At 38.7% G+C, this 69,345-nt stretch overlaps 2 protein-coding genes across 2 annotated transcripts; both read left to right on the top strand.

The window, feature by feature from the left end:
* Positions 1-20,290: 20,290 nt before the first annotated feature.
* LOC137934892 (ATP-dependent zinc metalloprotease FTSH 8, mitochondrial-like) lies at positions 20,291-30,099 on the top strand. The gene is made up of 8 exons (XM_068779468.1): positions 20,291-20,456; positions 20,557-20,797; positions 20,934-21,008; positions 27,147-27,280; positions 27,436-27,909; positions 28,075-28,842; positions 29,129-29,356; positions 29,462-30,099. Exons 1-8 carry the CDS (start codon positions 20,397-20,399, stop codon positions 29,927-29,929), a joined length of 2,448 nt encoding a protein of 815 aa, XP_068635569.1. The 5' UTR covers positions 20,291-20,396; the 3' UTR covers positions 29,930-30,099.
* A 1,885-nt stretch (positions 30,100-31,984) lies between these two features.
* Positions 31,985-35,139, top strand: LOC137941658 (uncharacterized protein C24B11.05-like). Its single transcript, XM_068787164.1, has 9 exons — positions 31,985-32,207; positions 33,268-33,341; positions 33,439-33,504; positions 33,621-33,718; positions 33,844-33,881; positions 33,971-34,058; positions 34,177-34,452; positions 34,707-34,772; positions 34,884-35,139. Exons 2-9 carry the CDS (start codon positions 33,281-33,283, stop codon positions 35,037-35,039), a joined length of 849 nt encoding a protein of 282 aa, XP_068643265.1. The 5' UTR covers positions 31,985-32,207; positions 33,268-33,280; the 3' UTR covers positions 35,040-35,139.
* Positions 35,140-69,345: the final 34,206 nt, after the last annotated feature.

Raw genomic sequence — 69,345 nt, 5'->3', positions numbered from 1 at the left:
AATATTATTTTATTAATAACACAAGATGAATTTTTGCATAGTATTAATTAATAATATATTTTCACACAATTAAAATAATTAGTTTAATTAATTATAAAATGGGATAATTAAACCAAATTAATTGGTCAAATGTTTACTTTGACAATATTTTAATTACCATTCTTAAATATATAATTTAATATAGTAATAAAATTAATGAATATAATAAATAAATAAATATACTATTTTATTAATAACTTAAGATAGATTATTAATAATATATATATAATTAAAATTAAAAAATGCTTAATAATGAACTGAGTTACTCGTAATAGCCTACAATTTGTAGCATAAAAACAAGCATTTATGCCTTGGAAGATAACAACGAATTCATGCATTTAATATTAAAATCATCAAGTTCCTAGTTTAGCACATATGAACGACAAGATACATATTTAAAAGTATTAAGATACAACCATCAATTATCATTCCTCATAAGAGTCGCAATGACATCTCAGTATCGTGCGGCTCTTGTGGATTCTAACGCACACTGCCTCCGAATGTTTGTTGATTAGTTGTCTTCATCCACAAGACCATCGTTATCTTCATCATTATTTACACCTACTAATTGGACCTTATCACTTCCTCCACCAAGCTCATCACCCGAATCATCATCTTCTGTTTCAAACATATCATTGTAATCCTCTACATATATAATTATGTAATATGCAACAAGCAATTACAATTTTTATCTGGATCTAATAAGAAAATGGAGGAGTGTCTTTCAACATTTGAAATCGAGCTTTTAAAGCACCAAAATTTTGTTCAATAATATTCCTCAAAGATGAGTGCCTTTGGTTGAATAATTCTTTATCATTTCTATGAAAATTGTCTCCAAATTCTTGTAGATGATAATGAGTTCCTCGATATGAAGCCAAAAATCCTGGAAGATTTGCATAACCAATATCGACTAGATAATATTTACCTATAATAGAAAATATATTCTACATAAAATAATTGAAGACAATAATATATAAAAAAATATTTCATAAACATATATTATTTACCTTCAAGTACAAAAATTTTATCACGGTGAGTCAATGTGTTCTTCAGTACACAAGAATCAGTTGCTGATCCCTCCCATCCGACAATGTGTCAAATGGACATGCTGCCATCACATTTTGTGAGAGATAACCTTTTTTGTTCCAGAACCTTTGTTGTTGCTCAAGTGGGATGTTCGCTTTGGTATGAGTTCCATCAATAGCCCCAATACAATCCTAATTATACCATTTCAATTAATACAAAGTAAATTTGTATATTAATCTAAAATTGTTCATTAGAGGGTAAATGATGTTACGTTAAAGTATGGATAAAACATTGGATTATTTAAAATCTTTGAGTGAGTGCGTTTCGAAGACCATTTGATGTAATTAGAGTGGAGTTTGAGAATAACATCCAACACCTTATTGAAATACTTATGGTCTAGTTCAATCTATCAAACATCTCTATTGTGATACTATACGATTGTTGTTGACTAACAGTTAGGAGAAAATATGCAAGTTGTTTTTCCACTAAGATGGTCTTTGTAGCTGATAAAAATCCTCTACTATTAAGTATCTCTGCCAATTTTTGGAATACCATTTGATTCATCCTGTAAACTTTTCTAAATTTAACAGGTGATTTATCTAGTGCCTTTTGCAAATACAATGGACCACTAATCCCACAAGAACGCGATACATGTCTATTGCAATTGCAGAGATAATATCTTCCCATGGTGAACAAAATACATGTGAATGCAAACATAGTTGCAATATTTTCTTCGTATATCATATTATCCATAGAAACCTGCAAATACAATTCCCACAAATACAATGACAACTACAAAAATAATTTTCGTTTCTTCCTAAAAGTCATAAACACAAACACACCCCTATCTTCAATTACACCTCTACACAACTATATCCATTCACACATCCATTTTCATCCACATTCCCACATTCCTACATTCATTCATACATCCTACCTTCAATCATAACCCTACACAACCATATTCATTCAAATGTCCACATCCATACTCATCGACCATATTCATTCAAGTGTCCACATCTATACTCATCGACCATATTCATCCACACAATAACAACACAACAATCATGAAAAGAAATTTTAACCATAATGGCATTCATAAAAGATCAATGATAAGTCTTACAATGTCATAATTCAAAAATCATCATTAAAATACAAAATACTCGTTCCAAAGTAGATAGTGTACTTAAAATTCATTACTACAATTCATGAGAACAAAATTTAAGCCACTCGAGCCGCTCTTCCACTGTCATCTCCATAAACATGACCTTCTTATTTGGTGTCTCCAACCATTCAAGAACGCGATACTTCAACTCTATCGGCAAGTCTGGGATTTCCAGGAGGGTTTTGTACCAATCATTGTTGGCACTACCATATTAAGACTTGATGACATCCTTAAATGCCTCAACAATATCCTTCATTGCATCAATGAACCTGCCAGTGTCATCAGTGGACATTTCGGTTCTCTTTCTACGACGAGTTGGAGGTGATGGGTTACCACTTCGAGACTACTCAGGTGCCGACTCATTCCCTCTAAGGAATGGCGATAGAGTATCCCTACCTACATTGACATCCTCGAGCTCATCCATCAGTGTCCATTCTGACTCATGGAGGAGATCTTCGCCCAAATCTACACAAGTTTGACTTTCTATCCCCATGGCTATTGAGTTTCCCACTACCAAAGCCAATTTGTCGTAAAATTTTCTCCCTTCATGTCTATACTTATCAGCATCTCTAAGCTCCTACAGGAAAAAAAAATATCTTTTGAACATCTTGGAATAGAGTTCTAGTAATGCGAAAAATATACAAAATATTTTACAGTACAACATTATTTACTAACCTTGATGTAGACTTGCCATATAGAATAACATGTTGTAACTCGTTGTGTGGTTGCATCTCAGCCAAACCCACTAGGGTTGAGACTAGCTCATTACTATTTGGTAAGTTTTCTTCCATGATCTTGTTCAATTCTTGAGTTGCTCACAAGTTTTCTTATTGACTGCGTCTTCATTGAACTTATTGACCCGGTCCATATACACCTCATGCTTCCAAACCCCATTGGATAACTTGTTCCCCATATTGACCTGCTCGAGCAAGAGATCGACCATTTTGCTATCTTCTTCGAAGGTCCAAATGTCATATGATTGAGCATTTTGATGTCTTCTTCCAACCATATATAATCTAAATTCGAGATGGTCCTCATGGAAAAAACTTTATCAGACAACTTTTACCCGTCCTAGTAACTAGGGACACATGGAAACACACAAAAAAGACTAAAAAAATACCACATGGTGGAAACTTATGACACCCAAATCTCCTTACCATATGGCAAGATCATTCCATAGCACTTCAAAATTATTCAACAACATTCTATAACATTTAAAAATTGATCATACTAATTCCATTATAGATGACTAGAATAGTGAAAAAAAAAAAACACTCATCAAGGCCAAATTCACCAAACACCCCTGGTAGAGCCCCATATGACTTCACAGTCAGTACGAACCGTACCTCATCAATGATGGGGGTCGGGTTTCATTGGCTAATGGACGCTTGTGCAGGCGACTCAACCTAGTTTGAACTGGACTCAACCCACCCTTCATTACTTAACATACCTTAAACCCTAATTCGATAAAGTACACCATACTAAACCATAAACCCTAACCCCTTCAAAACCCTAATTTCAATTAACACTAACCCTAATTCCAGAAAGTAAACCATGCTATTAAACCAATACCCTAAACCCTAAAAGCCCCAAACCTTAAACCTTAAACCCTAAACCCTAAACCCTAAATACCATAAACCATTAACCCTAAACCCTAAATACCCTTAACCATACCATAAACCCAAAGTTATGCCCTATAAAGACGAAATTGAACCCTAAATACCATACACCATAACCCTAAATCCCGAAATTATGCAATAACTAAACAATCAATACAAATACCGCACACATAAATTAAAATTAAATCAAATACAGCAGTAAGTTAATTGAAAAAATTTAGGGTTTAGGGTTACCTTCTAAAATTTGGGGAAAACTAATGCCAAATGGGAAATCAAGGGAAATCGAAGTATAATCGAAGAAATCGACGCCAAAATGGGGGAAATTGAAGGAAATTGGGAGGATTTTTAGGGGGAAAGAGAGTGAGAAGCAAGAGAAGGGGGGAAAAAGAGAGGTAGAGGCTAGAGGGGAGGATGGTTAGAGATGACGTAGAGGGGAGGAAGGTCGAAGGGGTAGAGCAAGAGGGAGATGATAATTTCGCTGAGAGCGAGAACGAGAGGTTGCACAATGGGAGACCGAGAGCGAGAGGGAGAAGGGAGAGGGAGAAGGGAGAGGGAGGCCGAGTGTGAGAGGGAGAAGGAGAAGAGAGAGGGAGAGAGAGGGGAAAAAATTCTAGAGGAAGAGAGTCGCGAGAGGCAGCGCCTCGACGGCTTCAAGTGAATTACATGCTTCATTCACTTGAACCCTGAGGAGGTGCACCACTAACGGGTTCAAATCAATGAAGAAGACCTCGAATGATTTGTAGCCATTAGGCACACCAATTATTAGAGTGCCTAGGGGAACCTCCCCTGTCAATCACGTAGGGAATCACCGAAGAAGCCAGTAGAGGATACTTGGTGCAAGGGTGTTGCTACAAAGTAACTACGTGAAATATGTGAAATTTCAAAACCTGATTTTTTTGGAAGTTTTTAAATATGATATTTATAGATGTTATAATTTCAAAATTGTCACCGAGTAGATCTTATATATTAAATATAGTAGCGTTTAATTTAAAAAAGGACCAACAACATTTGTTGAATTTAAGGGTATAATAATTAATTACTAATTTAAATATTAAAGATGCACAACTCATACCAACAAAGAGGGAAACCAGCCCCCTCTTTCGTCTCTATAGTGGAAGTCTTGAAGAGAAGAAAAGACTGGAATAGGATCCCTCTCTATGGAAATCAAAGAGAGAGTCCCCCCCTCCCCCTACAATTTGATAAAGAAGGCTGCCACACTTCTCCTACGCATTTCTCATTGAAGAGTGATGGGACTTTTCCCTTATTTTTTCTTTTGGGAGAATTTTGGTTTTGTCTCCTCCATCAAAGAAAACAAGGAGACGAGGAGTGTTTCCTTCCTTTTCTCGACATAAAATGTTACACACCTAGCCAATACATACCAAAAGACTGATTTATTTGGTAACAGAAAGCCAAGTACTTAACCCAAGACTACAACCTAAAATGACCCAACTATTTGTGAATTGAGAGAGGATGGGCCTCTGCCTTTCTATCCCATTCTCCCATGAGGTTGGTATTTTTTATTTTTAATTAATATTTTAAACTAAATATGTTTTTATTATAGTAGTAATTTAGTCATCTTAATTTTTATTAGGACTTATTAATGGTAACAAATAAATTGTCCATTAGATTTGAAATATAGGACTCTATTGAAAAAGAGAGTCTATTGGGTTGTAATTGAAAATACAATATCTAAAAGGATCATACTTAATAATTATTTTTATATCATATAATCAATAGAACATAATGCAACACAAGAATAGACAAGACAAACCGTAATTGACCATATAAGTTGGACTTAAGATACAACATTTTGACCCAATTGCTAACAAAGTTTCTATTATATAGGTTCAACATAAACATCAACATAGAGTTTGAAAACTTTTTTTTTAAGTTGGAAAAAACAATGAGACTCATTTTTTTAATCCAAAAGTATATTAGAAAGTGTAACATATACTAAGAAGTAAGCCCAATGTCCACAATCCTAACTATCATTTCACTTAATTTTTTTAAAAGGTTGAAGCAAACTCTGAAAAAAGCTCCTTATATAAAACAAATATGCATCGGATCCTACACATTGTCCTCAAGAAGCTACAATAGATTGCTTCACTATTATATTTGCTATAAAAAAACAAAAAAACAAAACAAAACTATGGTCTTCTTACTAAGAACACAGCTCCCCTTTTCTCCTTCCATGACCTTAATTCTTCCACCAAGCTTGACATGATATGACAATTGAAAAATTATATCTAATTAAAGGTTCATAAGTTATTAAGCAAAAAAATTACTTTATTTATTTCAAATTTTGCTCTCCATAAATTTTATGGCGTTTCTAACGGTAGCTCGCCCTCTCTCTGTCTCTCTTTTGGTCTCTTTCTCTCTATCCAAATTTCTATAAATTGATTCATAAAACTATTCAAACTAGCTAAAATTGAATCCACAATGCTTGCTTTAGTTAGCATGGTAATAAGTTTTTTAATTATATTTTCATATTTAATTCAATATCAACAAGTTCTAGAAAATATATCCAACTTTTTCACATACAAAACTTCTCCTTTTCTTCTCAGTTCTAATATTTTTTATCAATTTACTTGTAGTCTTATATTTACCTTAGAAACAAGTTTAACATCTTTCGTATCTCTAAGGCGATATCTTAATCTAACCTAATGTTTATTTGTAATTGCTCTAGGGTGACAGTTTTAGTCTTGTTGATGAACTTCTTTTGATATTTTCCTTTAAAGGGGGGAACTTAGCAATGATGACTCCTACTTAGAAAGTTTTTATATTAATATAATGTCTAGAACACTCATTGGTATACTAAAAACTTCAATCTCATGGCATTGGTTAAATATAACTTTGTCATCCATCTTGTTGAATCCAAATATGTTATGGGCTCATGATCCAAACGCCTCACAAAGACCCACTTGGTCTTGGGTTAAGTACCTATGTCTTCCGCTTCTAACAGGCCGGTCTTTTGGGTAGTATTGGCTAAGTGTGTAACATTTGGTATCAGAGCTAGTGCTTGCTCATGAGTTCGATTCCCCACGGTTGCAGGCGATCACGTCGCTAGGACGCAGCTAATACATCATCGCTATGTGAGTAAAATCCATCGTGGTCATCGGCTCGTGAAAGTGGGGTGTGAGGTTATGGGCTCATGACCCAAACGCCTCACAGAGACCCACTTGGTCTTAGGTTAAGTACTTATAACTTCCGCTCCTAACAGGCCGGTCTTTTGGGTAGTTTTGGCTAGGTGCATAATAAAATACTTATAGTTAAGATATTTGTTTGTACCTTATTCTTCCACCACGTATTTGAATCTTATAGTATCCCATACATCTTTTGTTGACTTCATACAGTTAAATAGTCGATCTAGAACAACTTGTAAAATGTCACCTCTACATAATAAAGTGTCTTCTTCTGTCTTCTTTTGTTTTTCCTTCATATATTTATGTCATATGCATTCTGTATAGATTCTAAAGGTTCAAGTCTAGGATCGGTGAGGAAAATCTTTATCTTGTTAGCCGATTTTGTATACTTAGAGAGGGTTAGTCCACAATGAACTTGAATTGAAGTGAAGAATTGAATTGAACTTAAATGAATTGATTCAACTTCAACTTATCCTTGGGTGTTAGTGTAGACGAGTTCAAGTGCACTGGAAAACAGATTCCAATGTTAATGCCCCCAAATGAAAAGTATGGTATAAATAAGAGAATGAGTAATATTTTATAATATACTTAAATAGAACATATATCTAAACAGATAATTAACCAAAATAAACATGGTTACTACACTTATAGTTGATTGAACGTGTAGTATTAGAATATAATAATATCCTAATTAATGAAAAACTATATTATATTGCTTAATGATTATATTTTATTAAAAATTAATAAAATAATTACATGTGACTAGAATAAATTATTATAAATAAATAAATAAAATAAAAAATAACATAAGCGAATATAATAAATAAATAAATAAATTATTTTTTAATAACATAAGATAAATTTTAACATTAAAAACCACTAATTTAATACAATAATAAAAAAATTAATATAATAAATAAATATATATTTATCAATAACATAATATTTTTTTTTATGTATTATTAATTAATAATATATTGTCACAAAATTTAAAACCATTGGTTTAATTAATTATAGCAATGGGATAATTAAACTAAAATAATTTATCAAATATTTATTTTAAAAATATTTTAATTATGACTATTAAATCACTAATTTAATATAATAATTATAAAATAAATGTATTAAATAAATAAAAATAATTATTTTATAAATAAAAATTATAAATTATTATTTTAATGACGATGGTTTAATTTTTCCTAACTTAGGAAAAATTAAACCATCGTTTTTCTCACGACGCACGTCGTCTTCCTCAGCGGCAGGCCAGCGGGCCATGGCAACAGAGGTGGCGCTCCGACGGTACACCGAGAGTGAGAAGAGAGGGAGGTTGAGAGAGAAGAGAAGTCGGGAGGTCGAGAGGCTCGGCCTCCCGTGCTCTACGACGGAGGTCAAGAGGGAGGCTGAGAGGGAGGAAGGAAGACAGGGGGGGACGAGAGGGATGCCGAGAGATGAGAAATCAGGAGGCCGAGAGGCTCTACGACAGAGGTTCAGCCTCCCGTACTCTACAACGGAGGACGAGAGGGAGAGGAGAGGGAGGTCGAGAGGGAGGAAGGCCGACGGGAGGGAGGGAGGGAGAAAGAGAAAAAAAAATTGGCCGAAGGATCGCAGGGCTGGGGGGACGACATCGCGCGACGCGTGCTTCAATTGTTTGATTCTCAAAATAGGTGTGAATTTAAATTCCCCGATTTTTGCCTGATAGAATGAAGTGACGTAATTCACTTCAAGAGTAATTCATTTTATACTAACCCATTTATCTAATGATCTAGGTAATGCGGGGGGAATTCATTCCACTTCATTGTGGACTAACCCCCCCTTAGTGTTATCAAATTGATTTAGTTTCAGAAGATGTTCATGATCTTGAGTATTGTCATGTTTGATTATAAAAGAGCCATATTGATGGTGACTAATAACTAATTACTTCAGTCCTTAAGATTGTAGAAATTTTTAATGCGATAATGACTAATAACTTCAAAAATTAATTAACTTTTGTAGTTAGTTGTTTTACACAACCTAATACTCTCTCCTTAAGTGACATTGAATTGCTTCTATTGTTAACATGGATGGAGAGCTTCAGCGAAATGGTGAGAAGGGCAGTTGGTAGATGGGTATTTCATAAGTCCCATGACCGCGGCAGAATGACAATTTGTGGTTTGTAAACATCCGTCACTACAATTTCAAAGGTGGTAATGTCAAAAATGCAAAAAAATTCCGAGTTGATGAGAAAAGGAATTAATTTCAGAATTTTGTTTTTTGTAGACCAAGTTTTTATCCTAAAAAATTGTTATGTGGTTTGAGAATTAAAGAGTGTTCCAACATTTGGTGGCCAAGACTTGGGAGGCAGCATCTGCTTCTTTTTAGGATTTTGCTTATCTGATTCTAATGATTGGGTCTAGCATCGAACCAAGTTGGTTCACGAATAGCTCGAGCTCGAATCGGTACCAGCTTGGTTCAATTCAAATAATCCCAATCTCAAATGGAATTTGAGATCGGTTTTCTAATTCTTTTAAGTAAATGAGCCTAACTTGAACGTGTCAGAGTGGTTCCGTCCACTCTTGTAGGCGGTAGCTTTCTGCACCTAACAGGTAGGCCTATTGGGGAGTATTGGTTAGCCGTTGTCAAGGGCCTAGCCAATACTCCCCAACAGGCCGACCTGTTAGGTGCGGAAAGCTACCGCCTACAAGAGTGGACAGAACCACTCTAACACCCACCCCACCCATTCTGGAGCCGTCTCTCACGGAATTCGATCGTAGGACGTGGTGTGCCTAGCTCTGATACTATGACAGCGGCTAGTCAATACACCCAAAAGACCGATTTGTTAGGTGCGAAAAGCTACCGCCCACAAGAGTGGACGGAACCACTCTGACACCCACCCCGCCCATTCTTGACCGCCTCTCATGGGATTCGAACGCGGGACGTGGCATGCCCAGCTCTCATACCATGACAGCGGCTAGCCAATACACCCAAAAGACCGATCTGTTAGGTGCGAAAAACTACCACTTACAAGAGTGGATGGAACCACTTTGACACCCACCCCGCCCATTCTTGACCGCCTCTCACGGGATTCGAACGCAGGATGTGGCATTCCCAGCTCTGATACCATGACAGCAGCTAGCCAATACACCCAAAAGACCGATTTGTTAGGTACGAAAAGCTATCGCCTACAAGAGTGGTCGGAACCACTAAGATAGAACGAACTACGGTTTGGTTCGCAAGCTAGCGGGCCGACTCGTTTACTTAAACAAGCAGTCAATAGTAGGATCAAAACGGGAGTACGACAGTCTGGAGAGAGTCGAGGGACCGATTTAATTGGCCTTGGACTTCGGCTCTTTGAGCTTCATTTCATCAAGAGGAGAGAGTAGGGCATGGCTCTGGATTTTGGAATGCGATCTTGGGTATGATGACAAGCTCCTTGGCGTCTTGGGTATGATGATCATGAGTAGGCGGAGATGAGGCAGCGTCTAGGATGGAGAGACCCTCACCAAGATGAGGAAGAACAAAAATCGTCTCCCTAAGTTTCTCTCTTAACTCTTCTCCCATTCTGGACGAAAGAGAAGAGGCTTTGTGGGACAACTCATGCTCCTATTTCTCTAAATCGGGTTTTCAAACACCTTTTAGCTCGACAACGCTAGCCTTTCTTTGTTATATTCTTGCTCTTGTGGTGGCGAAAACTTGACGGTAGCGGCAGAGAGTGTTAATCTATAAATAGAATGATTTGCATGATTAGAGTCTGTAACGAAATGAAATCGTGTGATTGAAGAAATTAGCGAAATTGTAAAAATCTACACATAATTGTGGACATGTAATTACAATATCGAGATTTGTTAAAACAATTGTATAAATATACATCGTTTGATTTAATTGAATCAAGATTTCAAAAAATATTTTTCTCCCATTTTACATGGTATTAGAGCAGCCCCCTACCCTGTCTCTTTCGATCTCGCTCCTCATCCCACTGGAAGGTTGAGCAATTTTAGTTTCTTTTTTATGTGCCCATAGCTTCCCTCTCTTAGAAATTTCGTTGAGCCCTTCCTCGTCATTCGTTGTCGTTCACCGAGCCCTTCCTTGTCTGTTATGGTCCTGGGTTAAGTACCCATGTCTTCCGCTCCTAACAGGTCTGTCTTTTGGGTAGTATTGGTTAGGTGCTTAACATTTGGTATCAGAGCCAGGTTTTAGGTTCTACATCCCGAGTTCGACTCCCCGCGTGCGCGGGCGATCGTAATCCCCGGACGTTCCCCAAAGGTTTTCGTCGCTGTGTTAATGCCGCCATGGTCGTCGGCTCGGGAGGGCAGGGTGTACTGTTATGGTCCTAGGTTAAGTACCTATGTCTTCCGCTCCTAACAGGCCAGTCTTTTGGGTAGTATTGGCTAGGTGTTTAACATTGTTGTTCGCACTTTGCCGCGGCTCGCTTTGCTCGAAAGAGGCAAAGAGAAATGCGACTCGATTTAAAGCACCAAGGTGCTATTGTTGATTTAAATCAACATATTCCAGACTCAGCTGAGCCAGACCAGCCAAGTCCATTCAATAAATCCGTTGCTGCCTAGCCGCATTTTTTTTCATCAAGTTAACTCGGATGTCAACTTGGACCCTTGTTTTTTGCCTTCCTGCACTATTTGGAAGCATGTGCCGCTCGGGGAAGATTATTTTTGGCCTTCTATTTATCGTCATTTCTCATTGTTATGACGAACGTGCAATCTTCGAATGGAGGTAAGCTTGATGCTGCCCATCCATATTTTATTCACCATTCCGATCATCTAGGACTCGTGCTTATTTCCAAGCCTCTCAATGGGGATAATTATTTGACATGGAGTACAACCATGACGATTTCTGTGAATGCCAAATCCAAGTTAGGATTCATATACGGGACCTCCACAATGCCGTCTACCACAACCACACCAGACAAATATTCTTCATGGAGAAAATGCAACGATATGATCCTCTTGGATTATCAACTCATTCACATCAAATCTTGCAGACAGTGTCATTTTTTTGACCACTGCTCAGGAGGTATGGGAAGACCTTCATGATCATTTTTCTCAAAACAATGCCCCTCATATTTTTTAGATTGAGAGGGACATTGCTTGTCTTGCTCAAGATTAAATGATTGTTGCGGCTTACTACACAAAGCTTAAAAGATTATGGGATGAACTAGGATCCTATAATGACATTGTTTGCTCTTGAGGAACAAACCATAAGAGACGTAGATTGATGCAATTATCATGGGATTCAATAAGTCTTACAGTGCAATTTGGGGTTAAATTCTATTAATGAATCCACTACATGATGTTGGCAAAACCTACTCTTCCATTGTCCAAGAAGAGAAGCAACGAAGTCTGGGGGCTACACGTGAAACGACAAAGAACTCAGCCATGGTTGTTTAAAAAACTGAACTTGTGGCTCTAGCTGTTCGACGTGGACAAGGTTCTTCTCGTTCCAACACTTCTAATAAAAAACTTTTGCACTGTTCTTATTGTGACGTGACCACCATGTTCAAGAAACATGTTGGAAGCTGAATGGATACCTACCAAAACATCCTAAACATGCATCGAACAAGCCTAATCAACGAGGTACCCATTCCAAACACAACAAAAGTCATCAGTCTTTCGTCAACAATGTCAAGGAGGCTCAAATAATGCAGGAAGTGTCGTCGGTAATAAATGGGCTTTTTGACTTGTAAATCCAACAAATCTTATCTATCATGCAAGAAAAAAGGACAACACAATCGGGCAATCCTAAAGCTAATGTTTTGATATTGCTTCCTCAGGTTTGTTACAAACATTGTTGCGACTCCATCAATTAATTATCGGCAGTGGTGCAACTGACCATATTTCTTCTTCTTCAACTTTATTTGTCAATAGAATTAATAACACCCTTTTGCCACCAGTTGCTATGCCAAGTGGAGAACATGCTCTAATTACTTCCATTAGGGATTTACCTTTGAATTCCGTTGATACTTTAAAAATTGTGCTTGGTATGACATCTTTTAAGGTGAATTTAATGTATGTGAGTCGAGTTACCAAAGATCTCAATTGTTCAATAACATTTTATCGCAGGATTTGATGATGAAGACAACGATTGGTTTGGGTGAACAATGAGACGAACTTTATTACTTGGTTGCATTAGCTTTAGAGAAACCAAAATCTCAAACTCCATCTACAGCAACCACTTCTTGTCATTCATCTAGCCTTCGGGTCACCTCCTCCACTATTTTGTGGCATCGCCAATTGGAGCATTTGTCTTCCTCTAGATTAAATTTTATGACAAAACATTTGTTAAATTTCCCTTTTCAATTAAATAATGCTTGTGATGTTTGTGCATTTTCAAAATGTTGATTTTTCAGGACTCCATGAATTTAGCTCATGGAGAAAAATGGATAGAAACCCATTGGGAGAAAACTAGAGGAAGAAAAGATTATGGACTTTATGTCGTAACCATCCCCTTGAAGCTCTATTTATAGATTAATGAAACTACTGTATTAAAATAATACCCCTGAACTAAGGGTTTAGGGTTTTAACCCTGGAACTTTAATCTAATTACATCAATGCCATCTCAATGAGATGAATCTTTATTTACCATCCTACCATCACTGTATGTGGGCCTATGGTCCTTCTCTTTGATTTATGGGCGTAGAGCCCGTCTTCTTTATCTCTTGGATACATGGGTTTTCCTTGGTCTTATGGCTTAGGCCCATCTTCTAATACACTTGGATATGTAGGCCTTCCTTGGTTATATGGAGTTTGGGCTCTATCTTCCAACACTCCCCCTCAAGCTGGGGGTGAGAGAACAACATGAACTCCCAGCTTGCTGCAAATGATGTATAAATTTTTTTTGTATAAAATGGCTTGTCTTCCAATATACTTTAATCTTCCAACACTCCCCCTCACGTTGGTGCTCTCGTTCATGAGGCCCAACTGGCATAATATGAGTGAGAGTAAATCACTCTTAGCCTCTGAGACATTGCTCCATACTCCAATCTTAACTCATGTTGGATATAGGGCACACTCCATCTTCTGTAGGTAGTGTGTCTATCGGCATTACTTTGAAGTGTTCACCTCCACCACCGTCTCCCTCCACAAGACAACGACTCTCAAGTGGTAGAGTAATATATGACATTAATGGGGGGAAGTAATATAAATATAATAATAAGTTCCTCCGTTATGGAATCCCAACCTCAAATATTTTTTATATTTTTGACGGGGTATTAAGTTCCTCCGTCATGGAATCTCAACCGCAAATATTTTTTATATTTTTTACAGGGTATTAAGTTCCTCCGTCATGGAATCCCAACCACAAATATTTTTTTATATTTTTTACGGGGTATTAAGTTCCTCCATCATGGAATCCCAATCGCAAATATTTTTTAGTTTTTTTACGGGGTATTAAGTTCCTCTGTCAAGGAATCCCAACCACAAATATTTTTTATATTTTTAACGGGGTATTAAGTTCCTCCGTCATGGAATCCCAACCTCAAATATGTTTGGTATTTTTTACGAGGACAGATAAATAATGGTATGAAACCACCTCTTCTTCAATAATAATGTCTCATCAAAAGTGACACAATAACATCAGCTGAAATGGGTTTGGGCCCATATAACACAAACCAAAATAATCCTTGTAAAATTAACTCATGAAATAATCTCAATGCAAATATATGTACCAAATAATATGTTGATCAAGGAATAATTTTTTAATTCTTCAAAATAATAATCCGATTAGAGAAAATTTTACCGAGTCGTGTTGAGTCAAATTGTAGCTCAATATATCCGAGTCATGAAAGACACGTATACTGAGGTAGAAACATAAGTGGCCCAAGTCAAATTGACCCGGACCCAAGTTGACCCGATCCGAGTTGGTCTGGGTTGACTTGATAGACTGGTGGTGCTTGCCAGCAAGAAGAACAGCCCGGGTTGACTCGGGCAGGCGGCCCGGCGGATGACTGAACCAGCGCTGGATTTAATTTTTCCTAACTTAGGAAAATTTTGATTCCGCCCGTCTTTTTCTTCCTCTCGGTCGGATAGTGAGAAAACAGAGCTCTTCGGAAGGAAATTATGGAACGATGGCTTGGATTACAGCAACAGAGATACGATCTCCTGAAAATGGAAATGTACTGGAAGACAGTATCATCTTCCTCACGGCGACGATCCTGGCTTCCGAAAAAAGCGGAACAACAACGGGAAACTTTCCGACAGCAGTAGTAGGAACGACAAAATTTAGTAGAGAATCAGCAGTAAATCTTCCTGTAATGCTAGGATGATTAATCCGCTCCCAAGTAGAAATAGAAACTAGAAGCTTTTGGCGGGGAAATAATCCAGTGAAAATTTTCGGATGATCAACAAAACTAGCAGCAAGTTTCGAAATGTCAAAAAATCCCAGGCAGACACGTCTCTGTAAGTGGCAATGGAGCTGGCGCCTCGACAGACTTTCAGAAATCTCGTATCGTCGTTGGAACCTGACTCAAGTAGAGACTTTCCAGAAATATGAGAGATACCAGCAGAGCCGATTCTGATATTGACGGGAAAAATATGGCAATCGAGTGCTTTCCTTGCTCTGTTTCCGTGATTTTGGCGGACTTCCACTTCATTTTCAGGAGGGAAGACAAAAACTAGAGGGCAACGAAGATCGTCCAACAAAAACAAATCGGCAGTGTTCTACAATAAGAACAATGACTCTCTCATCAGAATTTCTGTTTATGCGTCTGACAACTTCAGTTCTATATTCAGCACAAGATAGCGTATACGTGGTGGCAATGGTGACTTTGCAGGAGAAAAAAACGAAACGCAAGAACGCAAAGACTGATGAAAGTGTAGACAGATGTAACGCTCGACAACAGCAACACGAGGAACAAAATAACAAAAAAAAACTAATATCCAAAAACTATGAAAAACAATAAAAGAGAATGAAACCTGAAAAATAAATAAATCATAGTCTGAGTCTTGAAAATCACTGCTCTGATATCATGTTGATTTCTAGGATTCCATGAATTTAGCTCATGGAAAAAAATGGAGAAAAACCCATTGGGAGAAAATTGGAGGAAGAAGGGGTTATGGACTTGATATCCTAACACTCCCCTTGGAGCTTTATTTATAGATTAATAAAACTATTGTATTACAATAATACCCCTGAACTTAGGATTTAGGGGTTAGGGTTTTAACCCTGGAACTTTAATCTAATTATATCAATGTTATCTCTATGAGATGACTCTTTATTTACCATCCTACCATCACTTTATATGGCCCTATGGGCATTCTCTTTGATTTGTGAGCCTAGAGCCCGTCTTCTATATCTCTTGGATACATGGGTCTTCCTTGATCTTATGGGTTTGGGCCCATCTTCTAATACACATGGATATGTGGGCCTTCCTTGGTCGTGTGGGTTTGGGCCCTATCTTACAATACAAAACAAACTCGGCTTCCATTTTCTATTAGTTCAATTTTGTCTGTTAGACTTTTTGAATTAATTCATTGTGACATTTGGGGGCCTTATAAAACTGTCTCCCTTTTTTGTGTGAAATACTTTTTGACTATTGTGGATGATTATTCTAGATTCACATGAGTATTTTTTATGCATCACAAAAGTGAGACACAACATCTGCTTGTTAATTTTTTCTCATTTGTCAAAACACAATTCCATGTTTCAATAGCAAACATTCGGGTTGATAATGGTGGAGAATTCTTCTCAATGCGAGAATTTTTTAAACAAAATGGACTATTTATCAACATTCTTCTGTCTATACTCCCTAACAAAATGGGGTTGTAGACCGCAAGTACCGCCATATTCTTGAGTCAACTCGAGCTTTTCGTTTTCAAGCCCACCTTTTTTTACATTTTTGGAGAGAATGTGTTTCAATTATTGTTCATATAATTAATTGCCTGCCCACACCACTCCTTTCTCGCCAAACTCTTTTTGAACGAGTTTATACCAAACTTCCTTATTATTCCCATCTTCAAGTTTTTGGGTGTCTTGCATATGCTATTGATGTGCACGTCCCCATAAATTTACCCCTCAAGCTAAACGTTGTTTTTTTTTGGCTATTCACTTGGTCAAAAAGTCTATAAGCTATATGATCTTGGGACTCATCAAATGTTCACTAGTTGTGATGTTGTTTTTCACGAAACTATTTTTCCTTATGAGTCAATTCCATCGACTTCCTCAAATTCAACCCCGGTGATTTCTCTTTTTGTACCTTATCCTTCTCCACTAGTCCAACAACCCTTACCACCGAATCTAGTTTATCTTCAACCATTATTTGTCGTCCTTCTCCCGAACCAATTTTGTGTCGTTCTCAACGACCTCATAAACCTCCCATGACTTTATGTGACTATGTTTGCAACCATGTGACGTCACCCAACCATTTGTTGTTTTTGTCGTCAGGTCCAAAAAAAGGTATGCGCTATCCCCTTAGCAATTTTGTCTCTTATCACCGCTACTCACCACAACATTACTCCTTTACTAGTATTGTTAGTCAAAATATTTAACCTACATCTTATATTGAAGTATTTCCTCATTCTCATTGGCAAGAACCAATGCAATCTGAATTGGCTGCTTTAGAAGCCCACCACACTTGGCCCCTCACTTCTCTTCTCCTTGGTAAGAAGCCTATTATTTCTCGTTGGGTTTATAAAATCAAATGGCACTCAGATAGTACTATTGAGCATTTCAAAACTCATTTGTTGCAAAAGGTCACACACAACTTGAAGTATATATTACCATGATACTTTTTCTCTCACTGCTAAAATGGTTATTGTTCATTGTTTATTGGCTTTAGCAGCTGCCCAGAATTGGTCTTTTCACCAACTAGATGTCAACAATATTTTTCTTCATGGTGATGTCTATGAAGAAATCTATATGTCTCCACCTCCTAGTCTTTAGCGACAGGGGGAGAATCTCGTATGTCACCTTCACAAGTTGTTATATGGTCTACATCAAGCTTCCCAACAATGGTTTGCCAAATTCTCTACAACTATCCAAGCTATTGGATTTGTTAAATCCAAAGCAAATTACTCATTATTCACATGTCGGAAAGGCAAATATTTATAGCTTTGTAGATATATGTTGATGACATCCTTATTACTTGTAATTATGTCAATGTCATATTAGTACTCAAAAACTTTCTTCTGCATAGTCATTTTTGAATAAAAAATTTGGGTAATTTGAAGTGTTTTCTAGGCATCCCAAAAGGGATTTCCATCTCGTTATGAAAATATACTTTGGAAATTTTAAAAGATGGTAGATTCTTGGGTGCCAAACCTGTGAACTTTTCCATGGAGCAAAGTGTAAAGCTTTTGGATTCAGGCAAATTGTTTATAGACACATCTTAATATATGCGACTTGTTGGACGCCTAATTTATTTGAATATTACTCGGCTGGATCACATATTCGGTCCATGTGTTATACAGATTCATACATGCACCACACAAACCACACATGGAAGTTGCCTTGCATGTGTTGCCCTATTTGAAAAGTAGCCCAAGACAAGGTTTATTTTCCCCTTCTTAGAGCGATTTATCTTTGAGGGTTTTTTCTTATTTGGATTGGACTGGTTGTCCAATATCTCATAGATCCACTACGGGTTATTGTGTTTTTCTGGGATCTTCTCATATTTCATGGTGGACAAAGAGGTAGAAAACTGTATTGCTCTCCTCAACAAAAGCCAAATATAGAGCCATGACAGGTACATACTATGAATTATCCTGGCTACGCTCATTATTGATGGAGTTGAGAATATTGCATCTGATGCCAACATTACTATATTGTGATAACACAAATGTCTTCCATATAGTAGCCAATCCTATTTTCCATGAAAGAACCAGATATATAGAGATGGTTTGTCATTTTATTCGTGACAAAATACAAGATGGTTCAGTTGTAACCAAATATGTTGTTTCAACAAATCAGTTTGTGAATGTGTTCACCAAGCCATTGGGGAAATGAAGCTTTTCTCAACTATGATACGCAAGTTGGCCATTCTTGACATTCATTCTCCAACTTGAGGGGGAGTGTTAATCTGTAAATAAAATGAATCCGTGATTAAAGTCTGTAATGGAATGAAATCACGTGATTGAAGAAATTAGTGAGATTGTAAAAATCTACACGTGATTGTAGATGCGTGATTACAGTCTTGAGATATGTAAAAACAACTATATAAATATATATCGTCTAATTCAAATGAATAAAGATTTCGAAAAATAACTTGCTCCCATTTTTACAGAGAGGGTGGCAATTAGAAGTGAAATAACAAAGATGTTCATCATTTTTATAGTTCGTTTTGTTTCTTTGTTTGAAGGTTACAACCGGACCGAGGGCATCATGTCTTCTGACATCTTCGTGTCGGTTTTGAATTTCAAAATGTAGTCAAGTAGCTTCCATCAATTGCTGCCACGTATCTAGTGAGACGACATGTAATTTGAAACGTGTCATTAAAGAGCTCGTCTTGGTGCATGGAGATTTGAGAATCAAAGAAATGATGGAAATTGGATAGAGGGGCGTGAATTAACTGAATGACTTTGATTTGCATAGCCAATAACATCCCATTCCCATGAAGTAAGTAGCTGAAATTTTAGTTCCTTCATAGCAGAACCCCTTGACACTCGATTATGCCCGTCTGCCAGTGAATTTCAGCTTGGTTTTTTACCCTTGACAATTAGCCAACCACAGCGTCTCCTTTGACTTCTTTAGGCTTTGTGCTTGCATTCATTTTAGCCCTTGTGACTAGTTTATGCTTTCTTTTGATATTGTTATTTCATTTAACTTTTTGTGTTTTATTTTTTAACAAACTTTATTTATAATTTTATGCAAAGTATATAAGTAATTTTAAATAGAGTTTATGTATAATATTTATGTACAAATTTATGCAAAGGTCATGCACAATTTTATGTAGAATTTATGTATAAGTTTATGGGTAATTTATTTGATTTGTATTTTATACAAAATTTTATATGTAGGTCAAATCGGTTAAAATTATTAGGCTCGAACTGGATTTCAATTTTAGGCTCAAGGCTGGATTGGACTTGAGTTTGAGTGGAAGCATTTAAATCAAGTCCAACTCGAATATATGCAAGTTCGAATTCAGGTGGACTAGATGCCACCCCCGTGTTGGGTTGGGTCCTTCGTCGTTTTTAACCTGCAACGTCTCAAGTCAGCTGCTTTTAACCCTTTGTCTTCATACCTTCCTCCGTTTAAAGGCAAAATCGTTATTTTAACAAAAAACAATAATGCTACGTGGTCCGCGAGTTACCGCTCATAATATTGGGTCTCCTTTTTTAGGGAGGTTTTCGGCGTTTGGCGTTCGGCGTTCGGCTTTTCCACTTGGGCGATTCTGGCATATCATAACACGATCCTTGCCTCCTTCCCTCTTAGGGCTTTCCGGTCAGGTTATCAGGTTCCATTCGTGCTTGGTTCCATCAAAGGATGATTTTTTCCAGAATTGCTCGTTCAGCTTCACGTCCCGCTCGTTCCACATTCCAAACCGTGAGTGGCTTTTGTTATTATTATTATTATTAACCTTTTTTTGTTCAACTTCCAAATTTAGTGTTGTGTCCTCCCTTCTGACTCAACTGCTCTATACTAGAACGGGGTTCTTGGTGGTTATGGTGGAAGGGTTGCGTGTCTGCACGAATTGCTTGTTCGATCACCATTCGGCGATGGGAGTTTTAGGGAAGGCGATGGACTTGGCTTTCTGAGGGGTTATTTGACGTCCATTGGGGCTAACAAGGGTTTTAACGGGAAAAAGTTTTTGTCTGACTTTAACTGGGTGCTCGTGAACCCAAAATTTCATCGACTCTTTTCCAGCGAAGCACCTAAGAAGAAGAGTAAGATGAATACTTTTTAAAGTGACTGTACTCCTGCCTTTATAAGGCAGTTTGGTGCAGATTTCGTTTTCGCTTTATTTGGTACAATTTTTTGAAAATAAATAAATTTCAGGTGCAATGTTTTTGTGATTTTCAGATTATGAGAACTTCTATCCGAAGAAAAAGAATGATGTCCCTAAAGGAAACGATCATCAGAAATCGGAATCTAAAGGTATGGAGCAGTGTGTTTTTTTGTTTTGTTACGCCGTTCACGTTAGTACCTTTCGGCGTTCTAGTTAGAACTATTAGTGAAAGGAGGAATAATGGCCTGTTGACTCATAGAGCGAGTCGACGGTGAGCAGTTGCTACTGTCCGCTGTAGCTTGGTGACCTCCGCGTACTTCTTCCTGGAAGGAAGTCATTCTGTTTGGGCTCTCCATTGTCTACCATAGCTTGGCAACTTCCAAAAACTTATCCAGTTAAACGGCTAATCTGAATGACTACATGACATTGATGAAATTTTGGAGTCTTGAATGCTGCCGGCCAATTCAATTGAAAAAACTGTTTCGAGTTGCAATAATTACATTTGATTTCCATTCATTTGTTTGAAGTGTTGGTGTACTTCGAGTTAGAAGAATGAAATAGTTACAATTTGGAAGCGAGAGAAGCCTAGTCCTCAAAAGTAGAGGGAGAGGCCAGCTTAGGTGTCATGGGTCAGCAGCAGGCCCCAGTGTGGCACCTAGTGGCCTGCTTCCTATGGCCACAGGCCAGCCTTCTCCCCCAAATTGACAAACAAATCAACACCCTCATCAGACCTCATTACAAGGAAAGGACATTACTTAATGCATTATGCTGATGGGAGACTCCCTCTTTTCTGAAGAGTTTGAAAGAGTAATTGCTGATGGGAGACTCCCTCATCAGATTCCCTCTTTTCTGAAGAGCCTTTTCACACCAACCAATTACTACCTTCGAATCCCCCTCAATGAGAATAGGAACTGAACATATTATTTTCATTATATGATACAAGGACAAAGGGAGAGGTTTGGTTTAAGCCTTAAGGGGAAAGGAAGATCCCATTGCAAGGCTAATATATGATGAAGGTTTCTTGCTAATGAGTATGAGATAGCATTGTCAGCATGAGGGCTGTGCTTTGATCAGCAATTTCATCATAGATATGTCTAAGCCTCCAAGGCAGAGGCAATGTTTTGAAAGCCAACTAATGACCATGGCCGAATCCCTTTTTACAATCTCTGGTTTACTAAAATTTCTTGAGAAGGACCTGAACCCAGTAAGCACTCCTCCAATTTCTATCTTAGTTGAGCCACAAATCCCAGCTGTTCCTTAGAATGTGAGAAGAACAACACTATATTGATCATGTACTACTCCCCCCAACACCAGCAGGCACAGGGTTCCTCTTTGAGGACTGGTCAAAGTTCAACTTTGAGCATCCATCTAGTGGTTGATTGAGCTCAATCAGCTACGGTGAGCGGGGGCATGGTCATGCTGCGTAATAAAAAAACAAACAATTTGTAGAGATCACCGAGCGTGGTAAGGGCAGAAAAAGCCCAAAAGCATAAGTGGAGGAGAGGGTGGAGTGTTAGATAGATTCAGTGATTCTCCCAGCTGTGGCAAATTTCCTATCAAAAAGTAAAATTTTCTCTCCTTCCTTAGGTGCCACATGGCTGTATCTACAGGCCGGTCTTTTGGGTAGTATTGACTAGGTGCTTAATAGAATATTGGCTGGGTTTTAGCTAGTGTATATAAATTTAAGCAATACTTGGCAAGTGGCTGATGTCTCATCCACCTGTTTGTTTAAAACTGCACCATAGCTCCATTGTTGACTTATATGCGTAAGGGTAGTTTGGTCATTTCACATTTATCAGATTGTTCCACTATGTTAGGAGTAAAGTTTCTTGATGTATGTGTTCCATGGTTCAAGTTTTAGTTAATTCTCTTGATGTATGTGTTCCATGGTTCAAGTTTTAGTTAATTCTCTTGATGTATGTGTTCCATAGTTCAAGTTTTAGTTCTGAGTTGGATCTAGGGAGTTATGGTGAGTTGGGTACGGCTGAGGCATGACTTATGTGAGAGTTAATATTAAGGAGGGGTCGAATTCCAGATCTCTCAACAAGTGCTAAACTGCCACACTCTTTCTTTCTCTCTCTCTCTCTCTCTCTCTTTAGTTTTACACTTTTACATCATCATTAACTTGAAAATGATGATATAGACTTCTGCAGAAAAGGATTTCTGTAAGGTGACGAATCTGAAGGCAGCCAAAGGGATGAGTCATTCCTATATGCATAGATGAACCTCCTCAGTAGAACTGATCCTTCTGAAGAAACCTTCAAAGCCACTTGGAGAGAGAAAAAAAATGGTTTGTTGTGTTTAAGCTCTTGATTCCCAACCCTACTTCCTTTTTACTTTTGGAAACCACCTCCATACGACATGTGGCTACCTAAACATTGCTGATGTTTCCCAACCTAAAAGATTTATTCTCAGGAGCCTCCAAGTGAGAGACTACACTAGTTGGACATGGAAAGAGTGATAGCTTATAGTTAGATGGCTAAGAAAAGTTGTGTCTTTGGGGCCAACCAAAGAAAAGTTGTAATTCTTGGTAGGTAATTCGGAGACCAAGCATGTTGCACTCTAGCATTTCTACCAAATGATTTAGTTTATGTAGGGACAAAGGGATGTCGAATATACCTTTTTTCTTTCAGTACATTTTCTGACCTGGAATAGCTTTAAATTGATTGACATTACTTTTTTGTTCAATTTATCAAGGAGCAAGTTACATCATTGATAAATTGCAGTGATTTAATAAAAAAAAAAGGAGTCGTTTGGGCTGCATCCTTCCATCCAGCCATAATTTTACCCAAAAAGAAACAAAGAGCTTGGGAATTTCCATCTATGTTAAAGAATAGAGGTGAAAGGTATCCTTTTGCCTAAACCCCCTTGAGTTCTTGAAGTAGCCTCCAACTTTATCATTTTGTAGAAGGGTATAAGAAGGGGGTGGCACACAACATGATATCCGTCTTCACCTCTTTCACAAGCCTATTTTACCCAAATTGTAGTCTAAAAAATCCCAATTCACTCTCTAAAATGCCTTCTCCATATCCAAATATATGAACTGCTGTTAAATATGTTTTTTTATCTATCAATTTATATACGATGAAGATTGAATCCAAATTTATTTTTCACGTAGAAAAGCACTTTGACAGGCACTATTGCCATGTTTTAGAGTTCTTTTAAATCATAGTGAGAGTACCTAGGCAATTAATCTGTATGCACTTGATATCAAGCGTATTGGTCTGAACTAAAAAAAAGTGATCTGACAGGCACTGTGTCATCGCAATTAAGGCATAGGCACTTGATATCAAGCTTATCTGTTTGTACTCTGTTGGGCTCTTTGCTTCTTTCTTCTTAGGAATCAAATCTATGAAAGAGGCTCCTGAATTTTTAACCAGTCCATTGTCATAAAATCTTCAAAAACTGCAAGCAAGTCCTTTAGGAAATTCAAACAATTTTTTACAAATTCAATGTTGAATACATTGGGGCCAGGTGCTTTGACATTTGTGTCATTTTGCGCTTCTTCAACTTCTTCTAATGAGAGTGGTTTTTCTAGGTAGGTTCCCATGCTACCTAGAAGCAGGAAAATTGTAAATTTTTGCGCTTATGGCCTTGTTTGCACTTACGTTGTAAAATCAGTAATGAAATGAATGAAAGCATAGATAGTGGGTTCTTTATTCATTATCTGTATTCCATATGTAAGGAGTTTGAGCTCTTGTGTCTTTTTTAGTTGCCTTGTTATTATTGAAAGAAGAAGACCTCCAATAGAGGGAGTACTGTTTAGGTTATCCTTTGAGCACTTACATGCAAATCTTACTATGTTGAATTCCCTTCCTAGCAAATAGGGATACTGCCATGAATTCATATGTTGTTGAAGTTTATCCCAAAAACTCGTACCCAGTTTTTCTTGTGTAGCCCCATAACCAAAATTTCCACCTAAGTGAAGCCATCTGTTTTGGAAGTAGGGAAGTGTTACCGTTGAATATGATCCCTTTCTTTGATGAACCAGAAGGATCATAGAGGACTACATATGATGGAACTTCCCTCTGATGTTCTAGATGTGGATAGAGCAGCTCTGCCGGGTTTCTTCTATGCCTCATCTCTTGGATGAATCAGATTGCTATTTTGACCATCTCTTTGACTATTACTCTTCTTTGAAAAGGCTCATGACCTTGAATGTTTCTGCAAATGACTATTGCACTGGCGAAATTTCTAATTGTATGCATATTATTTTGCCAACTTGTGCCCCATATGATTCTGCACTAGAATCTGAATCAGCACTTGAATCCTTTTGTTCCTCATTTCTGTGTTATATGATTTTCTTGGAGCAATCTTCTGGGTTAGTGCTTGCTTTGGCGAGTTATAGCTGAATACAAGAGACTACTTCACAATTTGTTTGTTGGCCAGCATGAATATGTATGGATCACTGTTGGTCTCTGTGTTTGCAGTGTCGGAGAGGTGTTTTTGTGCAATCTCTTACAGAATTGATATCATTTGTCTCCGAAATGATATTTCAATATGCCTCAAGTGATGAGATCACTCCATTCGAAGATGAGAGGTAGGGTCCTTGCCAAACCCAATGGTTAAGAAGAGAAGTAGAGTCTAGTTGGTTGCTAGCGGATCAGCCTCGCATGGTCGAGTGGTACAGCATCAGTCTGATTTGTAGGCTCTATTGGCCTCAAATGACAGTTATTGTGCAACTATTCAATTGCTAGGCAGTGGTTGGGAAAAGTTTCTGGCTCAAGATTTTTGGGCTGTCTATTTGGTTAGGGCAAGCCGGGACATTAACTAGACTTCCAGGGGATGGTCCTTCTGGCTTTGTTGGCAGTTTTTTCTTTTTTATTTTGGTTTGGGGGAAGGAGGGGGGTTCTGGTTGGTGTCTGAATCTGGGCATGCAAGTTCATATCATTCCTTCTAAATCTGGTAGAGAGTTGGATTCCAACAAGGGCACTATATGTGGATGAGTGCTGCCAAAGGTGACATGCAAAGATGTATTGATATCATCGTGTATTTCAATAACTGGTTTTTAGGAATGCATTGTTTCATTACTAGTTGCTGTCTTTCTAGATGTAAAAAACCAGTTTGAATGCTATGAGGCTGACAGGTTTGTGGTGGATTTATACAGAGGGTCGTCAGGGCAGTGAGAGTAGGATTTATCACAACTTTTACTTGATATAACTAACAGCTGATCTCAATTGCGACTAGTTCCCCAAGAAAACCTATGCGAGAGGATCTTAGCCCGGATTCTATCTGGCCTCTTTTAGCAAAGTTCTTCAGGGTTGAATTCCACCAGTGCTCCAACCACACTAACAATGACTCTTTTTCTTTTAATTTATTCTTAGAAAGAGCACATTCCATTAAATGCTGCTCAAAGGCAAATAGGACCATTAAGGAGAGGGACCCCTTACAATGAAGGATTGGAGGGTAACCCCCTCTCTAGATAAGGAATCAGCAACACTATGTACTGATCTAGGGACATGAGTCCAATTACGAACAACATCTTTTTGACAAATCTTGAAATTCAGAAAAGTGGTGCTAAGGAGTATCCTTGTTGTCCTTGCACCAATTGATGACACAATTGGAGTTGCCTTCGATGTGGAGCCTCCCATAAAAAAAGATCTCGGGAAAATTTTAAGCCGTTTCTAAGAGTTTGAAGTTCAGCTGTGGTGGAGTCAGAATGCCAAGACGCCTGTAAAAGGAAGTGAGAATATTATAGGTCCTCAGAGCGTATCACGGCTGGCATTAGCTTTAGCATTTCATGGCTTGGCCAAGCTGGGTTGGGGGGGGGGGGGGGGGGGGGGAGTGGCCTGCGCCTAGTGAAATGAGCGAGGAGAACAATCCAGGATGGTTGATAGCGATTGGTTGCCTGTTTGAGGTTTAATGTGTCTCAGAGATTGCCATTGGCTGGTGAAGCCATGCTGCTGTTCCTCCATGTTGCCATTGTCACGTTTTGCACGAGATTCAGAATCTTTATCTTAACTTTGACTCCTGTTGGATATATGTGTTCTTTGTTCTGCCAGTAGTGTGGCTGATAAGCTAGGTAGAGAGGGGGTTGAACTTCAATCCCTCATTGTCAGGGCGCTCTTTCTTAGTGTATGATATCAGTTTGTATGCTGTATTTGTATGTTCTCTACTGATAAGATCATCTTTGACAGAAAAAAGGAGGGCAATATAACAGCTATGGGTCGTTATAGACTCTGTAGATCTCTGGGTCTCCTGATATTGATTCTACTCTTCCTGCTTGCCAAAATTATGTGACTTGTAAACTGCAGGATATGACATGCAACTTTTGCTTCCTCCTGCAGATGATTCCAATGCTGATGATCAGGGGAATTTCCAAGACAATTTTGTGAAGCAGCTACAAAATTATTTGACACCTTTACTGTTGCTTGCATTTGTGCTTTCATCGTTTTCATTTGGTTCTAGGGAACAGAAGCAGGTTGGTTTTTTTCTCTGCACTTTATTCAGTGATTATATGCTCAATTGGTTATCAGTTTAGGTGTTTTTTTACTTTATTAGTATTGTCAATATCTTCTCAGTTGCATTCTGTGGCATTGATTAGCTTTTTGTGCTCTGACTTGTCTTTGTTCTCAGATTAGTTTCCAAGAGTTCAAAAACAAGCTCCTAGAACCTGGCTTGGTGGATCACATTGTTGTTTCTAATAAATCTGTTGCAAAAGTTTATGTTAGGAACTCCCCAGCTGTTAGCAATGAGACCAGGGATGATTCTTTGCAGTCCCATGCTCCTGTAGGAAATACAAGCCAGTACAAGTACTATTTCACAATTGGAAGTGTTGAATCTTTTGAAGAAAAGCTGGAGGAAGCACAGGAGGCATTAGGGATTGACCCTCATGATTTTGTTCCTGTAACTTTTGTTTCAGAAATGGTTTGGTACCAAGAGTTATTTAAATTTGCTCCAACATTGTTAATCCTCGGTTCCCTCCTATACATGGGCCGAAGAATGCAGAGCGGATTTGGAATAGGTGGGGGGCCTGGGAAGGGTGGTCGTGGCATATTTAATATTGGGAAAGCACATGTGACGAAAATGGACAAAAATTCCAGAAACAAGGTACCATATCTTTCCTATATCTGTGTTGATATGAATTTTTAACATAGGTAACATGTCTTTCCTATATCTGTGTTGATATGAATTTTTACATGAAACCAAAACTTCCCTATTCTCTGCGAGTTAAGTTCTGCTAACATTATATGTGTGCCAAAATTTGTTTTCCAGGTGTATTTCAAAGATGTTGCTGGCTGTGACGAGGCAAAGCAGGAAATTATGGAGTTTGTGCACTTTCTCAAGAATCCGAAGAAGTATGAGGAACTTGGAGCAAAAATTCCAAAAGGTGCCCTTCTTGTGGGCCCCCCTGGCACAGGGAAGACACTTCTTGCAAAAGCTACAGCTGGCGAATCTGATGTGCCCTTTTTATCTATCTCTGGTTCAGACTTTATGGAAATGTTTGTTGGGGTTGGCCCATCTAGAGTGAGGAACTTGTTTGCTGAAGCCAGACAGTGTGCTCCCAGCATAATATTTATCGATGAAATTGATGCAATTGGTCGAGCAAGGGGCCGTGGAGGCCTCACAGGTGCTAATGATGAACGTGAAAGTACCTTAAATCAACTTCTTGTGGAAATGGATGGATTTGGGACAACTGCAGGAGTGGTGGTAATTGCTGGAACCAATAGGCCTGACATTTTAGACAAGGCCCTATTGAGGCCTGGGCGGTTTGATCGTCAAATCACTATTGATAAACCTGATATCAAGGGTCGTGATCAGATATTTCAGATTTACTTGAAAAAGATCAAACTTGACCATGTGCCTTCATATTACTCTCAGCGACTAGCAGCATTGACACCTGGATTTGCTGGTGCTGACATTGCAAACGTTTGTAATGAAGCTGCTTTGATTGCTGCCAGGCATGAGGAGGCACAGGTCAAAATGGAGCATTTTGAAGCAGCTATTGACAGGGTAATTGGTGGTTTGGAGAAGAAAAACAAGGTATTATTTTTTAGCTAGATTTGAGAGATACTAGTCATCCGATCTCATCTTTGTTGGAGTTTTATGCATGTTATTTGTGATGCCTTTGTTCTTGAACATGTTAGCCTTGTAGTCTAGCTTTGGAAAAGTTTTCTCAGTTGCTTCTGGGGCTGAAACTTGTAGATACTACTGAAAATTCGATCGTAATGTGTTGTCATATAAGATCTGAGTGTCACATGTGTAGGCGAGGTTTTTACTTCCATCTGGTACATGACAACTAAGATTCTAATCTGTGCGTGCCTTTCAGGTAATAAGCAAGCTAGAACGCCGAACTGTTGCTTACCATGAATCGGGCCATGCGGTTACAGGTTGGTTTCTGGAGCATGCAGAGCCCCTACTTAAAGTTACAATAGTCCCTCGTGGGACTGCTGCTTTGGGCTTTGCTCAGTATGTTCCGAATGAAAACCTCTTGATGACCAAGGAGCAGCTCTTTGACATGACGTGCATGACCCTAGGTGGTCGAGCAGCAGAACAGGTAAAAGTTCAACCCTCTTTCCCTCCCCTACCGTGGAATCTTTGCAGAAATTTAAGAAGGAGACCTGAATGTAACTTGTTTTTGGGTATCTGGTGCTTACTGTAGGTTTTGTTGGGTAAGATCTCAACTGGAGCTCAAAACGACTTGGAGAAGGTGACTAAGATGACTTACGCGCAAGTGGCAGTGTATGGCTTCAGCGACAAGGTGGGACTCCTCTCATTCCCTCAACGAGAGGACACCTTTGAAATGTCCAAACCCTACAGCAGTAAAACAGGGGCAATTATCGACAACGAAGTACGGGAATGGGTGGGTAAGGCCTTTGAGCGAACATTGGAACTGATAACGGAGCACAAGGAGCATGTGGCTCAGATTGCTGAGCTGCTCTTGGAGAAGGAGGTACTCCACCAAGAGGACTTGCTTCGAGTTCTTGGGGAGCGCCCATTCAAGAGTGCGGAGCCCACGAATTACGATATGTTTAGGCAGGGGTTCCAAGACGAGGAGAGTACCCAGCCAACAGAAAACGTAGGGGATGAAACTCCAACCATTGAAGGAGGCGAAGTAGTTCCCACATAGTTGGGGGCGTTTCGTGATTCTTGTGTATCAGATGATTTTTATCTTTCAATACCCATGTTTTGTTTTGTTTTTTTCCTTCCGGTTTAGGTTAATTAATTTGTACAAATCAACACTGCGGAGTGAAACAATGAGAATATTACTGGTTCTCGAACCTCAAGGGTTGCCACCAAGAGTGTGTGTTCCGCAGGTTTGGATCTGTTAATACATAAGCAGTATATTTTTATCTCAACCCCGTTATTCATTCATGTAGTAGCGAAAGAAGGCAGATGAACGTAGGGAAATGTAACTAGGACTAACGTAGGGAAGATTATCAACAGTATCGGTCGATGCCATTTGTAGAAAACAGACGAACAGCGATCTGTTCATCCACAGGATGGGTAGTTATTATATTGGGAAAGGCGAGTTATAATCGGCGTAAAGACAATTAAGCGACAGTGGCACCGTACTTGCATTACAGCGCTGTCCAAGTTAAGATCCGCCACCCCCAAAAGCTCTGGAGGTACTCGCTGGTCGGTGGCCTCTCTGTGTTCGATAATTATTTGGTGATCCACTCTCCAACAGCTTTAAAGAAACGACGAGCTCAAAATTTGTAGTCACTATCAGCCAAAGTGAGGGAGTCATAGAGATGAACGATAAAGACAAATATAATGTACACAGGAATCTATGAGCACGCTTCACTTCTACAGAAAAAAAGAAAAAAGAAAAAAAATCTTCTGACGAGCTTCTCACTCCAGAAAGCTTTCTCCTTTTGTGATGTCAGTTCAAGTGAAGAAAACAAATACGGAAATCCAACCGCCTGGTTTAGCCATCGATCGGACCTTAAAAAGCTAATGGACACTGGTTTGATTTCGAGGAGCGTGAGGTCAACAGCTCCCGTACGCAAACGCGAAGAATTGAGACTGCTCATTGCCAACCCACCCGCCCAAATAATTGAAAGAGAAAGAAAAATCAATGGAAAGAGGTCAGAAATGGATCTTTCAGCGGCCTATATTATAAGGACGCTAGAGAGAAAAGAAGGGTCTTTTTCTATTATCCTTTTTGTACCCTTTTGCTGGTGCTCCGTTGAATTTATTATTTCTCCACCATTGATTACATGTGTAAAGGACAAAGGGGCTGCTGTCATCCTCTCTTTCTAATTATATGCGCAAGTTTTTAAATTATTTTTATAAAACAACCAAGAATTTGAGGGTTGGAATTGGATCCAATATTTTGGGATCATCCAGGCCATCAGTTAGCCAATTCCACGTGGCAGTCATCTGGCCATTAACTAATAGGTGGTGTGAGATGCAAGGGAAGGCCAAGTGGAAGGTCTGGTTGGTTGGAGTCCTTATCCAATCATCTTCTTCAATTATTGGGGAGAACTCTTCCATTATTTAAACTTCCCATAATACGCAACCCCCTCATTGACACGTTGCCGTCTCCCTCTCTTTCCGTTTGCGTTACCCAAATAATTTCTCAAAAAAAAAATAAAAAAAAATAAATTACCAAAATTATATAGAAAAAAATAGGTTACCCTATGGTTTCATGATTGACAAGATTATAACGGCAGGTCAAAGTGATATGACCTGGCAAATGATTTCGGACGTAACGTAGTACAACACCCCAATGAAAGCCAATGTGATCCACTAAGAACAACCAAACTCATGTGTTGTCCACTTTCATAGTGGACCACACTCATTTTGTCTTTCCACTCCAATCATACATATATATTATATAAGAACCAATTATTATTATTATAATTTTTAATTAACAATCTCCGCGTGAAAATTACCAAATCGAGTCTAATAAAAACATGTGCCATTGAGAAAACTCGCACCGGACCTAGGTCACACGGGCCGAAGATCCTACAGCCGCGAACTCCGCCCATTCGCGCTACTAGTCATAGAAAGGACCAATTCCGGAATCAAATGGTAAAATGATTAAAGAAATATTGATTATTCAATTAGGGCAGGCAAAAAGGAGGAGTCTAGAAAGAACGAATACGGGTTTGACAGCTCGAATGAGTCAAAAGACGGTATCCCGACATTTCCTCCTTCCTTCGCCGTAATCACTCTTTCAACTTCCGTCTTTTATTTTATTTTTATTTTAGCGTCTGATTATCGACTAATTTCTGCTGAGCAGCGGCAACCGTTTCCTATTTAATCACCTCTTCGCTTCCTCTTCTCCCTCCCCCCGCTCCTTCTTTCCCTACAATATTACCCCATTGTCTCGCGCTCGCGTGCAACCTTTCCTTTAGCCTTTTTGCTATCCATCCTTTACCGTTCCGGAGTGATTCTCGGTAATTTTTTATATTTTTTCCTTTTCGTTACCCTTTCTCCTCTTGTGTAGTTAGTTCTCTGAATCTGAAATGCTGTCCGTGGTTTCATCTGTTTTGGATAGAATTCCGGAGCTTTGTTTTAATTTCGTATATTTTAGTGCCCGGAGGTGTAGATTTTTGAATGTTGATGAAGTTCGTTTGGGTTTTAAACGTTCTAGTTCTGGTTCCTTGGGTTTCTGTTTTCCATTTTTTGTTGTTGTTGTTGATGTTGTAATTTTCTGTTCCGAGATTAGATGTTTTAGCACTTGTAGCGAGTATTCTTGATGGCTTATGCGATTCTGGTTTGAAATGCATGTGCTGTGCTTGCGAAAGATACCTGTTTTTTATGCCAGAGGTTCTAAAAGTCTGGTTTTATGTATATAAGGTATAAAGTATTAGAGTTTCGTAATGTTTGAATAATTCATATGCAGTTTTCCAGGCATTATCCTTACTGACATCAATTTTGCCTGAGTGAGACCTCATTGACTGTGCTGATTTTATAGCGAATTTGTATCCATTCAATGTTTACTCTTTTTACTTATTATTTCTTTTGAAGCTTCAAGTTCTTGAATTTTTAGATTCACGTTTTCCTTTTTTTTAACTTTATTTTTTTATATAAGTACTGGATTTGCGCTTATTATCATATTTTAATGGTAGAATTTCCTTAATCTATGCGAGTAACTCCTATTCTCAATGAATTCCTAATCTCTTTTCTTTTTCACGTCTTTTTTTTACTTTAGGATTACAACTTAACAATGATTTTGTTGTGTTATTACACTCTTTTCTTCCTGAAACTGAAGGATTATTCAGATATTTCAGTCTGTTCCGTATTACCCTGTTTTGTTTCTTCTAAAATTGTCAATATGAGAAGATTGCAGTTGTGATGTACTCAGAAGAATTCTTTTTCTGGTTTCTCGTTCTTGACTTTTTTTATGTGAAGAATTGAAAGAGTTAATATGAGAGGAAGCATTCGTTTTAGGATATCTTGTTGGTGATCAATTATATCTTTATTGATATCAAATCATGTTCATTCTCTTTGCAGTATCTGAATCAAAATGGAGTTTCAGGATCGATATCGACAGGCTCAAACACCTGAATACGATTGCCTTCTATTTGGTAAGCTAACAAATCTCATTTTTCTGTTTTCTTTGGCTTGCATAACTGGATAAATAAGTGATATTGACAAAGATATATATATATATATCTTTTCCAGATTTAGATGATACACTGTATCCTCTGAGCTCTGGCTTGGCAGTAGCATGTCGAAATAATATTGAAGGTAAGAAACGCCAAATTGGATAATACATTCTTTTATAACTTCATTTACTATTTTATAGACGGTCACGCCCTTTCTACTTGATTTTGTGATTAAAATTTCTGTGCTTTGTCACCCAGGTTATATGGTTGAAAAACTTGGCATAGATAAAAGCAAGATTCCTGTGATGTGTAATCTTCTGTACAAGTATTATGGGACAACAATGGCCGGACTCAGGGTATTTTACAGATTTTTCCTAGTTATTTGTCGATTTATTTTTTTGTTCCTCCCCAGTTGTTAGGATATTTTTATGGGAATACGTCCTGCCTTCTCAACTCTATTTCTTGATCGTATGTCTTGCAGGCAGTTGGTTATGACTTCGACCATGACGATTATCACAGGTGCCTTCCCTTTCTATTGATTATTTCTTCTCTCAATGTTGCTATTCGTGTAGAAAGAGATTGTGACAATCTTCTGTTCTGTTTGGCAGTTATGTTCATGGGAGGCTGCCTTATGAAAACCTAAAGCCGGACCCCGTCCTCAGGAACCTTTTGTTGAGCCTGCCTCTTCATAAAGTAGTAAGTTTTTTGTGTTTTTGTCATGGAAGGAAGAATTTCCATTAATTTTGTGGATAAATAATCATTTGTTGATGTCGTTCTAATCCCTTAATAACTGCGTCTGTCAATTTAAAATCAGATATTCACAAACGGAGATAAGATCCATGCTGCTAAAGTTCTCAGCAGACTTGGACTGGAAGACTGCTTTGAAGGGATTATATGCTTCGAGACTCTCAATCCCCGCCAAGACCCTCCTCAAGAACCCTCTAAGACTCAAATCTTTGATATTATTGATTATTTTTCAAAACCAAATGCTTCTAGTGGGGATCTTCCGAAGACCCCAATTCGCTGCAAGCCATCTGAGGCTGCCATTGAAGAAGCCCTGAAAATTGCAAACATCGATCCTAATAGGACGGTAAGACTTTCAAAAGTTGAGCTTTTTATATTTCTTCCTTGCCTCTCTATATTCTAACAAAAGAAAAATTAAAGGCTCTGAACTATGTAACTAGATATGTTAACATATAACAAATCCTGTGATGGATACCATCTGAAAACGATTGATCTTGATGATTTTGGGAGGAAAAGACCAAAGAATCCCTGCATATCTTAACCAGAATAATTTAATCCATTTTTGTGTGAATCATTCATGGTGTTGGTTGTGGTCGTCAGATTTTCTTCGATGATAGTCTTCGAAACATCCAGGCTGGGAAGCTTGTTGGTCTCCACACTGTACTTGTAAGTTTACTGTGATACCTGGTTGGATTCATCCTCTTTAATTTTTAAACTGGAAACTGTTGCACCCATCTACGGGACAGGTTCTCACTTCTCACCATCGGTTTTGCACAGGTGGGCACTTCGCACAGATTAAAAGGAGCAGATTTTGCATTAGAGAGTATTCATAACATCCGACAAGCATTGCCAGAGCTTTGGGAAGACGAAGAGAAGTGTGAAGGTGTCAGATACTCGGGCAAGCCAGCGATGGAGACCTCCGTGACAGCTTAGTTTTCTTGTATGAGAAATTCAAAAGCTAGCTTTAGCTGAGCTTTTAGCTTCATGTCCAGTTTATGTTACATCATAGTGAATAAAATAAGTCATTTTGTCCTGAGTGTCTTTGTCCCTTGCGTGAAGTATAATTTAATAAGACCAGCGTGTGTTGTAAATGTTGAACAAAAAGGCGTGGCCCAGTTGGATGCAACGGACTTGACCGTGTACGTCTCTTTACCTGCTCATTAGCATCCTCGTTCGGGTTAATGAAAGCTACTGCTACGGACCACTCGGTGCTACTACGCCAGAGTTGGTTCAATAGAACAAGTTTCATCATGGCCTCTTCATGCTTCAAACTTGAGACAAATTCCTTACTTTGAATTCTTAGAAAAAAGCCAAAGAGGGAAGAGGTGAGCCGCCGAAAAAGAAGACAAGGCGCCTCACAGGGAAAGTCCATCATCGGAAATGCGAGAAATGCAGAATTAAGTATTCTACGGGTAGAAACTGAGAAATGCAGAATCAAGTATTCTACGGGTAGAAACTGAGAAATGCAGAATCAAGTATTCTACTGGTAGAAACTGACAACTTTCACCTGACATTTTTTTTCCTTACGTATTATCTCATCTATTACACTTTACAAGAATCCTCATCTATATATATAGATAAGTCTATCTATAGCTATACATAAAATTACAGGTCTTCAGATTTAAAAAACAAAATTTGAATTATTTTAGTCTCAAGGTTTTGTTTGATGAAGTGTCGATATACTTTCACATGTTTAGTTTGATCATGATGAACCAGATTATACGAAATATCAATAGCCGCCTTGTTATTGTAGAATAAGTCAATCTCATAAACTTGGGACAAAGCCAATTTCGTTTAATAATCTCCAAAGTTAGTGAAGCTCACAAAGGCTCTAAGCCATCCCACAAAACTCGGTTTTAACACTTGATTATGCTACCACTTTTTGTTTTTTATTTCTCCATGTAACTAGGTTCCCTCCAACAAACGTAAAATAGCCTGAGGTGGATCTTCTATGTAAAATTTTCCTTGCCCAATCAACATTTGTATAAACCTTCAACCCTGAGGTGGTTGTTTCTTGATAACATAAGTCATTTCTTAGGGAGGATTTTAGGTATCAAAGAATTCGACTCACAACATTCATATGATCTTCACTTGAACAATGCATGAATTGGCTTACTAAACTTACTGCATAGGAGATGTCAGGTGTGTATGGGAGAGATAAATAAGTTTTCCAACCAACTTCTGGTTCCTTCCTTTGTTTGTTGGTACTTGGTTTGGGTATTCTCCAAGGTTGTGATTTTGGATTATTAGTTTTATCTGCAGGCTTACACTCCAGTAGTCCAACTTCTGATAATAAATTTAGGATATATTTTCGTTGGGAAAGGAATATGCCTTGCTTAGACCTAACAACTTTAATTTCTAGAAAATATTTGAGTCTTCCCAGATTTTTCATCTCAAATTATGTTACCAATTGCTCTTGAAGTCTTGCTATTTCTTCTGGATCATCTCCTGTAATGATCATATCATCTACATAAACTATCAAAGCTATTACTTTACCCCGTTGATGCTTCAAGAATAGCATATGATCTGAGTTACTAGTTGAAACCCATATTTACTCATTGCCAAGTTCAATCGCCCAAACCACGATCTAGGAGATTACTTCAAGCCATATATAGTTCGCTGTAGTTTGCACACCATCCTAGTTTCAGAATTTGCCATATATCCTAGAGGAACATCTATGTAGATTTATTCTTGAAAATCTCCATGGATAATAACATTTTTAATGCCAAATTGGTGCACTAACCAATCAAGGTTAGCTGCAAGAGATAGCAAAACCCTAACAATATTCAATTTGACTACTAGTGAGAATGTCTATTGATAATCTACGTCATATGTCTGTGTATATCTTTTGCTACTGCCCTGTACCGTTCGATCCATGGGATTTGTGCTTGATGGAGAATACCCATTTATACCCTACTATTCTTTTACCTTTAGGTAAAGGAACAAGACTCCATGTCTCATTTTTCATTAATGCATCAATTTCCTTCTTCATAGCTTGAAGTAGGTCTCATGGGTATGTTTGCATTCCCACAGTGAGAACATCTAGTTCCATCAGCAGTGGTTTGTGATTTGAAATTGGAACCGAATTTTCCACCATGCAGAGAGATAGATCTAGAGTGTGCCTGAGAATGTGAGCTATGTTTGAAGCTCTAGGATGACAAAACTGCTCTTGGTGTATCATCAGAGCTACCAGTCGTCATCATTGCTTGACGAACAACGTCTCTGCAGATGTGAGCATATACTTGCTCCACGGTTGGAAAAGGTTGTATTTGGATAATATCACATCAGATATGGTCTTAGCCAATCATCGAGACCATCCAAGAACACATATACTTGCTCTTCTTGAACTAAGGTATTGTACCATTGAATATGGGCCGGGCTCTCCTTTGGGTTTAGTCAACCAAAGTCTATCTCATGCCAGAGGCCTTGGAGATTATTATAGATTTTTTGAAGAGAGCCACTAGACTATTTGAAACGTTTCACACGTCGCCACAGATCATAAACCTGGGAGGTGTTACTTCCATCAAAATAGATACTAATAATGACATCCTAGACCATCGTGGCTATCGGGTATCAAATGAAGTTGCTGATGAGGGAAGAGTCCATAGAATTAATCAACCAACCTTTGACAGTAGCATTGTTTGTGTGCCATCTTTAAAAGGTAGGATCAGTCTGAGGACGTTGAGGGAGATCACCGTTCAAATACCCCAACTTGTCTTTGCCCAAGATGTACATCTTGACAACCTGGGACCAGAGTGCATTGTTGGTGCCATGCAACTTGATTCCAATTAGTGCACTAATATAAGTGGTTTGGGTCGGGGCTGAAGCGTTGCTCAAAACTTCAGTCATTCTCATGGTCAACTCGACCAGGACAGAGGAAGGCAGAGATTTACAGGATTGGAAGTCTGTATCGGTCATGGATGAAGACATGAGGGGTCACAGACTCGTGATAAGCAGAGAACCCACGATGAGCATAAGAAATTACAATTCTTAGTTTTTTGGACAAAAATTACAATTCCTCTTAGGATCGTCGACTTGATTTAGATGCCAATGGCAGTGGATTCCCTTAACTTGTTTGTATACCCTTCAACCGTCATATTCCACCAATGCAATGGTTAGATTGATTCCAATCTGCACCATCTGAATCACATTGAACAACCAAGTCTGGTCTTGCTCTCTTGTTTTCTTGTTCCTCCTCACTCTACGCCGTGGGATCGTTTTTCAAGTTGAGGGAGTGAAAAGAGGGCTCTAGATACTACTTGGGGAAATCAAAGCTCGTCGACCGGCCGTTGTGGTACGTTGGAGGAATGGTGTACCGTATGTCGGAGGCTCAACCGGAGTTGCTGTACGAGCAATAGTCTTGGTCTTTGGTCGAGGCTTGGCTGTGCCAGAAGACAAAGGAACTTGTTTCTATTGCTTTCGGAGATGACGACTTCTCACGACGAGGAAGACTAGCTACAGTTGGTTCTGTTGCACTAGAATTTCCTCCCATTATCGTCGTCGAAAGAGCAAGAGATCTTGTTTGGATCTCTGGGTTATTCACTCACTTTGATACCATGACAATTTTTACAGGAATATTTTTTCGTTACATATTATCTCATCTATTACACTTTACAAGGATCCTCATCTATATACATAGAAGTCTATCTATGGCTATACATAAAATTACATGATTTTCTCCAATAATCTCTCCAAGGATAACTTTTGACTCCTCGTCTGATTTTTTGGAAAACAACTCATGCCAACATGACAGATATCCTCTTCTGATTTCTAGGAAGAGAAGTCATGCCAACAAAAGTCACAAAGTACAACTTTTTAGTGGGTGTTTAAGTCTTAGCTTGTATTTATAAATGGATTCTGTCATTTTTTTGAAGTGGGTGTATAAAAAGGCATGATGTCCTACCTATACCATCCACTATAATAATGACAATCATTTGATTGAAGGTTCTTAGGTGCCTCCTCGAATATCGTGTAAATCTAAGATTAAATAAGTTATAATACTATTTAAATAAGATTACAATGATGCTCTATTCATACTACAACCAAAACACGGGTATGGTGATGTAAACAAATATCAAGTAACAACAAATGCAGACTGTTGAAGATCCAAACATAACGGGTCTTACGATACGAGAATAACTGGTCATATGATCCGACAATAACGGATCTGTAATTTTAATTTCAAACAGGATTCATTCCCTTATATGTAAATATAATATGAATGTATTTCTTAATCGAAAATAAATAAATTAACATGGTATTAGAGCGACGATCCTAAGATTGCTTTTTTTTTTTTATATATTTTTTCCCGTATGTGTCGTTGCCGCTTCCGATTCCGACGGCGTTTCCGTTGAGGTCCAAACCCTCGTTCGACCGATGGAGATAAATCTACGATGATCGTCAAGAAACGCAACCAGAACTCTTTTATTCTTCACCAAAGGTCTCTCCTAGATCCAACCACTACACCTTCCAGCCTTCCTCTGCTGCACGGACGACGCTCTCAAACCGGGCTTCAATGTCTGGCGCCGTCCCACCACTATGCCTTTCGACAATTGTTTTATTTTTTCTCTCACTTTGTCTGAAGAGAAAAAGTGAGAAGACGAAATATTTACAGCACCACCTAGGTGTAGATGCGCTGAATTAAATCAGTGCTTTTCCCAAGGTCCGAGCCAAGCCAAAATTAATTGAGCCGAAACACTGAGCCAAGCCGAGCCAAAATCAATTGAGTTGAAACACTGAGTCAAACAGAAACATTGAGCCGAGCCAAAATCAATTGAGCCGAAACACTGATTCGAGTCGAAACATTGAGTCGAGCCATACCAATTTTATGTCGAGTCAACTCATACCTAAGGAGTCTAGCTTGAAGTCCCAAACCGAAGCCCGAGTGTTATGCCCCATTTCGGATCAACCACCGGACGATTTCTTCCAACATGGGGAGGAAGGTATCGAGCCTTGAAGGAGGCTCGACCCTAGACCTCAAAGGGAGAATCCAACCTAGACCACTGAGGAAGAATCTGAGCTGTTTAACTCTAATTTTCTCAATACTTACTTTCTTCATTCATCTCACGTCCCTATATAGGGAGTTAGGGAAAACATGCCAAAAGCCATAAGTTTAACAAATTGTATATAAACCACTAATGAATAAAAATTATAAATAAACCCCTAATGAATATAAATTACAAATAAACTCCTAATGAATAGAAATTGTAAATAAATCCATAATGAGTCCATAACATTACTCCCCTCCTCGAGAACAAGCTTGCCCTCAAGCTCGAATGTAGAATGGCATGTCTGTACAAAAGTAGAGCAACCTAGCAAAGGAGCAATTTTTTTTAGCATATTTAACTCGTCACCCTCTCAAACCTTAGACAAATATCATCGTCACCAGTGACAAAATTTTGAGGATAATTATATTGTGAAAACATGCTCAGTAACTTGTCAACTAAAGCATGTGCCCGTATTGCATGGGGGCCACATATGGATCTCCAGATGCATCTGATCCTGCATAGATAAGTAGAAGAGCTTCAGCAACATCTCAGACAACAACTATGCGCCGGATGTTGTGTTTCTGTCCATACTCCAAAGTTGCACTTGCGACTGCTATTTTTGTAAGGCAGTACCAGTTCCCTGTTGTTCTGAAGTATACTTTGTCTGACCAGTAAGTCTCATCCATGATAGTATCCTTTGGCCACGTTGTTGGCATAGGAACAACAAAGGGAGAAGAAACAACAACAACTTGTCTCACAGGTGCCTCATTTAGGTACATTGAGGGTACCAGTCACAACAGGCTCAATTAAGTCAATCTCTGGATTGGGGACACTACCCGGAGGGAATGGACTTGCAACATGGACGACTCCAACACATCCTGCATTAGCCGCACCAAGAGAGACATAAGCCAACAATTTGGCCCTAAAGAGTTAAAGATTTTCAGGGGCATGATCCAATTTCTTCAAATGAGCAGCGTCAGTGTTGGACTCCACTTCAATCATAATAATTGAATCACTGAGATAATCCTTGGGAGGAATTCCAGCTTCACAAGTAGACGAAGAAGTGGACAAAAACCCCTCCTTGGGAGGAATCCCTGCATGAAAAGGTTTGTTACTTGCTGTATTTCTTGATCAACTTTTTCAAGATAGGTTGGATCATCAAACCATGGGTCAAGGAGTTCTTGTTTAAGTTCTTGAAAGGATATAGGCTCTTCTTGCATTAGCCTACTCTACGGGAGATGACGATGATTCCACTACGTCGAGCGAAGAAGAGAGCTTTGCGGCTCCAAGCATACAAAATCGAAACCGATTTCCCCCAATGAAGCCTCTTCCCGGAAAGACCCTCTTCCTCTCGACGAAAACCCTCTTCCCCGACGAAAAACCCCCTTCCCGTAAGTCTCAATGCTCGAACCCCCCCGACAGAGAGATCCCGATTAAATGATTTAATCAGGTACAAGAACTCAAAGCAAGTACTCGGGTATTCGGGTATCCATTTAAGACACCCAAATAACAATCTGAAAGATTTTTGTAAAACTAACACGTAGTTTATATCCGTGGTGGTGGAGAGCTTCGGACTAGGAATATTTGTTAAAACTTTCGATGATTGGTATTTTACATCTTCTGAGAGAACCTCGAAGCGCTCTCTCACCGGAGATGGAGATGCAGTTGCCTTCTCAGTTTCTTTCAACTGACTTCAACCCAGTAGATGCAATTCCTGCCCTGAGACGGCCATAATTGGAATGATAGATGTGGCAATCGATTGGGAACATATGGTTTCGATCGAGTGCATTGCATGTTTCAATTTATAATAGGAAAACCTTCGCAATTCTAAGGGAAGCCGATGAGTCTGTGGTGCTTTTGGATTGTAAAGTTCAGCCGACCGGTTGTCAGGTGCTAGAAAAGGTCATGCGTAGCACAAAATCTTCCACTCCTGGATTGATGCTCAAAATCACTTTTCTTATTGAATCTGAAACCCCGTATAGGAATGTTGTGCCCATTAAATCATCCCATTGGCTACCACAGCGTTTTGAGAGGTATCGAGTGACTTTAAGAAAGATATTCTGAGTGGCAAAGAGAATCCAACGCGCTTCAGAAATCAGAACCATTATATATGCGCTGTCCATTCATCAACTGGAATCCAATTCCTCGTTTTTAAGTTTGACCTATTATTAAATAGTTTCCCTGGATAATGCAATGAATAGTTACAACTGGTTTTGAAAAATTGTACGTTAAAAAAGGGTCTATCGAGGACATTTTGGATAGACTGGACGTTTTTCTATTAAATTTTCTGGAAAAAGCCTGTTTGTCATTCTGCCATGGGAAATGTTTTTTTTTTTCTTTTGCTGCTGCGACTCGACACGTGAGGCACATCGGTGTACGCCAGACTTTGTTGTGCACCAGGCGCATCGCTGGAGCTGCTGTGTTCGCCAGATTTGAGCATGAGTAGATTGCACCAAGAGAGGGGAATGCCACACAGTGCTTGCATCGACACAGCCAATAAGTGATTCAGAGGCACAGTGTGGGCCAACGTCGAATTTTTGACGGTCGGCTTTACAGAGTTGCGAGAGGTCGTCGGGTTTCAAAGAGACACCGAGAGCGGCGTTGTGGGCGTCAGAGTCCAAGTTCTCGATGATCGCAGATTTCCCCTGAAAAAACCAGCATCAAAGGGAATAACGAAGAGAGGCATTGTAATAGATCGCTGCGTGCATGGGCGTCGTGCGTCAGAAGAGGTTATCGCTTCGACAGGTGGGTCGAAGCGAAGCTTCGGCCGACGCTGGGTGTGCTGGCATCCAGCGCACGACGGACGATGCTGTCTAGACTCCCTTCGGCCGACGCATCCTTGCCGACGCTGGGTGTGCTGGCATCCAGCGCACGACGGACGATGCTGTCTAGACTCCCTTCGGCCGACGCATCCTTGACTCTGCGGCGCATCGGAACACAGCCAAGACACATACTAAGGAGTAATTGAATGGCTACATGAAAGGTGGAAAAACCCCACCCTGAGGATAACCCTTCTATTTGCTCTATTCTTTACATACTTCCTGATTTCGTGACCTTTAGTAATCATGATTAAATGTATACATAATTAAATGTAAATTTTCATGTACTAATAGTCTACGGATGAAGTTTCAGATTGTGGGAGCTCTTTGTATTTATCTTTAGTTTCTGTTCTTCCTGTGTATGACCTTGGTTCGTGTCGTGAATGATTTTAAACTGATATATGGAAGCAGGTTGGGGATTAATTGGCTAAATTTTCTCCATCTTATGATCTTATCATGCATGTGAATTGGAATGAAGGATTAGGGGTGAGTTATGTTATAGAATTGATTTGCTACATATGAATGAACTTACTTTTGGGAAAGAAAGAAGGCGTTTAAAAGAGCACTATAATCCGATATGCTGCTATTGTTCTAACATACTTTAATAAAGTAAAAAATCTTTTGACTATGGGTTGTGATATATATTCGAGATGGTAAGATTTAAATTGAAAAGGCCAACAATTCTTCTAATGGATTGCTTTAGAATTGAGTTGTGTTTAAGGTAAACTGTAGGTTGTATAAGGAATGTTGTGTAAGGAGTAGAGATGATTTATTGTAATGCATACAATGGGCGAATTTTATATTTTGACTTAAATTTGAAATATGCGTGGATTTTTTTTCTGACTTAAATTTGAAATATGCTTATCTTTGGGAATGAGTGGAGGTGTCTAAGAATGGCTGGCAATATTCTAATATGCCATTGCTATCTTATATACTATTGCCAAGTAGAGACATTGGGATTATCAATGGTGGATTTCTTTAAATGGACTAGATAATGAGTGATGAGGACATCAAGCCTACAAGGAATACTCATGAACCAACTCAAGTCCCAGTGACGAGGGCACAAGCTAAAAGATGCAAAGACATGCTGAATAATTTCGTCCAGAGAGTTATGCAACAAGAAGCAAGTGTGGCCACAAAGGAAGGGGAGCAAAGGCTGATTTCGCTCATCAAGGTTGATCCGGAAGAGGGCCCAACAGCCACACACGTGCATTGAGGAAGAACAAGTGGGCCGCGAGTTGGCAAGACATTAGGCTTTCCTTAAGTCTCTTGTAGTGAATGTAATTAGGATTTCGGGCCTCCACTATAAATAGAGGCTTCTAAAACAGTTTTCGAACTTTTTGTCATTTTTGAGTGAAAAACATTCTCCTTGGGTTCTTGCCAGAACTATTTAAACTTATTAAGGATTTTCCTAGTGGCGTTCATCAACTTATCAAACGGATTTCCATCCCCGTTTGTGGCGTCTTCAATTTTTCATCCAAACTTGAAAGTTCTTGGGGACGTTTACCATATTTGGTATCGGGTTTCCTCACAAGTTGGCGTGGTTCGTATCAATGAGGTATATTTTAAGGAGGGGAATCATCATTCATAAGAAAATTGTGCTTACTTAGTTATAAGAGAGTTAAACTTTGAACTTCTTTTGAAAACCACTTGAGAGATTTGCTCCCTTGGCATATGGGGTTAAGCATATGCTTACAAGAAAATGTATGCCCCAATTGCAGTGGGGAATTTGGGCCTCGACTGGATGACCAGGAGAGGAAAATATTGTGCCTTATATGTATAGATGAGTTTGGGCCTGAACTGGTTGACTTTGAGAGGAAAAATAATTATGCCTCGCATGGTTGTCCAGAGGAGAATTATATGGACCTTGTTAGGATACTAAGAAAATGATGTGAACTTTATTTGGGACACCAAGTGGGGAATCAAGATCTCTTTTGGGATGCTGATTGAGGATTTTGGACTGACCAATATTATGATTAAGGACTTATTAAGTCTAACTCTGAAAATTTTGTGCCTCATCTGTAGTGAGGAATAATGACCAACAAGGTCATGTGTATGTGTCAGATAACCACAAGGACCTTGTTGGGCGACCAACAAGGGTATCTGTATGGGCAAAGCAACCATAAAGATCTTGTTGGAAAATCAACAAGGATATGTATATGTGTAAGGTAACTACATAGACCTTGTTGGGTGACTAACCAGGGTATGTGTATGTGTAAAGCAATTATAAGAACCTTGTTGGGGAATAAAAAAGGATATGTATATTGTTGGAAGATGACCCCAAACCCACATGACCAAGGAAGGCCTAGATATCCAAGTGTGTTGGAAGATGGGCCCAAACCCATAAGACCAAGGAAGACCCACATATCCAAGAGTGTTAGAAGATAGGCCCAAACCCATAAGATATGGGACTCACCATGATCACGTGAGGTGGCATAAGAAGTCTAATAGAGCCACATTTATTATGGAAGCAGGTCTCACAAAAGAGTTTCAACTTAAAGGTGTTTTAGTCATGTTAGTCTTCTATTTATAATGGGTTATTTAATTATGTTAGGACTTATTTTTAAGTGTTAGAGTTTGGGTGTAATTGGGACAAGGGTATTTTAATTGTAATTGTACTCTACTACTTTCCTCTATTATAAATAGAGGTTCATGTACTCTAATTATAAAAAGTCAATGAAGTATTTCTTTTTTTCATAAATTCAACTTGGTATCAGAGCAGGTTATATGAGTTGACTCGGTCAACCCACAGAGATAATGTGATATTTTCTGATTTATTATCTTTAGCAGTTCGTATTTCTCTTTTTGCACTTCTTATACCCATTATTTGATTTATGTTTTCACCTATATAATGAGCTTTTCATATTTCATATTATATAATGACGAAAAAATATTTGAGTCTACTTTCCAAGGAAAAATGATTTTTTTCAATCGGAGTTATCTACAAAGAGAAATCGATATTTGAAGCAGTAAAGGTCAGATTGCAAAAGAGGTTCATGTTGCAATAGAAAACTTCAACTACCGAGCTATTTTATACTATCAAGAACGAGACTTTATATTGAGAATTATATATAAAAATAAAGACCTATAAGTCTATGTTATTACCTATTCAACCAATTATCGATTTACATTTTTATATGGAGATATTGATCTTAGAAGATTCAATGGTCATGCTGGAAAAAGGGGAAAGAGTACTTAGTTCGGCAAAGACCAAAATCTTTCAGATTATATATTTTAATAGAAGTATATTTTATGAAGAGAATTTATACATGGATGAAAGGTATTTAAGTCTAGTTTTAGAAGGATAAAATTTCATATCAATCTAATCTATATTTAAGGATATATTCTCATTGGAAGAATCACATGTCATACCGGTATCCTGTTGCATTGAAAAAATCCGAATTTAAGCCAATTGTTTTGTGTCACTTTTTGAGTTGCTGTTATTGATCAAATATATCAGGAAAATATCTCACTTACCCCCTTTTCAGTTACTACATCTATGTTATTTGGTTCAAGCTGGGAATACTGCTATTAGTTCCCAGCTTGAGGGGGAGAAGTAGAAGAAGTACAAGAAAGAGGTATTTTATTCCATATGTTGTGGTAAATTTTATGTGACCAAAATATTCAAGAAAGGGGGAGCACAAAAGATGAAGCTTTTGCATCTAAGAATAAATTTTTTACAACTAAGAAAATTGAAGATCAAGAATCCTGACTCGTAGTAATAATTGTGGTAATTATTGGTGATACCTGACTCGGTTCGACTCGATTCGACTTGATTCAATTTCTCCATCTGGATTATTATTTCGAATTATTCACAACATATTACTTGGTCAACATATTGCTTCGAATTATTTCATGGGTCCTTTTTACAAGAATTTTTATTATTTTGGTTTATGTTATATGGGCCTAGGCCGATTTTAGTTGCAGCTATTATGTCTCTTTAGATGAGACATTATTATTGAAGAAGTGGTGACCTCAACATCCTATATTTCTATTTACCCATTACCTATTGGTTATTTAAGAACCTTACTCCTACCATCCTTTATTTGACGCTCATGTACATGTTTCGGCCAACCTTTTGCATGTTGCTTCAGTTGGGAGTTTAAGTCCATACATATATACATATGGGTGTTTTAAGTCCATCGAGCATGGGTCATTCACCGTCTTGTGAATGACAAGCATTTTCCACTTATGACGTTTGAGAGTCGGTGCCCGGGTTGGGACACCGTGATGGAGGAGCTTATTACTACATATATGTTACCCCCCTTAATTGGCATTTATTACTCCTACCACTTGAGAATCGTTGTCCTGTGGAGGGACATGGTGTTGGAGGAGTTGTACTACACTTCTGAGCACTGCGTATAGACCCACTACTTGCGATAGATAGGACTGCCACTACCTGCGAATAATAGGAGTGTGCCCTACATCCAACTTGGGTTATGACTAGAGTATGGAGCGATGTCATATAGCTTGGAGTGATTTTACTCTCACTTATCTTATGCTAGTTGGGCTTCATGGAAGAGAGCACCAGCGTGAGGGGGAGTGTTGGAAGATATGGATGACTGCCATTTTATATGAAAATATCCTATACATCATTTGCAGCGAGCTGGGAGTTCATGATGTTCTCTCACCCCCAGCTTGAGGGGGAGTGTTGGAAGATGGGCCCAAACCCACACGACTAAGGAAGACCCACATATTCAAGTGTGTTGGAAGATAGGCCCAAGCCCATAAGACCAAGGAATGCTCACATATCCAAGAGTGTTGGAAGATGGACCCAAGCCCATAAGATATGGGATCTACCATGATCACGTGAGGTGGCATAAGAAGTCTTACACAATAAGAAGTCTAATAGGGCCACAATTATTATAGAAATATATCTCACAGAAGAGTTTCAATTTAAAGGTGTTTTAGTCATGTTAGTTTTCTATTTATATTGGGTTATTTAATTATGCTATGACTTATCTTTAAGTGTTAGAGTTTGGGTGTAATTAGGACAAGGGTAATTTAATTGTAATAGAGGTTCATGTACTTTGATTATAAAAAGTCAATAAAGTATTTCTCTTTTTCATAAATTCAACATGTATGTGTAACTATAAGAACCTTGTTGGGTGACCAACAAGGGTATGTGTATGTGTAAAGTAACCACAAGGACTTTGTTGGGAATCAACAAGGGTATATGCATGTGTAAGGAAATGACAAGGACCTTGTTGGGTGGCCAACAAAGGTATGTGTATGTGTAAGGCAACCATAAGGACCTTGTTGGGATGTGTGTATGAGTAGAAAAATTACTATATAAACTCTAGGAATGTTGTGCCACATCTATAGTGAGGGGTAAGGTTCTCATTTATTGAAGAACAAATATGTAAGAGTCTTACATGACTCTCATAGTAAGAAGTCTCATAGAGCCAAAATTAATATGGTGGAGACTTATAAGAGTCCCATAGGAAGAGGTCTCATAGTAGACTCTTAGTTGAAGGTGTTTTATATATGTTAGTTTTCTATTTATGTTCAATTGTTCTAAGACTTATCTTTTAGTTTAACTGGGATAATAGTAGTTTAATTGTAATTGGATTCTACTTGCTTTCTCTATTATAAATAGAAACTCATTGTACTCCAATTAAAACAAGTCAATAAAGTATTTTTCTTTCCCAAAAATTTAACATGGTATCAAAGTAGGATTTGTGAGTTGACTCGGTGAACCCACAAAGATGTGGTGATCCTTTTATGATCTATCATCTCAAGTAGTTTAGGTTTGTATTTTATATTTTCTCTTTCTTTTTTGTCATTGTACTCGTTATTTTCTTGGCGTTTGAACGTCCATACTGAACTTTTCATATTTCAAATTATATATTGACGAAAAGATATTCGAGTTTACTTTCCAACATAAAGAATTTTGACAATCAGATTTGTAGAAGTTAGGACCCCATGAGAATGAGTGTAGGTTAACATGGAAGAAGAAGGAGAGAAGAGAGAGAAGAAGGAGAAAGGAGAAGGACGTTAGAGAGGAGAGTTTGGATTAAAGGAAGGAGAGAATGTGTCAAGGGAGAAGAGAGGGTGGTTGGATGTTTTCTCAAAGAGTGGAAAAGGCTTGAATGCCTTACCTATTGGCCAATGCTCTTATTTATAGTGTTACAAAGCCCTTAGGGTTACAATTCAATAGATTAAAAGACATACTAAGACAACGTATTTACATCTTCATGCTATCCTTATGGAACATACCATAAATAACCACTTTGCCACTCCTTTGACGTGTGGGGTTCTAGCCTTGAGCCCATCTTCCAACACTCCCCCTCAAGCTGGAGGAGAAAATACATCATAAATACCCAAATTGCCACCTATATAAGATAAAATTTTGGATGTTATCGGTTTGGTGAGGATATCAACTAATTGCTCTTGAGATGAAACATACTTAAGAGAAATTATTCCTGCGTGAAACTTTTCCCATATAAAATGACAATCCACTTCATTATGTTTAGTTCTTTCATGGCAGACTGGATTTGACGTAATGTGAATAGTTGCTTGATTATCACAATGTAGGCTCATATAGCCTCCTTTATAAAATCCCAATTCGGTAAGAAGAGTCTTTATCCATAGAAGTTCACTTACAGTGAGGGCCATAGCTCTGTATTCTGCTTCAGCACTAGTTCTTGCAACAACGTTTTGCTTTTTGCTTTTCCATGTGACCAAGTTCCCCCAACAAAGGTACAATACCCAAACGTAGATTTTCTATCATTGGGTGATCCAGCCCAATATGCATCTAAGAAGCCTTCTATATTGAAGTGACCATGTTGTTTATATAGCAGTCCTCTTCCTGGAGCACCTTTTAAGTATCATAGTATTCTCTCCAACCCTTGCTAGTGAGTAATTTGTGGTTTGTGCATTAATTGGCTTACCACACTCACAACATATGATATATCTGGCCTGGTTACTGTGAGATAGATCAATTTTCTCACAAGTCTTTGATATTTGCCAGTGTCAACATCTTCTCTAGTGGTGACACACAATTTTTTACTCGCATCCATAGGTGTATCAACTGGTCTACTGCCCTTCATTCCTATTTCTTCAAGAAGATCCAAGATGTATTTTCTTTGAGACAATACTATTTCATGATTTGACTGAAGGACTTCTATACCCAGAAAATATTTGAGCTTACCCAAATCTTTAGTCTTGAAATATTTACATATCTTATTCTTTATTTCTTGTATACTATGAGCATAATTTCCAATCAAGATAATATCATCAACATACATGGCCAATAATATCTTCCCTTTGATAGTATCTTTAACATATACTGAGCGATCAACCGAGCACCTATGAAAGCCAAATCGTAGAAGCGTTTGACTGAATTTATCAAACCAGGCCTGAGGGGAATATTTAAACCCATATAAAGATTTCTTTAACCGCCATACGGACTCCCCCTCAACCACATATCCTATTGGTTGGACCATATAAATTTCTTCGCGTATATAAGCAATTAAAAATACATTTTTTACATCGAGCTAATATACTGGCCAAGATGAGTTAGTAGCAATAGAGAGGATGATACGTACAAAGTTTAATTTTGTAACTGGAGAGAAAGTCTCTTCATAATCATTCCCATAGCACTGAGTATAACCTTTTGCAACCAGGCGTGCTTTAAGGTGAGTAACCGACCCATCTAGGTTATGTTTCATCGAAAAAACCCATATGCTACCAACCGGTCTTTTCCCTTTTGGGAGCGATGCCAATGTCCATGTTTGATTTTCATATAATGCATGCATTTCTTCATCCATAGCGGCCTTCCATCCTGGATGCTTCAAGGCCTCCTGATAGGATTGTGGTATGGAAACAGACGAAAGAGAAGCAAGAAACTGAACACACTCAAAAGATAAGCGATGAGAAGACATAAAATTGGCAATTGGATGAGACAGTACAAGAACGAGTTTCCTTTCGTAATGCAATAGGCTGAATATCAAATTCAGGCCCAAACATAGGAGGAGGAGAAGACTTACCTCAAGTGGATTGGGCAACTCCACAGGTGAGGGGATGACTGGTTCTTCAGGGGGTTGAGTAATATCTTCATTAAAGGGCACACGCGGGCATGGAGTGGTAGGAGGAAATGTAAACCTTGGAGGAGCCTCATGTGAGGCGTAGAAGGAAGTGTCTGCAAAGAAAGTCACATCCCGAGATACCATCAACCTCCGAAGTGTAGGATTATAATAAATATATTCTTTCTGAGTTTGAGAATACTCAAAAAAAATATACCTTAGAGACTGTGGATCAAGTTTACTTTTATGTGGTGAAGTATTATGAACAAAACATGTGCAACCAAATACTTTAAGAGGAAGAGAAAATGGATCTTCACCATGAAAGAAAACAAAATACGGAGTTTGATTTCTAGGTACTGATGAAGGTAACCTATTGATGAGAAAGCATGCTGTAAGAATGACATGAGGCCAATAAAAGTAGGGTACCTTCATGGAGTAGAAGAGGCCTCGAGCAACTTCAAGAGATGATGATTCTTTCTTTCAACAACACCATTTCGTTGAGTGGTATAGGCACATGATGTTTGATGAAGAAGCCCATCACCCTCACAAAAAGATTTAAACTCATTAAACAAATATTCCTTAGCATTATCGAATCTAAGGATTTGAATTTTTTTTCCCAAATTGCGTTAGAACCATTGCATGAAAGTTTTTAAAAATAGAAAGAATTTCTGATCGTTCTTTAAACAAAAATAACCAAGTCACTCAGGTAAAATCGTCCACAAAAGTAACAAAATATTGAACCTGAGAAATGTTAAAGACCTTTAAAGGGCCCCATACATCATAATGTATTAATGCAAACAGAGCAGTACTAGTAGTTGTAAGACGAGGAGAATATGTACTCCTAACATGCTTATATAATTGACATGCCTCACAATGAAAATTAGACAAATATTTAAGAGATGAAACTAAAGAACGAAGTGACGAGGTAGATGGATGACCAAGCTAGTTGTGCCACAGTTGAGCCTCGGATGTAGTGGATGAAATAGCAGCTATTGGTGGAAGAGTAAAACAGTATAAACCTCCTTTTTCATGGCAGCCACCAATCTCCTGTTTTGTAGTTAGATCCTAAAATATACACGAAGATGGTAAGAAGGTGACAGAACAATTCAATTGTTTGATTAATTGACTAACAAAGAGCTAATTTAATGGAAATTGAGGAACAAATAACACATATTGGAGAGGAATAGACACGGTAAGAGAGGAGGAAACCTGTTATGGACTCACTCATGGCAAGACGTAGGACTTAAGTGGTGTCACTTTAAGTTAAGAGTAAGGGTTGGGTTTAATGTAATTTTGAGTTATGTATGGGCCACATCATGGCTTGGGAAGTGTTTTAGTTGTTGACTAGGGAAGTGGAAACGTCATGGCTTGGGAAGTGTTTAGTGGTTGGCTAGGGAAGTGTTTTAGTTATTGGCTTGGGGAAGTGTAAGCGTCATGGCCTTCTTGTTATAAGGAGGACACCAGTCTGTATGAAAATCAAGCATTAATCAAAGTAGTTGTAGCAAGGTCAGATTCTCCCTTTGAGGTCCAGAGTGAGCTTTCCTACGAGCTCAGTTATATCTTCGCCTTCTCCGATCAGAAACAGGGAGGAGAACGAATTGTGGATGATCTATGGAAATGGGGCATAACAACTTGGTATCAGAAAGGACCACCTTGGACGCCTCTTCCTTTCCGGCGGATGGGCGTACATCCGTTAAAGACTTTCGAGCAGAGATTCAGACAGCGTTCTAGGAGCTTCGGGAGACTATGCTCCAGCTTTTCAACTCTCTGGGTTCACGGGAGGTTCCCCATCCGGGCAGTGGCACAAGCCCTGCAGAATACCCCCACCCTCCCCTCCCACCTATGCCTCCTATGTGCCCTGCTCAGACTCCTCAAATCCGTCTTCGGTTTAGAGCATCTATTGTTCGGATTCCTGCTAATCCGTGTAGTGCTGTAGGAACCAAATCTGAGATAGCAGCGGAGCACGACATCAGAGAGCCCTCTGCCTTTCCAGCGGCGATGACCTCCACCATTGGAGACACAAATTCGACATCGGACCCCAAATTTCCGAAATCAGACGGCACTGGAATCCGAACAGGAGAAATTCCGAATTCGTCAACACTGGAAATTCCCGTGCAGAGACATCATGCACCGCAATCCCGAGCTGGGCAATGGGACCTAGAAATGCCAAAACCAATCCACCCCTGCCCACGGCACGCCACACTCCGTCCTGAACTGGAGAAGGAAAATCTACCGATGGCTGTTCCGACCAGGACACAAGTGGCGAAGCCCCATACGGCTGCTGTTTGCCACCAAAAACTGTAGAGGCGGCTCCGTCGGCGCCGTCAGAAACAACTCCGGTGGGATTTGACTTTCGGACACCACCTCTCACACTCCCTCTCAACCTCACTCTTGGTCTCGACAGCACAATGGAAAATGAAATTCCAAAAACGTTGGGCACTATGTGTAACAAGTGGAGACCATCCAACTCTGTTTTGGGCTACGGTCAATAGCAGATAATTTTTCGGCGGGAAATTTTCTTTCCGACAGTTTCTGTTGTGCGCCTTTAGATGTTCATGTTGATTTTAGTGGGAATTTATTCCGAAGCTCTAGCTTGCAGCAGCAGAAGTTTTTGTTTGGTATTTCTGTGGCCATTCAGTATCTGAATCTAAACAATAATCGGTTCACTGGATCATTGATCAGTGGGGGTGGTCTTTCATCATTTGAGACCTTACAAGTGTTGGACCGGAGTTACAATGAGCTATCAGGAGAATTCCTTGAATTTGATTTTTTCTCTGCTTTAGAGGTTTTGAGACTTTCGAATACCAAGTTCTCGGGGTTCATACTAAATGGACTTTTGCAAGGTGCTTATTTGGTGTTTTTCATTGCCATAAACCTCTTCAAGCTGTCTTATGGAAATGACTGGAAAGGCTTTTTTGACGCAATTATTGGTTATGGCCTTAGTGGGCCATCCATGGCTCTATTTGGGCTGGCTTGATATACGTCTGTCATTATTTGCATTTTTGCAATGGTAGTTAGCATTTTTGTCAGTTTTAGTCTTGCTGCTATGTATGGTATTGCAGTGGCTGTCTTAGAATGTTGAGCACCATTGCCACTGGTTTGGCCATTGATGCCTATGGTCCCATTACTGATAATGCTGGACATACTATTTACAATTCTGAGGGCTAGAAGTTTGCTCTTCATCTTCTTTCCTCTGGAATCCTTAATGAGCAGACACTTGGTGTGCTTGGAACTGGGGTTGTAGTCCATTTTCTCGGTTTCTTCAAAGAAATTGATGGACTTGCATCTAATGGACAACCTTATCAGGGAAGAATTCTGGTATTTGATCGGGCACATTTATTGTTTGACTTCCACCAAGTGGGTGATAGGCTACAGGAAGCAGAGCTTGCACATTATACAGACTCAGAAGTTGAATTCACGGGCGAAAAAGCAAATGAGTCTTCTGTTGGTTATCTTGCTCCAGTTATACAACATACGAAGGAAAAAGAACTCCAAGGGCTCAGTAAATCTGCAACACGACATCCTTGAGTGGTTATTTTGGTACCAACTGCTGAATTAGCTTCCTAGATGCTTCATAAATACAGATCCCTTCTCAGTGAAGACTTTCTAGAGATCTCTAATCTTAAATGTGATGTGCTGGATGAGGTGGATATTCTTTTCAGAGATGCAGAATTTGGAAAAGTGTTGCACAGTTTGCTTGATTCAGCACTTGTTACCACACAATATCCTTTTGTTACTGCGAATTTGCCAATTGACATCTATAATAAGCTTGTCGAGGCATTTCCTGATTGTGTAGTTATCATGGGATTTGGTTCAACTGCTGGTTCTGTTCTTGCTAGTCACATGGATGTGGACCAGATTGCTTTCACCGGTTTCACGAATACTGACATTGATGAGGCTGTCGCAGTTGCACACTTTGCACTCTTTTTCCATCAGGGACGATGTTGTTGTGGTGCTTCTCATTCACTTGTGCATGGATCCAGTTGTCAGTACGGGCCAACAAACCTACCTTCGAGCTTGAGGGCAAACTCTTTTTCCAGGAGGGGAGTGATATTATGGACTAACTCATGGCTAGACGTAGGACTTAAGTAGTGTCACTTTATGTTAAGAGTAAGGGTTGGGTTTAATGTAATTTTGAGTTATGTATGGGCCATGTCATGGCTTGGGAAGTGTTTTAGTTGTTAACTAGGGAAGTGGAAACGTCATGGCTTGGGAAGTGTTTATTGGTTGGCTAGGGTAGTGTTTTAGTTGTTGGCTTGGGAAAGTGTAAGCGTCATGGCCTTCTTGTTATAAGGAGGACGCCGGTCTGTATGAAAATCAAGATTTAATCAAAGTAGTTGTAGCAAGGTCGGATTCTCCCTTTGAGGTCCAAGGTGAGCTTCCTGTTATGGACTCACTCATGGCTAGACGTAGGACTTAAGTGGTGTCACTTTAAGTTAAGAGTAAGGGTTGGGTTTAATGTAATTTTGAGTTATGTATGGGCCACATCATGGCTTGGGAAGTGTTTTAGTTGTTGACTGGGGAAGTGGAAACGTCTTGGCTTGGGAAGTGTTTAATGGTTGGCTAGGGAAGTGTTTTAGTTGTTGGCTTGGGGAAGTGTAAACGTCATGGCCTTCTTGTTATAAGGAGGACGCCAATCTGTATGAAAATCAAGCATTAATCAAAGTAGATGTAGCAAGGTTGGATTCTCCCTTTGAGGTCCAGGGTGAGCTTCCCTTCACAAGCTCAGTTATCTTCGCCTTCTCCGCTCAGAAACAGGGAAGCGAACGTCTGGTGGATGATCCATGGAAATGGGACAGAACAAACCCTTGCCAAACACCTTGATTTGGGAACCTTTAACAATAGTGACTAATTTATGAGGAAGACACAGAGACAATGAATGAAGCATGTGTTTGTTACCTGACGAGTCAATGATCCAAGAGGAAGGCATCAAAGCGGAAGAAATTATACCTATGGCAATGGTAGTGGAAGCAGTAGGGCCTCGTAGAGTAGAGGACTGATCCAATAAGGATTTCAGCTTCTGAATTACATCATAGTCTTTCCTAGAAATAGTTACATTCCCGGAATGAGAATCAGTCCTATCCTCCTTTTTCTCAACATTAATTGAGGCTGGATTGACTATCGCCCAATTAGGCTTACCCTGGAGTTTCCAGTATGAATCCACAAGGTGGCTCTGACCACCATAGTAAGTGCACAATTGAGGCTCAGTGCAGGAATGAGTTGGACCCGTTCGACACACCTCTATTGCGGGCTATTGGAAGATAGGCCCAAGTTCACATGACCAAGGAAGTACCACATATCTAAGAGTATTATAAGATGGGTCACTCGACCAAGGAAGGCCCACAAGATGGGCCCAAATACATAAGAAGTAGGACCCACCATGATTACCACAAGCTGACATCCTTATCACATAAGTTGGAAGATCAAGAAGGATTCACAAATGCATCTTTATCTTATGGTCACGTCCTAGAAGAGTTTTAGTTTGAGTTATGTTTATCTTTTATCTATATTGAGTTATTTAATTATACTATGACTTATCTTTAAGTGTTAGAGTTTGGGTATGATTGGGACAAATATAGTTTTATTTTAATTCAACATGGCATCAGAGCTGGTTCTATGAGTTGACTTGGTCAACCCATAGAGATAATGAAATCCTTTCTCTAAACCCTAAACCCTAAGTCTAGGTTAGTAGTTTTCTTTTTTAGTTCCTACACTTGTAGTTTGCTTTGCATTTTTTACCTCTATAATGAGATTTTCATATTATAAACTATATATTTACGAAAATATATTTGAGTCTAATTTACAAGGAAAAAGTACTTTTTCCAATCTGAGTTATCTACAGAGAGATATCGATATTTGAATGAGCAAAGCTCAGATTGCGAAAAGGTTCGAGCAGCAGCAAAAAGCTACAGATTCCGAGGTATTTTATGCTATCAAGAACTAAAATTTATATGGAGAAAAATATATCAAAATAAATATATGTAAGTCTATTATTTTAAATATTCAACCAATTTTTTATCTGAGTTATCTACAAAGAGAAATCGATATTGGAAGCAACAAAGGTCAGATTGAAAAAGATGTTTGAGCAGCAGCAGAAAACTTCAACTTCTGAGGTATTCCAAGGAAGAGACTTTATATGAAGAATTATATATCAAAAGAAAGATATGTAAGTCTTTTTTCTTACCTATTTAACCAATTCTTGGTATGATTTTTTTTTAAGGAGATATTGATCTTGGAATAGTCAATGGTCATTCTAGAAAAAAAGGAGAAAAAATACTTAATTCGGCAAGATGACAGAGACCGAAATATATCAGATTATTTATCTTCTGATAATTATATTTTATGAAGTAAAGTTATACTTGGATGAAATGTATTTAAGTCTAGTTTCATAAGGAGAAAATTTTATGTCAATCTAATCTATATTTTAAGATATATTCGCATTGGAAGAATCAAAGGTCATGCTTGTATTCTGTTGCATTGGAAAATCCGAATCTAATCCCATTATTTTGTGTCAATTTTTGAGTTTCTATATCAAGAAAATATCTCACTTCTCCCTGGTTTGAGGGATTATTTATACATCTCTGTTATTTGGGCTTATTGATACATCTATGATATTTGGCTCAAGCTGGGATCACTGCCATTACCTCCCAACTTGAGGCGGAGAAGTAGAAGAAGTACAAGGAAGAAGTATTTTATTCCATATGTTGTGGATAATTTTTATGTTACCAAAATATTCAAGAAAGGGGGAGCACAAAAGATGAAGTATTTTATATCGGATTATGATTATTTCATGGGTCCTTCTACAAGGTTTATTATTTTGGTTCGTGTTATATATATTGGAAGATGGTCGTGTTACATCACAGCTGTTGCTATTATGTCTTTTTGGATGAGACATTATTATTGAAAAAGGTGGCCTCAGTATCTTTTCTCATACCATAATTTATTTGACTCTAAAAAATATCACAGTTGGGACACCATGAGAGTCCATGCCCGGATTGGGACACCATTATAAATAAACCCACTACTCCCCTATAATGGTTTTTATTACTCCTACCACTTGAGAGTCGTTGTCCTGTGGAGGGACACGGTAGTGAACACTTCAGAGCAATGCCGATAAACACACTACCTACAGAAGACGGAGTGTGCCCTACATCCTGCAATAGGACTGGAGTATGGAGCAATGTCTTACCGGCTAGGAGTGATGTTTACTTTCACTTATATTATGCCAACAAGGCCTCATGGAAGGATGCAACAACGAGAGGGAGTGTTGGAAGATGAAGGCATATTGGAAGATGTGCCATTTTATACAAAAAGATTATATACATCATTTGCGGCAAGCTGGGAGTTCATGTTGTTCTCTCACCCCTAGCTTGAGGGGGAGTCTTGAAAGATAGGCCCAAGCCCACATGACCAAAGAAGGCCCACATATCTAAGAGTATTATAAGATGGGCCACTCGACCAAGGAAGGTCCACAAGATGGGCCCAATCACATAAGAAGTAGGACCCACCATGATTAGCACAAGTTGGCATCCTTATCACATAAGTTGGAAGATTAAGAAAGACTCACAATGGCATCTTTATCTTATGGTCACGTCCTAGAAGAGTTTTAGTTTGACTTGTGTCTGTCTTTTATCTATATTGAGTTATTTAATTATGCTAGGACTTATCTTTAAGTGTTAGAGTTTGGGTGTAATTGGGACATGGGTAGTTTTATTGTAACTGGACTCTACTTCCTTCCTCTATTATAAATAGAGGATCATGTACTTTGATTATAATAAGTCAATGAAGTCAATGAAGTATTTCTCTTTTCCATAAATTCAACATGACCTCCTCTTGTATTTATGCCGCGTCCTCGAAATGGGGATGATGTACCCAGATTACCAGAGAACATAGCTGATGGAGCATCAATCGGAGAAGGAGGAGATGGGATCAGGAATCCGTAACAACGTAGCACTGATGTCATCAAAAGAGGGAACGACTGAGGAACTAAGAAGCTGAGTCTTAGCCACCTCTAGATACTGCTTAATATTGGTAAGGCAAATAGCCACTGGCAGGGCCTCGCGTTGTTTTTCTTGGACAACAATGTCGATAGAGTATGGTTGAACAATTTTCTGTTCTTGGAGAAGGCAACAAAATCGGGCCAGAAACTCATGAATATTATCTACTTGTTCAGTAACCAACATACTTTGGAAACATCATATACTCTTTGCAAGGTGGCGGTAGTAGAATTGATCTTAGCACATGTGTCCCAAACATCCTTGGAAGTTTCCAAGTGGACCACAATGTTAGTGACTTGCTCTTCCATGCTATTAATAAGCCAACTGATAACCATGTTATCATTTTTTACCTATTTACGGTAGACTTCATGTTCTTCATCAATCGGAGGAGGGATTTTGATAACAGGATTGTGACTAGCGGAGGTAATTGGAATGACCTCTTAGTGGAATTTTTGTAATTTGGAGTATGTTACTCTTATTACTCATATGTCCACTCTCCATGTTGACGCAAATCAACTAGTAAGGTCAATTGTCAAAGGGGCTCAAATAAGAATTACACAACGTAATTTGAAGCACCCATAAACCAAATTAGCCACCAAAACTAAGTAGAGAATATTTTCAGGAGAATAAGCACCAAATCATGAAAAAATTGGTGCTTTTGTCAAGTGATAACAAGAACCAACTACTACTCAATTTCTCTTATATTTATAAAAAAATATAGAGAAGAGAATAGATGCAACTCTTATCCTTAATCCAAACTCAACCACAAAACCGAGAGCAACTTTAGACAAGGCCATTCTTGTCAAATCGAGAGCAATTTCTTGGCAAAATAAATTCCAACTCATGGGAATACTTCTACACAAAAAAAGATTCAATTTTTGGTTCAAACAAAAAAAGTAATAGGGACAAGTGAGTGTTGGAATTTCATCAAACATATAATGGGCATCCAACAACATAACACACTCCCATGAGTAACGTTAGATTATATAATTGACAACAACATATGCTGGAATCCCATATCAACAATGTTTGATTCCCGTTACATAAAGGTAACTGAATCCAAATAACAAACCAAAAAAACAACCATTGATCAATCATGTAATTTTGCTACAAGATGATCAAGACTACGATATCATTCTATTCATACAATATAGATCTTCACAATGTTTATGAAGATTATCTTGCCTTGACGTGAATCAAGAATTCAAGAAGAGGGGAAAAAAAATGAAACCGTAAAGAGAGCATATGCAAAAAAAAACCAAAATTTACCTATCTCTTCATGGATGAACTCCTTCTATACACAACTTCTTGAATGGATGACATAATTACTTGAATAGGGATCCTAACCTCCAAGCTTTGATACCATGTAGAAGTTAGGACCCCATGAGAATGACTCTAAGTTAACGTGGAAGACGGAGAGAAAAGAGAGAAGAGGGAAATTCAACATCGTTGAACAATCAACATGGCCATGTTTTTGTAAAGGAATGCAAGTACATGGAAAAATTGTTGTAGGAATAAGGAATGGAATTTTGACACACGTCATAAACACGAGTATAATAAGAACCGAAGTAGAAGGCAAGGTGCCTAAACTCAATGAGGAGTGGGCCTAGTTGAATATTCAACGACAACATGCCATAAGATGGTGTTACCAAAAATGTATGCCCCACAAGATCTAGTAGCATGTATATCTAAACCACTGAAAAGTTGTGAATAAAATGGATTTACTTTTATGCTACATATCTTCATGAAATCTCCATGTTGATTTAATGTTATTATTAGATAGTATCCAAGGTGTTGATGGAATGATACTTGCATGGAAGTATATATAGAATTAGCTAATGATTGAGGTACGTAGGATTTATGAGTTTGATTAATTGGTAAACTCTATAAAACATGTATAGGTTAGATTTGAATATGCACCATTTTTGGTGATCATCAATGATGTTTTGAAAATTCCTATTTGTTCTTGAAGTTTTTACGATTTTGGAGTAGGACTTACTGGGCAAAAGCTCATCCACTTATGTGGACATTTTTTAGAGTATGGGAGCTGAATAGCTTGCTTCACATACAGTCGGAAACACATAAGGAGTTATAAAAGTGAGATTGGGCAGGTGTAAGAGTTTAAATTTTTTGAGAGAATCATATGCTATAAATTTATAGTTGGAAGGTTGGTTCTCTAGGATACATGAAAATGTGGATAACTTTGTAGGTCACAAAGAAAAGGTGTTTGATAATTGATAAATGCCATATTCTGACATGAGAACTAGGTTAATTATAATAGAATAACATTTATAATTGTGTTATAGGTGGTTATTTATCGGTTTTCAAATGAAATGAGCATTTATTGAATTTGGCATTAATCACTGTCGATATTGCATATTTCTCTCTCCCGAATTATATTTCATTATTTTTTAGTTTTATTTCTTCCTGAAATGCTTTTTATAGATTCAATTATGGAATTCAGGAGAATTTGGGTGGAGAAGAAGATATTTACCAAAATGCCCTTAGTGAAATAGAGGTAATTTCTAGGGCAAATCGTTTTAAAATAAGAAAAATCATATTTAAAGCAAAGGGGAGCGTCGAACGAAGAAGGGGGAGAGGAGCGTGAAAAGAAAACAAAAACAGAGACCAAAATAGAGGAGCGTGGACCGGAAACAGGGGAGGACCCGAGAGGAGTTCCCCATATGCATGCATCGTATTCATTTGGAGGAGGGGACTAAAGCCTCACGTGAGATGCAACGTAGGTTAAATCCCCATATGCTAGAGGTTGTGAGAGAAGAAGTCATCAGGTTGCTTGTGACAGGAATCATTTACCCTATTTCCGATAGCACCTGGGTGAGTCCAATTCAAGTTGTCCCTAAGAAAGGGGGATAACTATAATGAAAAATGAGAGTGGTGAATTAATTCCCACAAAGTGGCGTGTCTGCATTGACTATAGAAAACTTAATTCCGCCACTAGGAAGGATCACTTCCCACTACCTTTCATTGATCAGGTACTAGAGCGATTGGCCGGCCACAATTTTTATTGCTTCTTAGATGGATACTCCGGCTACAATAAAATTCCCATTGCTCCAGAAGACCAGGAAAAGACCACATTCATGTGTCCGTTTGGCACCTATGCTTACATACGCATGCCTTTTGGTTTATGCAATGCGCCCGCCACTTTCCAACGGTGCATGATGAGTATCTTTTCTGACATGATTGGTGAATTTTTAGAGGTCTTTATGGATGACTTTTCTGTGTTTGACTCTAGTTTTGATACATGTCTGCACAATCTTTCACTCGTATTGTCCCATTGCATTAAGTCCAATTTAGTCTTGAATTGGGAGAAATGCCACTTCATGGTGAAAGAAGGAATTGTTTTAGGACATGTAGTGTCTGAGCGGGGTGTAGAAGTGGACAAAGCCAAGGTTGATCTAATAGCCAATCTGCCACCACCCACTTCTGTGAAGGGGGTGCGTTCTTTCCTTGGCCATGCTGGGTTCTATAGGCGTTTCATTAAAGACTTTAGCAAAATTTCTTGTCCTTTGATGAATTTACTTGCTCAAGATGTTGCTTGTGCCTTTGATGATGTCTGTATTCATGCTTTTGAGACACTGAAGAAATGTTTGTCCACTGCACCCATTGTCCAACCCCCTATTTGGTCTTTGCCTTTTGAGTTGGGATGCCTCTGACTATGCATTGGGAGTTGTTTTGGGGCAAAAGACGGATAAAATGCCCTATGTCATTCAATATGCTAGCCGCACTCTTCATGATGCTCAATTGAATTACACTACCACTGAGAAGGAGTTGCTAGCTGTTGTGTTTGCCTTGAACAATTTCAGATCATATCTGTTAGGGTCAAAGGTTATAGTGTTCACTGATCATTCTGCTTTGAAGTACTTATTATCCATCACGGACACTAAACCTCGCTTGATTAGATGGATCTTGCAATTGCAAGAATTTGACCTTGAGATTCGAGATAAGAAGGGTTGTGAGAATGTTGTTGCTGATCATCTATCTAGGATCTGTGTAGTACCTCAGGAAGGATTCCTTCCTTTAAATGATTCCTTCCCTGATGAACAACTTCTCCAAGTATCCCAGTTGCCTTGGTTTGTTGACATAGTCAACTATCTTGTAACTCATAAGATTCATGATTATTGGGGTAAACAAGATAGGTTGAAATTCTTTTCCCAAGTCAAACATTTTTTTTGGGATGACCCTTATTTGTTCAAGGTGTGTTCTGACCAAGTCATTAGGCATTGTGTACATGAGCAAGACTTTGCCAACATTCTTGAATTTTGTCATTCCCATGCATGTGGTGGACATTTTGGTGCTAGAAAGACAGAGGCTAAAGTCTTGCAATGTGGTTTCTATTGGCCTTCATTATTTAGAGATGCCCATGAGTTTTTTCAGGTGTATGATAAATGCCAACGAACTGGTTGTTTGTCTAGGAAGAACATGATGCCTCTTAACCCCATTCTTATTGTTGAATTATTTGATGTGTGGGGTATTGACTTCATGGGTCCTTTTCCTGTCTCGTTCGGCTATCAATACATTCTTGTTGCTGTTGAATATGTCTCTAAATGGATTGAAGATATATCATGTAAGACAAACGATCACAAAGTGGTGGTAAAGTTTTTAAAAGAAAATATCTTTAATCGGTTTGGTACCCCGAGAGCGATCATCAGTGATGGGGGATCTCATTTTTGTAATAGAGCATTTGAGACCTTATTGAAGAAATATTCCATCACTCATCGGGTGTCCACTCCGTACCACCCGCAAACTTGTGGTCAAGTGGAAATCTCTAATAGGGAGATCAAACGGATTTTGGAGAAGTCGGTTCGGTTTGATAGGAAAGATTGGTCCACTCGATTGGACGATGCCTTATGGGCCTATCGAACCACTTATAAAACTCCGATTGGGATGTCTCCATTTCGCCTAGTGTTCGGCAAGCATGTCATCTACCTGTTGAGCTTGAGCATAGAGCTTATTGGGCCATTAAGGCTTTAAATTTTGATTTAACTCAAGCGGGTGAGGAGAGAAAGTTGCAATTGAATGAGTTGGAGGAGATACGTCATGATGCTTATGAGAATGCCAAACTATATAAGGAGCGAACAAAGCTTTTACATGATAAATCTATTTTTCGCAAGTCTTTTACTGTTGGGCAGAATGTTTTACTTTATAACTCATGATTACATTTGTTTCCAGGGAAGCTAAGATCCAGGTGGTCTGGTCCATTTGAAGTTACACAGGTGTTTCGTCATGGCGCTATTGAGATCCACAATCACGGAGACGGGTCGATCTTCAAAGTTAACAGTCAGAGGCTCAAACCGTATCTTGAGAATGTCCCCACACCGGAGGAGGTGATGGTGATTTTCTTGGAGGAACCTGTCATTTCATCTTGAATGCGTCAGAGTCTTGCTGATGACTATAAACTTAGCACATTGTGGGCAATCCCCACATTTCTATCCCTTTGTACATTACAGTTTTATTTTTATTTTTATTTTGTTTTATTTTATTTTATTTTATTTTATTGTTTTGTTTTTTTTTTGTTTATTCATTCTTATTTGCCGACTGAGAGCATAAATGATTCCGATAGTCGATGACCAGACTTTTGGTCCCTAGTTTGAGAGGTCTGTGCTCAAACAACCGTTCTGGGATTGACCAGTTCGATCTTGAAGTATTGAATGAAAGCCTTATGGTGAGTAACTTAAGGACTTGTGTTCAGCGCGTGATTCCTTCTGCCTTCAGTGGCCAGTCACACGGAGATTTCTTCAAAGTGTGATGCGGGATAGCGGTTTCATCTACGAATGATTACCTACGGGTACGACTGATATGAGTAAACCTTCTTCGAGGGAGACTATGTATCATTCCTGGGGGTCTTTATTGACTTTTCGGTATTATTGTTGATGACCAAACACATATGGTCCCACCTATGGATTTAGGAGCCCTGAGGGAGCTTAACCCTCACCCTGCTGGAGTATAACTAGCTAAGCTGTTATTTTTTTTTTTTTGTAGTCGTTATAGTGTTTTAACTTTTCCGCATTGAGGGCAATGCCAGGTTTAGGTTTGGGTGGGGGGGGGGGGGGGGGGACTCTTTTATGTCTTAGCAATAATTTTCTTTTGATTTTTGTTCGTGGTCTTCAAATTACTCCTCTTAGTATGTGGTTAACATTAGTAGAGTTAAAATAAGTTGATCAAATGTGTTTCAAAATTTTTCGTAACACTGTGTGGAATATGCCTATTAGAAATTTGATATCATTTGTTGTGATTCATGAGAATTCAATGGGATAACTTACTATTGCATTAGACTTGGAACTTAGTTACAAAAGAGAACATGTAAATCTAGTGTTGATCTATGTTAGTCTGAATAGTCTTGTATGCCTGTTTGAACTCATTCCTTTTTATACCTCAGTGAAATTCCTTGTTGTAACGTATGAATGCAAATGGAAGTGCTCTTGCTTGCAAAAGACAGATAACTTTAGAAACAGCCTGGGCAAACCCAGGGACATGCACCGGAACAGTCGGTTACTTAAAAATAAGTGCATGTGCAGTGAAGACGAATACAAAATGGTGGTAATACCAAAAGTATTCAGTGAAAAAAAATTACGCTGGTAATAGCAAAAGTGCGCTGGTAATAGCGTAAAATGGTTTTAAATCTGGAAGTAATGAGTTTCCTTAACTTTGATGATGAATTGTAATTTGAAAGAAGTTGCAAGTCAAGATTGAAATTGGTATATTTCTTTTGTGAGATTGTAAGACAACAGGCTTACTTTACTATTTTCTCTTAATTGTGATGTGACCAGGATTTTTATTGTTATTTCCTGCCTCTTTGTTCTGTTGAAGTAATAGCTTATGGGTCACATTGGTTCAGGTGGAGTAACAATGAGTGTATTTGGATTGATAATAGGCTATATTTTATACAGGTTTTAATATTTCGCAGATCTCATATGATTTTCAGATATTTTACGATACTAAGTGTTAGTCATATGCTAATGAGGAGTAAATTTTCTTCAGTTTTTCTTTTTATATTATTAATTTAGATGAATTTTGTGGGTAAATTCCATGCAAACCCTCATGAGACATAACTCGTCCACTACTGCAGAGTTGGAGTTTAACGGCTTGTTGCATGCGCTAAATGCAATCGTGCTCCCTACGAAAGTGGCATTTTGTTTTCCTAGGCTTAATTTTGGTTCGATTGTTGTTTTGCTAGGGACTAGCAAAGATTTAGGTTTGGGGGTGTGATAGATGCCATATTATGACATGAGAACTAGGTTAATTATAATAGAATAACCTTTATAATTGTGTTATAGGTGGTTATTTATTGGTTTTCAAATGAAATGAGCATTTATTGAATTTGGCATTAATCACTGTCGATATTGCATATTTCTCTCTCCTGAATTATATTTCATTATTTTTTAGTTTTACTTCTTCCTGAAATGCTTTTTATAGATTCAATTATGGAATTTCAGGAGAATTTGGGTGGAGAAGAAGATATTTACCAAAATGCTCTGAGTGAAATGGAGGTAATTTCTAGGGCAAATCGTTTTAAAATAAGAAAATCATATTTAAAGCAAAGGGGAGCGTCGAACGAAGAAGGGGGAGAGGAGCGTGAAAAGAAAACAAAAATGGAGACCAAAACAGAGGAGCGTGGACCGGAAACAGGGGAGGACCCGAGAGGAGTTCCCCACCATCGTCCACTGTCGTCCACCGTCGTCCAGCAACCGAGAACAAACCCGAGGAGAGCTCGAGAGAGTCTCCGTCGAGGTGAGTTCGACAGTCGTCGCTCGCCAGGCCGAGAAGAGATCCGAGAGGGCTTCTCCGGTGCCACTTCCGCTTTTCGACTATCCTCCGGCATCAGTTACGTATTTTCGACCAGTCCCAGAGCTATTTCGACTCCAACCGACACTCGAGAGAGCCGGTTAGAGAACGTCAGCTCTGTTTCGTTCTTCACCGCACGTTCCCTCCATCCGTCGGCTTCCAACCTTCGTCGCCGGCGTCGTCTCTACCTCTGGCCACTCACTCTTGCCAACCTGAAGCCATTGATTTCGGGAAATTGCAGCACCCGTGAGAACGAGTTGCTGCTCGAGCGAGAGGAAGAAGAAGGGGAGTAATTCGTAATTTTTGAATTTTATTTTTTATATAGTTTGAACTTAGGTTTTGAATGTTTATTGAATCTGATTTGATAATTAATGTTTATTGAATATTTGTTTTTCGGATATTTGATTAAATTAGCTAATTAGGGTAGGATTATAATTGAGGTTGGATTTTGGTATTTTAATCCGATTTCTGTCTTTCACTCTATGCGCCCGAGAGGGGCTAGACGCAAGGATTGAGAAATCGGATCCGTGGTCACGTGGCACTCGAGAGAGGCACGAATCACCGTAAAATCCAGAGTTGACATTTCTTGTTGTATAGGTAGTTAACCAGATGATTGCTTGATAATTTAGGAAATAATTAGTGTTTAGTTAATATTAATTCATCATATTTGGTTAGGCTAGTTGACTGAAGAATACCCAAAATTCAGTCCTCCCTGTGGATATGACCCTCGCTTCCCACTAGATTACATGAACGATTCGTACGCTTGTGAGGTATTAAGGCCGATGTAACTAAATTCTACATCAATAATTGGCCCTTAAATGTATGTATATAACTTAGGAGTATTCTTTTGAGAGAAAGATGTTATGGTAGGTGTCAGAATGTTGCAATGATGTGTGGCCAAACAAAAGAATACAAAAAATTGTCACACTCAAAAGAGGTTCCATCATGTTCAATATCATGCAAACTAATTATTAGGGTGTAATAATTCTCACCTCTAGAGGAACTTCCAAAGGAACCTCCAAAGGAACCTCCAAAGGGACCTCAAGTTCCTCTTTGAAAGCCCTCATTTTAGCTAGACCACTTTGATAGTTTGGACCACCTCGATGAATAGAGGTGGACACGAGTTGAGTTTTCTAAAACCTAAACCCCAAACCCCAACCCAAAAACTTGAAACATCAAATCGAGGTCTGATCTAATCACCATCCATGCAACCTTGTCCCTGCCCCCTTCCTATAAACCCGACCGATCCCTACCCTGTCCTTGTAAACATGACTTAAACCTGGACCATCTCTGCCTCATCCCCATAAACCTGATCCATCTACCCTGTTTCATATCCCTGTACTGTCCCTGCGGGTTAGGTTTGGGGAAACCTATCCTTGACCTGAAATCCAATGTTTTTTTCCCAGTCCTTTGACCTGCATGGTGAAACTTGAAACCTAAACCTAGGGTTTTTCGATCAAGTTGGATTAATTCCCCATGAGACCCAACCTTATGTCCACCCCTTATCGATGAACATAAATGTGCAATCTTGCTACCTTTAGCTTGGACTCCTACAAAATCAGGAAAGCTTCAATGTAAAGGAAGGTTGAGAGAAGAAGAATTGCTTCTAGAAGTGTTTTAAGTGAAGCTACAATCCTTTAAGGCATGGATAATGTCATTAAAAATAGCAACAACATCAATGAAGTTAGGTATTCCTCCTACAATAAGAAATGATTCTAGCACATTGCAATAACATAATTATGAGACAAACATGACCCCAAAAAAAATATTGGCAGTATTCAACCTTTCCTCATTGGGAGCTCCACTGCATCCAAATAATTCTCAAATTCTGAGGCATATCCCAAGTCCCCAACCTAAAATAATAAACCACTTGTATCGGTTATCAGATTATGAAACATCCTTCACATTGGATATCTCTTCCTATATAGAGTTGACATTTTTCTAAAGGTGAATTGAGAGTTGAGCTTTATTCCCTAGATCATAATGTATGATCGAGTTAGGACATGTGTTATGGTCCTAGATCTGACACATGGATTCGTAGGGAGGAAGAAGAGAAAGATGAAAATCAAGACAAAGTGAAGCTTGAAAACCCTAGGTTCGTTAAGGAGAATGCACACCCTTGAGCTCGTTGAGGAGAACTCAAAACCCTTCTTAACCTAAATCAATGTTTGTCTTTCTCATTACTCTTACCCCTTAAATAGGGTTCACCTTTACAAGGTCTAAGATAAAATATTTCAAAAATACCCCTATAAATAAAATATTCCAAAAATGGCCCATGTGGCCTAAAACTGAAATAAAATAAAGTAAATTAAAGAAAAAAATTAAAATAATAATTTTATTGCGTGCAAAATATTACACCCCCGGGGGAAAGAGCTTGTCCTCAAGCTCGAAGGTAGGGTCTGTATGCCGACGTCTCCACCTGTTCCCAAGTAGCATTCGCAGTAACTGTGTCCGCCCTTTGGATGTCTAAAACTGGAGCATTCCCCCCAGTACATTTTTTTTTTTTGGAACATCTCTACCCTCTGTCAGTCCTGAACTGGTGTGAAATTGCCCCTCACGGCGGCCCCCCATTGGCAAAGTTGCACTGCCCACACTTATCAACCCCT

This window comes from Aristolochia californica, unplaced genomic scaffold (genome assembly GCF_029961685.1).
Source record: "Aristolochia californica isolate CCGP_79_NKW_82.1479 unplaced genomic scaffold, dmAriCali1.0.hap1 SCAF_10, whole genome shotgun sequence".
Lineage (NCBI taxonomy): Eukaryota > Viridiplantae > Streptophyta > Magnoliopsida > Piperales > Aristolochiaceae > Aristolochia > Aristolochia californica.
This window is presented reverse-complemented; position numbering and strand designations above follow the sequence as displayed.

Excerpts from the sequence above, each read along its gene's own strand:
- LOC137934892 (XM_068779468.1), top strand. The coding sequence starts at position 20,397 with ATGATTTTTTCCAGAATTGCTCGTTCAGCTTCACGTCCCGCTCGTTCC. Across the intron at positions 20,798-20,933 it reads CGAAGCACCTAAGAAGAAGA|ATTATGAGAACTTCTATCCG; the intron begins GTAAGATGAATA and ends TGTGATTTTCAG. Across the intron at positions 28,843-29,128 it reads GTTTGGAGAAGAAAAACAAG|GTAATAAGCAAGCTAGAACG; the intron begins GTATTATTTTTT and ends CGTGCCTTTCAG.
- LOC137941658 (XM_068787164.1), top strand. The coding sequence starts at position 33,281 with ATGGAGTTTCAGGATCGATATCGACAGGCTCAAACACCTGAATACGAT. Across the intron at positions 33,505-33,620 it reads ATGTCGAAATAATATTGAAG|GTTATATGGTTGAAAAACTT; the intron begins GTAAGAAACGCC and ends TTTGTCACCCAG. Across the intron at positions 34,773-34,883 it reads TTGGTCTCCACACTGTACTT|GTGGGCACTTCGCACAGATT; the intron begins GTAAGTTTACTG and ends GGTTTTGCACAG.